The 72,089-nt window shown below is 36.0% G+C and overlaps 1 pseudogene; it reads left to right on the top strand.

Annotated features, from left to right (window-relative positions):
* Window positions 1-16,168: 16,168 nt before the first annotated feature.
* Window positions 16,169-53,500, top strand: LOC139436638 (ferritin light chain pseudogene; annotated as a pseudogene).
* Window positions 53,501-72,089: the final 18,589 nt, after the last annotated feature.

The raw sequence follows: 72,089 nt of genomic DNA, 5'->3' as shown, positions 1-72,089 counted from the left end.
AATCTGATATGTGCCAAGATCTAGGCACTTGAGGCATTTAAGGGATACCAGAGGTATGAAGGAAAGAGGTGATTTTTACAAAAAGGGCTTTTAGTTTTCTATTTCCATTAGTACCTCTGAAGTGACATGGTTTTGATGGGGAAAAGATATACGCTTTTTTCTCTCATATTTTGTTTGCCTTCATAATGAAGAAACCTCCAGGGACACTCAAAGGATTTCTAACCTTTCTTACCAATACTCAGGCTTTTAGAGTTTTAATCCCTCTCTGACAAACTCATGCCAGAGCCCAGCTTGGGGCTGATGTCTCCTCATGACCTCCACCTCCCTCCCTCCTTCTTATCAGACTGGAATGCTGACTTCCCAGTTCAGGATGACTCTGGCCCCTCCCCTTTGATTGAGCATGTTGCTCAGGCCCATGCTAAGTTGCCATTAGCTTTGTCATCTCTTCTATTTGACCTCCATTTTTATAAGTCAAAGACAACCTATAAAAGCTAAAGCTTTCACCTTGAACAACTTGCTTTGGCATCTGTCTTGTGTCTGCTTTTCCTGGTCTCTGAACATAGTCTTTGTACCCAGATCCTACTTCTCTTTTTTCCATTTTTCAGAGTTACCTCATTTGGATGGCTGGCATAATTTGTGATTTGTAATCTCTGCAAGACACTGATCTACTGATTACCCTGCAGATGCCTCAGATGACACCAGATTAAAAAGAGGATGTTGAGGGTAGCAGATGTGGCTCAAGTGGTTGAGTGCCTACTTCCCACATGGGAGGTCCTGGGTTCAATCCCCAGAGCCTCCTAAAAGACGACAGCAACAACAACAACAAAAACAAAAACCAGCAAGCAGACAAAGAAAAAATCCAACTCAGGGGAGCTGATGTGGCTCAGTGGTTGAAAACCAGCTTCCCATATACAAGGTTCCCAGACTCAATCCTTGGTCTGGTACCTCAAAGAAAAAGAAAAAAAAAAAAAAAAAAAGAGGGAAGGAAAGGAGGGAGGGTAAGGGTAAAAGACGGAGGGAGGGAGAGAGAGACAGAGAGAGAGAGAGAGAAAGAGAGAAAGTGTTTCCAGTTACAGGAAGCAGCAGCACATGCAATGGCACCGAAGCCTAGATAAAGGAAGAAGTTTGGTAAAAGTGAACAACTATACTTAATGACTTCTGTAAAATTTGTCATGGCAATTGATTCCAGCTCTATAAAATGAGAAAATAATACCAACATGATGTGGCTCATTGTGAGAATTAAACGAGGAAATGTATGTACAGTGCCATGTATATTTGAGGTATTGCTCCTTTTGCTTCATTTGCATGCATAAAAGACCATCTACTACTACAGTCGCACCATGGTGTTGTAACCTAATATCAGCCCTTTTTTTTATAGTCGCACCATGGTGTTGTAACCTAATATCAGCCCTTTTTTTAATCATACCTCCATTTGTGGTTCAGAATTCCCTTAACTACTTAGAACTTTCTGCTGTCACAATAATTTCACTATATTTCTAATTATAGTTTGAATCTGTACTTATTAGAAAAAAAGCAGTCTAACCCAAAAGAGAAAGCCTCACTCTTCCATTTATATGGGCACATAACTTGGGAATATGGTAAGTACTCATATCATTATTACCTCAACACATACCCTTCATGTCTTGACCTATTTCTTCCCAGGTCCCAGCCCCCGCTCCATCTCCTCTTGGTTTTCCAGAGCCCTCAAGATACAGTTTTCCATTACACAGTTTTTTCCACCTGCAAGTTGTCATCCACCCTGAACTTTCACTCCTTTTCCTATGTATGATTCATTCCTTCAATAATGATATATTTGGTACCTACTATAAGACAGGTACTATATACTATATAAGTGCTGAGATCACAGCAAAATTCCAGTCCTATTGGAGTCAGCACTTCAACGGAGGAGAAAGATAATAAACAATGAACAAAATCATTGAATAATTTGTGCTGCTAAGTACTATAAGCAGCAAAAACAAAATTCTGGCTAGTTAGGTAAAAGAATGGACAGAGAATGACAGTTTATCATAAACTATTCTTAAATAGATGTGTTTTCAATTTCACATGTAACCACAACCAGATTCTGGATTTAGTTAACGAAACTTTCATGAACTGAGCTATTTTCTCATCTAAGTGCAAAAGCTTCTGCTTTAGTCTAAGACAGCACAGGATTTAGTTAAGTCACATTCACACTTTACACCCACTTAAATTTCTAATGATTAACAAAAGATGTATATAACCTAGCTATTAATTTTAAATGGCACAATTAGCTCATGTCTTGGAAGGAAGTTTAGATTCTTAGAAAAAATGATATTTTTAAACTTAAAAAATTTAATTTTATCTAACATCATTTTAATTAATTCAATTACTTGAGGGAACTCAATTTTCAAAGCTTCTTGAAATCCTAGAGAAGTATTTCAAAGTCTAAATATCAAAATGTAAGTTGAAAATGAGTTTAACTTTTGTAAGAATTAGTCCAAGCTTGATATAATTTTTGATGTATTTAATTGTAGTAATAATGGGTCCTATAACATTTGCAGGGACTTCTATAGAAACTTTACCTAAATTCTACCATCCAAGATCAACTCAACTTAAGAATTTGCTGTTTGTGGATGTCTATTTATTTGTTGGTTGATTTATATGCCAGGAACTAAGAGAGAAAATTGCATTAGAATCATATTTAAAAGATGTCTGTTATACTGAATGTACTTGTACCCAAATATCAGTTTCTAAATTTCATTTCCCACTAAAAGGAATGAGAGATCATTGGAGCCATGGCTATCTTTAGGACTGTTTTAAAAAACTGTAGTAATCTTATATAAGAGAATATCTTTGTGTATGAAAAATATATTAGGGTAAAGGCCTAAGATGTATGCAATCTACTCTCAAATAGATGCAACAACAACATAATAATAATATCAGCTATTATGATTAATAATGATCAGCATTGTAGTTCCTCCCATGGCCCACTGGATGGAACGTGGGAGAGTGTGGGCTCTGATGTGGACCATTGACCATGAGGTGCAGCGATGCGCAGAGATGTATTCACCAAATACAATGATGTGTCATGATGATGGAGGAGAATGTTGCTATGGGGGGAGTAGTGGATTAAGGGGGGTGGAGGGTACATGGGGACCTCATATTTTTTTAATGTAATATTTTAAAAAATGAATTAAAAAATAAATTAATTTTTAAAAATGATCAGCAATTGTTATATCTATATAGAGAGAAAATGATAAAGAAAGTGGGGCTAAATATTAAAATTTGTGCATTGGTATTAAATTTATATGAGATTTTTGTAATATTCTTATAACTTTTCTGAAAATTTGGAATTACTCTAAAATTTTAAAAGTTAAAAATAGTTTCAAAATCAGAACAATAAATCCACACTTAATACCTTTTAAAAAATATTTATATACCTATTTATATTGATAATTATAAGCTTATTGGAGATTATTTTTTCCAATTCTGACACTGTAAAACATCCTATATAACATAGTCTCACAATTTCTTCTAAAATTCACCTATATTTATTTCCCTATTCATTTATTTTGAATTATCTTGATTTTTGGAGCTAGTAATATAAGACTAGAGTGCATATTTAATAAAATACATAAATATTTAGGCAACAAAAATATCACTCACTTCTTTCTAAATCTGATGGGTCCAATGTATCATATTTCACTATTCCTTCTTGTATCCAAGGTAGAATTATGCTAATATTTCTGTTTTAGTTCTAGATACATTCAGGTAATTATTTCAAAATTGAAAAAATTAATCAACATTTTAAAAGCATTATATAAAGTTATTTCCTTTGAGAAACAGTGCGTTCTTGGGGATGGGAGGGATATTCCATTTTCCTATTCTCAAATCATTTTATACTAACTATGTGACTGGAATAACTACTAAAACTTTAGCATCTCATCCTCCCACAATAACAAAAAATAGTAAAAATTATTAAGAGTAAAATTCCATCCCATCAATGCAAATGTACTTGAAGCAAATTGGAGTTTCTTTAGCTGCCATTTCACCAGCTAAGTTTTGTCACATGATTTTCCAAAAGAAGAGGAAAAAAAAACCTGATATATTATTTTAGACAATAGTAGCATGGAATAGCATATCAAGGCTAGCACATTCTGTGGTAGAAAATATATTTCTTAGTCAAATTCTCCCAAATTCTCCCAGCATTGGAAGAATTAAATTAGTCATGAAATATAAATATAAAAATTTTACATAGTTCTATTATAATTTCTAACATGCTGATGGGAAAATAATAGCAAATGCATATAAATAAATACATTTCCAATAGAATAGGAGAAATATATAGAGATAATAATATTGAAGGATACGGTGAAATTAAACAGTTTTGCTAATTAAAACCCGCCTTCAATTTCAAAGTTTCATGGGCCTCATTACATTATTCAAGCTTTCTAAATAGTGTTAAATATAAGTCTAATGCAAACAATAAGTTGTTTCATTATATAGAAATTTTCTATAGTAATCCTGCTATTTCTATCTTAACTGGCTCTGTATTCATTAGCATAATGTGAAATTGTATTTGGATGCCTATTTGACCTCAGAAAGCACATTCACAACACTCTCCTACCTTTTTGTTCATGTTCATGAACTCAGCCTCACCTCACTCTTCCTTTCCTCTGAATGTTAGACCTTCCTTCCCTATTCTGATTCACACACCTGACTTCAGTTACCACCTATATGGCTCCTATGTTTTTATCTCCAATCCAGTTCTCTTTTCTGAGGTTCAAACTTGCAGGTGTATTTGCCTGTTTAAGAACTCTTTGGATCTTTTAAAGAGATTCAATTTCTAATTCTTCCTCGTCAAAATGTCCCTTTTTCTCTATCCTTACCTCCACCACCCATCTGTCAACTCAGGTCTCTACTTTCTGATTGGTTACTCTCTCTTACTGAAATACCCTTTGTCTTCATTTAGTAAATTCCTAATGAGTCTTCAGTGCTCAGCTGAAGTATCACATCTTTACCCTCAAGAGATCGATCCTTCCCTGACCTCACAGATTTTCTAAGCAAAGTATTCCTTTCCTTTACAGAATTTATCAGAAAAGCAATTTAACATGTATGATGGATTGACTGCCTTTCTCAATCCTAGATTCTAAGCTCTATGAGAGCTGAGAAATTCTGTTTTTAATCACCATTGTGTAATCACAACAGGGTACTTAGTACACGGAAGACACTCAGTAACCACTGTGGTTGAATGAATGACTGAACGGTCTGCCTCTCCTTCCTGCACCATCCACTTCATCTACATATGTCTTAGAATGAGGCCTGAACTGAAAAATACTATGGAAACAGGTGGGATATCTGGTAGAAGGACTATTGCTAGGAGCATTGAACCACACTGAATTGAAAACCATCAAATTTTATTTCCACAAAAGATAATCTCCCCCAAGATCCTCCTTTCACAAGTGAGTTAACTGCAAGGCACTGAGCTAGCTGCTAGGAGGGTAATCATAATAAGACTTGCTTTCAGGAAAATCATAATAACTTAAAATATCATAGACACTGTGCTAAGTGTTTATGCACATAATATCATCTAACTTTCCTAGCAAGCTTAGGTGATAGGTATTATTAATCCACTTTCACAGATAAGAAAACTGTAGCTTATCAGGTTAAACAGCTAGTAAGAGTTATATTGCTATTAAACAAAGCATCCAACTTCTGCTTACCTGACTCCTAAGCCCGTACTCTTTCAAATACAAGAACACAATTTGTATTTACTCTATCCTTGTCATTTATCTTTATTTTCTTGAGGTGTTTCTTAAAACATACACCTATTTGATTGCTTATTGTCTCACTCAAACATTACATTTCTCATGAACTCCATATCTGTATCCACCTTTTATTTCTATCCTCTCAGCTCTTTAGGCTTTGCTTGCTGGAATCCAATTCCATTACAAAGCAACATATTCTCCTGTACTATTAGTTTCTTCATGTTACCTTGCTGGACTGAAACCTGTGTCTCCCCAGTGAGACACTTGTAAGCTGCAGTCCACCCAGTGGAGCAGCGGAGGCTTCCTATTTCCCACTTAAGGATAAGTGTACATGCTGGGTATGTGTGTGAGAGAGAGGGAGAGGGGGAGAAAAAGGGAGAGGGAAAGAGGGAGAGGGAGAGAGGGAGGGAGAAGGAGAAGGGGAGGGAGAGGGGAGGGAGAGGGAGAAAGAAACCAGTATAGTGTTTCTTTAAAAAAAAAATACGTGGATCCATTTAGTCAAGGTTCATGATACTATCTACCCTTAGATCTAAAGGCCTATCATTACATAAATTTTCCTATGCTTATAGAGACACAGGCTCATTTTCTTGTTGGTAGTGGTGCTGATTTTTACTCTGAATCATCTCAAGATTTAATCAAAGGCATAGAATAAGGAAGCAGATTTGACTTACTTTAATGCTTCCTAACCTATAAACAAGATATCTTACTGTGTGTTGAAACATGAATGCTCTTATTTGAATACTTTAAAAATCCAGAAATGTATCAAGCATGCAATATAGTCCTATATATTTTCATTTCAAGAATAAACAGAGCATAGTGAACTTTATACTTGAAGGTAGCACTCATTAACATACAAATAACATTAAATTATGAATATCAAATAGTTTTTCTTGAGAGGTCATCGAACTACTCATATTATTTGACCATTCTCCCCTATGACTACTTTTCACATAACTACCCCTATGTATGAATAAAATCCGAGGAAGCCTGACCTGGAATTGAATGTGTAAAACTTTTTTCCACTTATATTAATTCCAATGAAATAATTTGACCATGGTTGGGGAAAATTTAAAATTATGAGGCTTATATTGTGAAGAATGATTTTAAATTCAGAATATTGAATACTCAAAGGTTAGTCCACTGAGAGGATTCAATTTGTCTCATTCAGTGGTACCATCACCATTGACGTCATTTATTCAACATGTACTTACTGAGCACTACATAGAGTTTAATCATTGTTACAGTGCCAAGAAGACAAAGAAAATGTGCAATCTCTGCCCTCCAAAGGTTTGCTGTCTGGTAGGAAAGCAAGCCAACGAGCATGTTGCAGGCTGAGAACATGCTCTAAGAATAAATATCTTAAGACACCGAGAGAACCAGCAAAGACTGTTTAACTCAGCAAATAGGAAGGAGAAAGAGGGATGAAGGAAGAGGGTATTGAGAAGGAAAGGAAGGGACTCAATGACTCAGACTCCACTTACGTCAGGTTACTTCATCTGCTAGCAAGCTTCCACATCTGCTGCAAGTTCCTCATTGGATCTGATGGCTGATTAGGAAAGAAGGGGTCTTTTGGGATCTGCAATTTGGTAAGCTATAATGGTGTTTCCTTTTGACACAATCTTATTAGCTGTGGGATGAATGACAGAGAAGAAAGTATGGTGAGAAAGGGCTTCACTACCTAGCTATTAGTTTCTTGATGACAGGGTCTAAGTCTATGTATTTTAGCTCCTGTGCAATCTAATAAGGAACATAAGAAGAGACAGATGTTCAGTAAGTTTGGTTAAATTAAAGCTTCATTGCCAGGAACAACTTTTTCTAACTCTGACCAAACAACAATACATGCACACTTGAGCAAAGGTGACTCTCTTTTGTTAACTGACAGTTTGAGGGCAGTCTGACGAACTAACTCAAAGAAAGGGAAATATTGTCACTGGGGTGACTAATTCCCCTTTCTGTTTCCTGCTACAATTTTTGGCAATGCCTAAAAATATATCAGATTCAAAATGTCTAGATTCATGTGTCTATGACATTAGCTCAGTTGGGCACATTCCATATTTCATTTATTTTCCTAAAAGAGAAATATATATATTTCATCACCAGCTATTATTTAGTATACTGTTGACTCTTTTTTCTTCCTTTGGACTATTTCCCAATCTATTTCCTAGGGTTGAAAATAAATTCATAGTTTCTTGTGTGATTTTAGAGTTATAAAAAGCCATTTTGTTGGGTAATAGACTTAGAGCCTTTGGCCAGGTGTACTCATCTATAAATAAGAAAACAGTCATTCCTTCTTCAAATCTTGCCTTTAACTTATTTATACATTTAGTAAGAATTTAGATTTATTGAAGAAATTTATTTTTAACTGGAAGAGACTTCTAAGGGTCTTTGGTCAAACATCATATTTTAACTAGGAAGAAATTAAGTCCTACAGAATCGTGGTATTAACCCCAAATTCTATAGTTAGAATAGATCTGAGACTAGACAGATCTCTCTACCCCTGGATCTATAAGCCTGCCATTATAGCATATATACAAAACTCAGCTTGAATTTACTTTTCTTTAAAATATATATAATCAAGTCTACTATAATAGTGCTTGTTTTGAAAATATAGATTTGTCCCAATGCAATTGATATGTAAGGGAGTAATTTGGGAAACAGTCCAAATTTCATGTTTGCCTGAGCATGACTTCATCTACAAGAAGCACTTGCTGAACCCAGAAATCAGTCCAGAGCTGAGCTGAACTATGTACAAATATACAAAATACACACACATCTAAAACTTACTTGCTACCACAGTTGACCATGTGTCTTATTATCCAGACCCATTTTGTGAGAGCAGTCAGCTCTGCCTGTTAGTCTACTGCCATCTTCCCACAATCCTCTGACCCAGGCCCATTTTGAAAGGCAGAATATCTCTGCCCCAAAGATATCTATGCCCTATCCCCCAGAACCTGTGAATACATTACGCTACATGGTAGAAAGGGCTCTGCAGATGTGACTAAGGCTATTATTCACTGACTTTAAAATAGGGAAATTATGCTGGATTATCCAGGTGGGCCCAATGCAATCACCTTTAAAATTAGCTTTTCAAAGCAGAGAATGTTCTCTGTCTGGAGTCAGAAAAATGAAACAGAAGTTGAGAGGTTCCAGCCACTGGAAAGCTTTGGCATATCCTTAATGATTCTGAGATTCAGGAGGCCACTTGCAAGGACTGGAGAGGGACTTCTAGAAGTTAAATGAGGCTCTAAGCTGACAGCTATCAAGGGAAGACTTCAACCTACATCACCAAGGACCTGCATTCTGCCAATGACCTTGATGACCTTGGAAGAAGATTTTTCCTCAAAGCCTCTGGAAAGAAATGCAGACATACCAACACTTGGTTTTTTGAAATAGGGAGCAGAGAACCAGCTGAGCCACAGTGTGTCCAGACTTCTGACCCACAGAAACTACGAATAATATATGTACGCTATTCTAAACTGCCAGATCTGGGTTACTTGGTTATGGTAGCAATAGACAACTAATATGTTCATCTACTCTGGTGTTACAATTTTCCATCCAATTTCAGAAATCCCTATTTATACCACTTCATAATAACCCATCCCTGCCGATATCTACTTCCACAAGAAAGTATCATGGCTTTTCTGAGGTAAAGTATCATATTTATTGAGTATCCATGTATTTCTTTAACATTTAACATGTATAAAACGACAATACCAATGTTATTAAGTTACTATCTTTTTTTGTAGCTACTGATGAAGTTTTTGAATTTGTATTCCCTGACTCCATTTTTGCATAATAAACCTTACAGTTTTTATTGCAAAATTTTGCATAGTATGGTGGATTTTAGGAATGTATGTTTATTATAACAAAACTGACTTTCTATAGTTACATACATGCATATTTGCATACATACATACATCCAAGTGCATATACAATGTGTCTATGTGCATTATATATTTAGAACATCTTCCAAGTTCTAGTTATTATATCTGGGAAATGGGTCGCTTGGCTGTAATCTGAAGTTATGCAGCAAAACTTTGAGATCATAATTACTCTACTTCTAAAACTCTCTAGCCTCCATAGTTTCATACATGCTCCTTGGTTGAACTGAAGCAATATTCTTCTCCACTTCTCCTGGATTATGCTTATTTATCCTTAAAGTTTTTGCTAAAAAACTTGAAAACTGTGATGTTATATCCTAGAAGAAGCTGTCCTTCACCACAGAAGTAGGAGCTGGGTGCCTTTTCTGTGCTTCCATAACATCTACACTCTCCATATTACAACTCAACTTATCATATTGTAATTTCAATATATTTGTATTTATTTTCAGAAGATACTTCGAGTATATGAAATGTTACATAAAAATATAAAGGATTCCCATATCATACAGTATCATACTGTATTTTAATTAGCCTTTTGTTTTCCTATTTCCCTGGTGGATTATATACTTTAAGAGAAAATAGTCTACACTTGCTTTTTGTTCATATCAATATATCATTACTCTGGCTTAGTGCCCTAATACTTAACACATATGCAATCAATATGAGTTGAATGAAAATCAAATAAATGACTGAAAAAATAAGCAGATCATCCTAAATTTTTTCCTGTATTCTACATGTCTATAGCTGAACAGATACAGTAAATATCTACCCTAACTTAGAGAATCATTTCTGCCCAAATTGCCTTTTGTGCAGATTTGAAAGTTCCTTCACTAGAAAAAAGTACATCAACTCTAATAATATCTACCTGTGACTTAAAACTATGGTGTGGAGTGAAACAATTATCAAGAGATGAAAGAGTGTTGGAAATACTCCTTATATCTTTAGGTCAGAATCCCTGTGTACTGTTTTCTAAAGCTTTGTAATTGCTAAACATTGTTTAAAGATAAAACTAGTTCCCTAATTTGTCTTAGAAGCTCTTTTAAGGTGACTATGATGATAATGAGGTGTACCTCAATTTATGAGCAACCCAGGCAGGATGGCTTACTCAGCCTGTAAATTACTTGCAAAATATATGAAATGTTTATACTTCAAGTTGAAAATATTACATTAAAAATATTTCTGGGATCACATTAAAAATGACTGAATAATTTTAAAATCTAATGACCTTGCAGTTTGTTGCAGCAGAGAATAATAAGATAAACAGCTTGTTATACTGCAAGTGGGTTTTAATGGCAACTTGACTAGAGGTTAGAAGAAAATCAAGCATATCACAAAAGATGGAATATTCCAGTCTTTATACCCCCAAAATATGTTTCAACTATATTCTCAAAAGAATTTCTATGAAGATAGTGAACAGTTACATATATTTATACTATTCTGTCTTCAGTGAGTCTCACATATTTATGAAAACCTTCTCTATAGCCAATAGTGTAGATAAAAGAAGAACAACAGAATAAAAGGTCCCTATCCTTGATAATTTATAATCCAGTAGGTAACTGAACAAGAATGTGAAGAGAACAGCAACCAAGATAAGGCAGGATATTGCTAAGTGCTAAACCATGGGGCACAGACTTGTAAGTGAAGCTGGATTTCAGAAAGGAGAGCAAGAACCCCAAGGACTGGAAATCTCAGAAAGAATACTCTGCTAAAAGATTTCTTTGCTCACATTAAAAAATAACAAAAGACAAACAAAAAAAATAACATGAAGCCAATGGTTTGTGACTTGGGAAACTGTTCACTGAGAACACAAATAAGTCAGTTAGCTTACTTTGCATTCACCAAGCAACCAGCAGGTCATAAAAAAACTTTCAGTCATTACTGACCTTGATTAGAATTGAGGTTGGAGCCAAGGGAAGTAACAGGGGTTTCTGTATTCCAATTCTATGTACCACTCATTTTCTTCAAATCCTGGTGTGGGCAAAGCTCTGCTCAACCACAGAATGCAGGAATTAAATGCAACCATTTAGGTATGAAGGAGTGACAATCATAAATAAGTGCAAACACATACTTCCAAGTAAATGAAGGTGCACAGATGGTGTGAAGAAACCTTTCTATAGGTCTTGAGCCAGACCCCATTACTCTCTGTTTCATATAATGGCTCTGTGCAGTAGCTGTGGACCATCACACTACACAGATGGAAGAGAGAGTTAGAGGGTTATTGAACATGTGAATTTTCCCAGTGTGTCACAATTACAGAAACATCTGTGCTAAATATTTTCAAGCTGATCCACTATAAAAATTGGCAATGTTCAATAGCACTCAATGTCTTCCCTTTCCCTAGTGAGAAAGCAGTCTAATGATTGCATTTGGGACTACAGCATAAGGCATGTACCTATGCAGATTGCTTGCAGTTTAAAGGGGCCTCATTTGCATGATGCTGTTTGTAATGTTCTTTCTTTATCCCCCCCTCTTTCTCTTTTGCTTGCAAATGTAAACTGAGAATGAAATCAAACCATTTACTGCACTTGTCTATGAAATGTTTCCCAGGGATCAGCTAATGGAATGGCCTGGGCAGGGGCAAAGAAAAGGAGAGCAATAGGTCTCTTGACAGTAATTGTAGACTTTACTGCCATTAATTCTGATTATTTTGAAAGGGATGATTGGCCATCAGCGTTTGCTCACAAAGATGTTACTCCACCCTAGGAATATACTGAGGAAAGTGAAGTTCACGGTATTTTTTTATTATAGGGCTTTTACCTTTAGGAAGTTTGGAATCTTAAGCAGCCCTTCTGCATTTGAATCACCTGGAATTATTGCAAAATGCAGATTCTATTTCAGCAGATCCAGGGTGGGACCAGAGATTCTGCATTTCTAAGAAGTTCCCAGGTGGTGCCTATGTGTTGGTCTAAGGACCACACTTTCCATAGGGAGGTTCTAGATTCTGGGAATGCAAAATGAAAATAGTAGATGCATTGTTTGCTCTTTTCAATGCCCAGAAAGTTCAAATGTTATTTGGAAAAAAACTGAAACGAAGAGCAGAAACAAACACTACCTAAGACATCCCTATCTCACAATAATATCCATATTTAGTGTGTTACAAATTCACATGTACTTATCAAGCACCATTTCACAAGAATGTATAGAGCAACTACTAAATGTCAGCCTTCTCTTCTGGAACTCAAAGTCGGTTGAGGAAGACTGGCATGTAATCAGCCTTTTGCCAAAAAGGCACAGACCTCATAAATTAGCTCAATTCCTAATTTTGAAATATGAAAACAAAAAATGACTATTAGTAAAACAGAAGTGAAGCTGTTATAAAAATGGATAAGATGACTTCATCTCTATGGAGCTTACAATTTAATAGAAGAGATAAAAAGATGATCACAGGGATCTATTAATGTGTTATGCAAGGTAGAATGTGATAAATTCTATAAGAAAATTTTAAGAAAGTGCTGTGGAAATAAAGTGATTTGACTTTTGCATCATTTGAGTTGAGACATAATGGGTAGGTAGGCTTACAAGAGGCTATGAGGGGAGAAAGAGCATCTCATTCAGAGAGGATGATCAAAAATACAGGATGCCAATTGTGGAAAATGTTCACAGTAGGATAGTTTTCACTGAAGGGCAGTAGTAGGAGATCAGGATTCAGACAGAGGTGGGAATTGTACATTTATTTCATGGGCTATGGTGAATTAGTTAGCTCACTTAGAATGGGAATGGTTTCCATACATGTATGAGAAAGAGTGGGAAGGAGATAATGTAGAGAGAGGGAGATAAAAGACAAAGGCGCTTCTCTAGATTGGCAATGGTGAAAGGCTTATTGCAGTGGAATTGAAAAGGAAGACAAAATGTGTAAAAGAGAGAGAGGGAGGACAACTGGCCAGGGTTGGGGAATTGATTGGAAAGTAAAAGATTGAAAAACATGTCAGTTTTCCAGATGTGGGGGCTAGATGGACAATAGTAAGACTCTGCAAATATAATGAAGTTAGGAGAGAGTGTGGAGCAGAGACAACTGCAAAGGAAATGCCTACTTTAACTGCGGGGTTAAAGTTTGAAAGATACTCATTTAGACGAATGAATTGATGTTCAAACCAAATACAAATAAGACCTAAGGTATTTTCTTAGGGAAAAGATGAATGTGTATTTGGGGAAGTTAGGTGAAATAAAAGGCACTGTAATGAGACAGGAGATAAGAAGAGCTCTCAAAGGTAACAGAAGTCTAGAAACACAGGATAAGTAAAAGCAGTAACAGGGAATTTAAGAATTAGTGATAGGTAGAAGCAGTGGCAGATCCAGAATGAGTCCAACCATTAGGTTGAAAGGAGATGCCAATGGGTGTGTCTTAAGCCTATATTTCCATAACACAGTGTTTTTATTTAAAAAGTATATTTATTCAAGTTGCCTTCTAGTAGCTGTTGAAGGTTACACAGGGTCTATGCCTAGCTCACAAACCAGTCTTTGCATTGCACTGGCACTTAATAGAGAGGCTATTCATGAATTTGGATATTATTTAGTAGTCTTTGTTTTTCTGTGTGATTTAAAGTTTACCAAACACTCTTACATATTGACAGAGAACATTTGATATGGATATGTTTGGTTATCTCAGTACATCCTTGTTATCTCTCTTTCTTCTCTCTCATTTTCTCAATCTCTCTTTGCTGTCAATAAAAATAAGATTCTATTTTTTAAAAAAGAAAACTGTACAATATCAAACTCTATAAAATTCCATCCTGATATAGTAAGTGAATCCAAATTTCACCATAAAAACAAATGCTAAAGTTAGTTGTATTGCAGTACATTGATACCAGTTACCCACAAAAGAATGATCATATAATATGAAGAGTAGCTGTTAGTTAAAAAGCAACTTCTATGAAAACCATACACAATGCTAGCTGTTTACAAACATCATCTCATTTAATTATCACAACATCTTAGAGAGGTAGATATTTTATCCCCATTTTAAAGATTAGAAAGATACGTATCAGGAAACTTGAGCAACATAGTTATTAAGCTGAAGAACCAGGACGCAAGTGAAATCTGTCTGATGCCACAAACTAAATCTTTTCATGATACTGCAACATAGAATTTTCATTTTATAGAGAGCAATATGGAAGAATTTTGTACCTTCATGGTGGCTCTGAAACATAAAGTAATGCTTGGTTAACAACGGCAGAATGGATAAAGACAAGTTGGGCTAGTGTCACTGGCAGAAGGCACAGGTCTATGTCATACCTAAACTAGAATGCAAATGGGGTTGCAGCATCAAAACAAACACTAATTTTAGAACACTTGTGTTTGAAAATTAAACAAAAACAAAAACAATAATGAAAAGCACATTGCAAAACTAACTACAAATTTTCAGCTATATCCCTGGAGACATAAGTATTATAACTTGGACAAAAAGTACCCTTGTTCTAGAACAAATACAACCAATAAAATGAAATATTACACCCACAATTAGAAAAAACTTCACAAAATGTAAACTTTTTGTTAAAGCTTCTCAAAGAGGAAACAATGTTTTACTTTAATTTTTGGCTTATTTATTTATTTATTTTAATACAAGGGACCATATTTGATCAATGCTAGTTTTATGCATTTTATTTCTGGTTTAAAATACCCATATTTACCATGTGCTGTTGTATATATTAAAAAGTGGGTTATATTTAAATAAACATTTCTAAGTTGAGGTTTAATCTTGAGATAATGTATTTAAAATAATTTTTAAATTATAAACCTCTGGACAGATAAAAGAAATAGAATTTTTATTATTACTGTTCTCTTTGTCATCTACTTATTATTATTACCACCACATATTTCAGGAGTTTGAAAATGAGTGTGAAGAACTAGTTCCACAAACATTAGAAGTTGGTAAAAGTGAAAAAAATGGGTAGTTGTAATATAGCCTGTGCATGAATTCAAAATTATCTAATTCTGTATCCAAGTGTGCCTAGTCTCTAGAAATCCAGTTAGTGATATAGGCCCTATAGGCTTTGAATGTTCAGAAAAAATGTAAGACTGAATGTGTATTCAAAGTTGCGTCCAGACAGAATGTGGGTGAGGTGTTAATTCAAGCTCACCTGGAATGTGGGGGATATGTTAATTCAAAACCTATCTGGTACTCAGACAAACACTTGACTAACAAAGAAAAGTCATTTTCTTTCATAAAAGCACCATTTGACTCCCCACCCTTATGTCATCTGTATAAAAAGGACCCAGAACTCTATTTGGTACTCGGGTTTTGAACAAAAAGCTTCCAAATCTGGTCAGCTGTAAATAAATTCCTTTCTCCTTCCCAAAATTATTATGAGTCCTGGCCTTTTCATACACAAATAATTGAACCTCTCTAGATGTCTACAACATATGGGGGCTCATCTGGATTTGCAAATGAAGGCCAGAGAAGGTAGCATTTAGCTGTCACTTCCGAATCCCCGAGAAAACTGGGAGGACTCAAGTGAACCTCAATCCGGGTGCCCCTGGATTACATTTAATCCAGAAAAGATATGGGTTCCACCTGAATCTTCCCAATGAAAATCAAGGGCAATGGAATGTCTGGAAAAGAATTCTGGGAATGAAAAATACTCCAAACTTGGAAAAGGTAAGTCTTCCCAGGGAGCACAGTGTCAGGAGAAAACCCTAGCTTTAATTGCTGGGACAGGAGCCCAATCACCTCCCAGGAGACCCCATTACCTCCAGAAATTCAGGGGGAAGCCGTCTCCTCCAGGTCAGGAAGAAAGCAAAAAAAAAAAAAAGGGGGGAAAAGGCTGGTGTTTGGGTTTGTTTAACTGCATGTTAGTATTTGGTTCTGGTCTTGTCTCCACTGAGGTAGTGAAGGCTTGATTATAATAGGAAAGGATGTTTATAGGTTTGAGTCCTAACATCCTGGAATTGGTCTGGATTTAGAAAATCTTGGTTAGAACAATTTGGATTGGCTTTGCAGTGAGGCTTGTTTTGATCTGAATGTAAAGTTGAACAGTGAGCTGGGGTCCTTTTGTTCTGGTACTGAATTGCAGATGAATTTGCTTTATAGACAGCAAACATAAGCAGGAGATCCTGTTTAGATGTTAATGTTAAGTGTTCTATCTTTCTAAAGTTTGTAATAGCTGCAGCACAGCCATGCCAAGGAAAATATAAAACTTGTAAGTCAGATTGATAAGTTTTGTGCTTCTCTCTGTATCTACTGAATACTGGTGTTAAATTGTGTAATTACATAAAGAGGTGATTTTGATTAGACTGGAACCTTCCCTTGCCATTGGCAAAGGAGTGAATTGATTGTAGTTTATAAGCAAAGCCAAGGCATCTGAATGTGTGTGCACATACTCTGTTGTCTTGCCTCTCTGGGTCTGCCCCACTTGCTTGAACTCGGGGATTATCTGTATCAGTGTCCGTGCCACACACCCAAGTTTATTGGAACTGGCCCAGTCAGTGTAGCTGATGGAGCCAGTAACTTAAATCATAGCCCTGCCAGGGCGGGGGGTCCCCGGAAAAGGTGTCAAATTTGAAAAGTTCTTTCAAGCCATTTTAGTAGCCTGGAACTTGCTACCATCACCTTATCTCCCCTCCTCCCTTTAGGAGGATGCATAAGAAAATCAGAGAGCTGGGAATGGGGAGTGGCTTGCCCCTTTCCAGTGAATCCACATCTTCTATTCATAAGCCACATTCCTATCAAATCACTGATTTACCTGGAAGGGGGTGTAAAGGATATCTCTCTCTTTGTAAGTCTATGCAGAAATGCTTTGAAATGTTTAAAGCTGTAAACTGGTAAAATATTGGTCTAAAAGAAAGAGGTTATTGCTTGAAAACAATAAACCTCTAATCACTTAATTGCCCTTTTAATGGTTTGGCTGGGAGCAGTCAGCAGTAACAGTCATGAGATACTGCAGAAAAATAAACAGATAAATCTGAAAACCCAGAGACCTCATGTCATGTCTCCTTAAAAATTGAAAAAAAAAAATTTAATAAACGTCAACTTCTCAATTTTAAATGTAATTGTGCCTATAAATGGTGTAAATAGTAATCGAAATGAGATCTCATTTGCTATCAATTAGGGTCAGGGAGTTCCTTAAAATGCTAAGGATTTGGAATTCTAGTTTAATCTGTGCTTAACTTTGTATTCAACTTTAAAATCTGTGTTTGGCTTTTGTCAATTTGCTTGTGCCTAAAAAATCACAATAAAAAGGTAGCTTAAAGTGAATCTTTAAATGCCAATACTGTCTTGTTGATGAATTAAATGCATAACCCACAGATGAAATTTATTCAGTTACTGAAAAAACAGGAAAACTTCACAGGGTTGTTGCTAATAAGTTTCTTGCACTTAAGTAATAAAGGTATCCGATTAATCTTAAAGTGAAACATACTAAGAACTGTAACTAAGAATTAAAATCATTGTATAAGTAACTTTATGTGTGTGTGTATATATATATATTTAAATTTATGACTAAAGCTATTACAGCAGAGTAAATGTGGCCTAGATTTCAGTTATTATAATGGTGATATTGAATTGATTTGCCTCTGTTTGTGACTACTTTGGCTTTATCTAGTGCTTATTGTGATAGTGGTGGTTATTACTTAAACTTATCCTATAGTAATTTTATAACTATTTTCACCCCCGGTCTTATAGTACTGTGATGGTAGCTTATGATTCCATCCCTTAGCAATTCAACTTAATAATTAACTTTAAAAACTTACAGTTAAATTAGAAGGAAAGGGGTTTATGTATATCACTTTTATGCCATTCTAAATATTTTTGGTCTTCTCATTTCCTCTTTACCCTTTTAAAGGAAAAACTGTCTTTTTCCTTGACCTTTAAAATAATATAAAATAATTCTGATTAGCATTTCCACCAGAAAGCAGAAAATAACTGTTGCCAGGTTTTCCAGGAATAAGAAATGCTATTTCTATGGTACCAGGCCTTACTAATCACCCCCCACCCCATTGTTCAGGTTGTCTCAAAGAAAAAAATAAGTAAAAGCTACCCAGTTTCTTTCCAGTCTAAACAAAAGCCCAAATGCTTACCAGGTTCCCTCCAAACAGCAATGTGACTGGGAAAGTCAGTGAGGAACTATATTTTGAATTAACCTGCAAAGGAAAAGGGGCTTTAAATAACTAAATGGTGTTTTTGTATCAAACTATTCATGTCTGCCTATTTACTCAATTTATTAAGGTTAATTATACAGTTATATAAGTAATGTATATATTTCTAAAACCCAAACTAAACTAAATGGTACAAAAAGTCCTGTAAAATCTAAATTCAGAACTGTTAAAAAGCTATGAAATCTTATTAAATTATAATTAAAACAGGTTAAATAATTGCTTTATATTCCAAAGTCTGAAAGTTAGTATGCTTTTGAACTTACTCAGTTTTAGAATTATCAAAACAAAAGGTTTTAAACCCCTATTTAAAAAAAAGAAAACAACATTCTTTGTTTAATCGATAACAATTTCAACTTGTTTAGCTTAAGTATTATCTCTTAGGTTTATAAAATACCAGGTTAATAAGTTAACATTGTATGTGTCGAATCTTTAGAATAATGGGAACTATAATCTCCTGTTTGCTGAAATTAAATTAAGTGTAAAACTGCTCTCTCTTAAATGCATGAGGTAGATTCCATTGGTTGCCATTTGTAATATGGAGTAAAATTGCCAGTCTATAATTGTGGTCAATTGTAAAGTTTGTAAAAAAAAAAAAACAACTTCCAACCTGAAGCATTTAAACAGTTCTACTTCTAGAAGCCACTGTTAACTAAAAACCTGCATTGGTATTGATGACAAAGAATAACTTCATGATAATAAAACCTGTCTGACGTTCACTGCAAGCTGCATCTTTAAGTAAATGGTAATGAAAAGTTACCTTGATTCTATTGGAAATCTTCCATTTTCATTTTAACAATGAAAAATAGTTATTTTCTTCTACTACTAAGGTAGTAGTAGAAGAAAATGAAATTAGAAATGCCTGCTAATATCTTCATGGTAAAAGTGTAAAAAATAAACAAAGTCATTTGATATATAATGTGTTGCATTAAAAATGTTTAAAATATATATAAAATCAAGGGATAAATTTTAACATTGTCAAACTCTTGTGCTTTCAAACCAGGCCTTGAATATATCACAGGTAGCCTCTCCATGTGAGTTATTTGGCTAGGCTAGTCACTGACCCCTCAAATAGAAATATTTGCTGCATCATGCCTCTGGTTGTGCTCTTGAAGTTGATGGAAACTACATTGCAGATTCAAGCTCCTGCAACAGCCACTGATGACTCGGTACAGCCAAGCATACACTGGATATCCACTCCAGTCTGGCACCAGGCCAGTGAAATACTGGAACATACCTTCTTGGCTTCTCTCTAGGATCTATGATGCTGTGACTTGCTCCCTGTGTGAAGAACAACTTAAACACAACTTAAACACAATTGGCATTATGGCCTGCTCTCATGGATAGATAACATGTACAGTATTATAAACCTGAATCTTAAAACTATTAATTGCAACTCAGAATCCTTATGCATTAAGTAATACATTAATTATTATTAAGTGTTGTACTTTCATCCTGTTCTAAATATATGCCTAATAATTATAATGTTATCTTTTCTATTCGGGATCAAGTACAAAAGTACATTAGACATGCTAATTTCCTGGCGACTTCATTTTCTAAATAGTTTAATAAACATGTCTATAAAATAAGGTGGCAGTCTTAGCTGAAAACAATGGGCCACCAGTGGCTGGCAGGTAGCCAGTTAATTGGTGCCGGGCTCAGTCACCCTACTACTTTACTGTACTCTACTGTGTTGCCAAATGAGGCTTGCTTGTTAGTGATAGGTCATCTATTTAACAGTCAAAATTACCAGGAATTACTCAGTCAAAACCAAAATGTAAAAAACTATTCTGTAGCTCTGATCACTCCCACAGCTAAAACTAAGGTAATTTCCAACTTGGTGCACTAATCCTGAATGAAGCCTACTGCCAGAAAGGTGCCAGTTCACCAGAAGCACCTGATAAAGCACATGAGTGCCAATTATTAAACATCCTGGAGTGCGTCTTCAGAACAAAGCTAAGTGCCTAATACTGTTACAATTTCTTTGAAAATAAATAACTTAAAAAATATATAAATAAACATCTAAATATATATATATAAATAAATATATATATAACTTAAAAAACATATATATACATATATATATATTGTTCCCCACCAACTTTTAAAAAGGGTGCCATCATTACCGGCACCTAACCTTGTCTACCTCTGTAATCCAATGTCCTTTTTTAAAAAACAGGTATTCCAAAATTTTAATTACATGTGTTTCTTTCAGAATGAACATCTTATTAACTATATGAAAACTTCATTCAGCTTCATACAGAATGTCAGATCCATCTTCCTCCAGTCAAAATAAAATAACAAAGTTTTTACACCTTGTTAGTTAAGGATTACGACCCATGGCCCTCAGGAAGTAGTTACAGAAAAAAGATCATCTCCCCACAGCACCCCTTTAAGACTAAAGGTGTAAACTCTCTAAGGGTAAAATGAAATTAATAGATGGATCTGGAGCTTAGCAAGAAATCCACATAAACACCAATAACCCCCAGGAAGACTGGGGGGCCCCACCCCCAGGATTCTACTGTCCAGGATGAGAACTTCTGAAAATAGGTCTGAAAATAGGATAAACCCTGAATGTTACCCAGGAACTTTGTCTTTGGGCCTTCACTGGGAAATTGATAAGTGGGATAATCAACCAACACAACAAACAGTCACCCACTTCATAACTCCTCTATATCTGTTGGAAACCTAACATGTGCAGGGGGAGTTTGTCTCTCAAACTGTTGTCTTGAGCTAGACAGCACCAGAAAGGTTATTGATGAAATGACAAGCAAAATGGTAAAAATTGCTCATGTACTAGTGCTGACCTAGAATGGTTGGAATTTAAGTAATCCCTTTGGAAGCTGGCAGTCAATAGCAAAGCTTCTACTGGGAATAATTGTCTTCCTCATAGGAGGATGTACCATACTTCCTTGCCTCCTCCCTTTCATTGTAAATAGAATGGGCACCCTAATAACTGGTATAGTAAAAACACAGACAGCTCATGACTCTATATACATGCCTGCCAGTCTAGAGAGACTCTGACAGTAGTGATACTGAAGCTTAACAACTTAAGCTTGGCCTCAAAGGGGGGATATAATATAGCCTGTGCATGAATTCAAAATTATCTAATTCTGTATCCATGTGTGCCTAGTCTCTAGAAATCCAGTTAAGTGATATAGGCCCCAAAGGCTTTGAATGTTCAGAAAGGATGTAAGACTGAATGTGCATTCAAAGTTGCATCCAGACAGAATGTGGGTGAGGTGTTAATTCAAGCTCACCTGGAATGTGGGGGATATGTTAATTCAAAACCTATCTGGTACTCAGACAAACACTTGACTAACAAAGAAAAGTCATTTTCTTTCATAAAAGCACCATTTGACTCCCCACCCTTATTTCATCTGTATAAAAAGGACCCAAAACTCTATTTGGGGCTTGGGTTTTGAACAGAAAGCTTCCAAATCTGGCCAGCTGTAAATAAATTCCTTTCTCCTTCCCAAAATTATTATGAGTCCTGGACTTTTCATACACAAATAATTGAACCTCTCCCAATGTCTACAACATTTGAAGTCACAGAGAGAGAATTTAGAATTTAAGATTTTGGAGACAAATCATGGTTTTGTGGATTTTTGTAGTGAAGGTGAAGAACATTGGAGGTGAGAAGCTCAAGGAAACTTGACCTTTCTTGGTTGGAAAAGTCAGTAGTGTGGATAAGGTAGCCTGAGCAGAGGGCAAGGAACAGGTTAGAATGAATAGTGAACACCAACTCATTTGGATGGATGGATAGAAAAGTGCGTCTTAAAATCTCTTATTGGAAAGCAATAAAGAACTACAGTAAAATTTAGATTTTAGAATCAGACAAATCTCATTTCTATACCACTTACTGGGTGAATTTGAATGTCACAAACACTGTGAGCCTCAATTTACTCATTTTCAAATTGCCAGGAGAAAATTACCTATAACCTAATATGTGTGTAGTAAAGGGCAATTCCTTTCTGCTCTCTCCAACACATTATTGATTTTTTTTTACTGTAAGTTTATTCACATACATATTTTCATTTTCCCAGCTTATTTATATATTTATACATATTATCTACCACTTTGTTTTGTGGGCAATTATTTGTTAATATATTCCATAATTTAAAAATAGTAAATACTTGGCCTGTCTTTAAATTTTCTAGAGCTAATCTAATAGGAAATCACAATTTGAAAAATCATTGCAAATGCATTTCCCATTTCAATTTCTGTCTGTCAAGTGGGTTACTAAGTTACAAGGAAACTTTCAGACATCTACCCCTGGTTCCATATTTTACCACCATACACCTCCAAAGAGCTCTGTGCCTTCCTCAGTATATTCATTTACAAGAATATCATTCAATCAATATATATTTACTAAGACTACACTAGATACAAGGTAATTGACACAATTTTAGGATAAAAACTAAATAAGAACTGGCTCCTTCCACAGAGAACATATACCAGGTAGAAGAGATATAATGGATGTTGTTTTTTCTACACATATTGAGAGAGCTGTTTTTGAAAAGAGTTCTTATGAAAAGAGAAGAGCTGGGACCTCTCAACCTCCTTATAGACATTAGCAGTGTGAGGACTGCATTGGAGGCATGGACTTATTTCTCTAAGCTTTGCACAGTGTTTTTCACACAATACTTCTCAGTTAATTTTTGTTAAATTAAATCGAGCACACCACACTGCTCACTTAAAATTTGTATACATTTTGGTTGCTATTGTTTTGTTTCCTTGTTTTTTTGTTTCTTTGTTTTTGTTTATGTTTTTGTTTCTTTTACCACTGTAGCTTTATTTGGCAACACACTTTACAAGTCCAAGTATTCTTACTCCCACTTAGAATTAAAGATAGTCCTAGTTGGAGAAACTATAGTTACTTTTTAATACTCTCTGGGGGTCCAGGCAATCACTCACTCTAATAATTCCAAATGTTAAAATATCTTAAGCAGGGTGTGAATCCTACTAGATTTACACCAAATTCTGGTCTATAGTGGGTTTTGCATTAGAGAGACTACAGGAGAGCAGATGTCTTATTCTACTCACAGTCAGAAACTGGATAGAGGGTACCTTCTTGAATATAAAGGAAAATTAATAATTGACTTACTATCCCAAATGTGATGTGTTTTGTTTTGTTTTGCATGTACAAATCAGTTTATTAATCTGCTTAAACTTTTTTGTTCTTCTCTGAGCTTTTGCTAAGTTGTCAACCTCTTTGAGGGTACTGGTGGAATGGACTGGAAAACAGTATCTGTAGGGTGGCCCTTAGCAGGAGAACAATGATGGCCTTTAACAGCCTCATCTAACAGGTCAGTGTTTGACTGTCTTGCAGTCTGTAGCTCAAACTACACTGCGATTGGTGTATACTCAGGAGACCTGAATCTCTGGACTGTCCATCTGACAGCCCTGAGCCTCAGTAGACTTGCAACTCCTACCCTCTGGTTATTGGACTTACCCCAACCAGCTAACAAGGAGGTGAAGAAGGCCAACCACCACACCAGGGAGCCAAGAGTGCCTACAACTGCAAGCAGGAGAATTGCACCCATCATCCATGTGGAATCTAAGCCCCCTCCCGATACAGAGGTGGAGTGGACATAACCATCCCAGGGTTCACAGGATGGAGGAATAGAGTATGAATTAGAGTGGACTTACTGATATTCTACTATGGAACTACTGTAATTAGTAATGGAAGAAATTGTAGCATTGATGTGGCAAAAGTGGCCATGGTAGCTGCTGATGGTAGGGAGAGGAAAAAAGAGTTATGATGTGGGGGCATTTTCAGGACTTGGAGTTGTCCTGGGTGGTACTGCAGGAACAGATGCTGGACACTGTATGTCCTGCCATGGCCCACCGTGTGGACTGGGGGAGAGTGTAAACTACAATGTAAACCACTATCCATGTGGTGCAGCAGTGCTCCAAAATGTATTCACCAAATGCAATGAAGGTACCACGATGATGAAAGAGGTTGTTGATGTGGGAGGAACGGGGTGAGGGGTGTGGGGGTTTATGGGGACTTCTTAAATTTTTTGAATGTAATATTTAAAAAAATAAAGAGAAAAAAATTTCCACCTAATACATATTCCAGAGTATTGAATCCACTAAATGCTTGGAAGCACATGAACATATATAGTTAAAAGGCATGGCTGTGCTGAAGTTTCAAGTTAGATATGCCTAAAAAACCATGATCCTTATGCACATACAAATGCCTATGAAGGCAAAAGAAGAATAATTACTTTAATTCAAAGCCAGCTCACCAATCCCTGGTGAACAGTTATCTTCCAATACCTGTCTCTGATTTTTTTCCTACCAACTGTAACAACTGCCAGCTTGTCAAACGATGCAGCTTTTTGCTTCCCCATGGCAACAGATCCCTGTCCTGAGTGACAGGATTTCCATATTGACAACTGGAAAATGTCCCAAATAACTCTGAATAGCACCTGGAGTTTAATTTCACATCTTAACATCCAGAAGGAGTCTTTTATATTATTTCTCACATGTTAAAGTGAGGTTATTTATATATCTCACAACTGATGGTGTGATGACAGCCAAGCTAAGCAGAGATTATCTGAAAGTTTCAATAAACTTAGCTTTCCTGGAAATGCTATATTAATGTCTTTCAAAAGATTTGAATGATCTGCCTAAAATAGCTAGGAATCTTAAGCCATCCTTTCATTTAAAATAATGATAACATAACATCACCTAGTCAACAACAACAACAACAACAACAACAAAAACTTAAGGATGGAATGATTTTTCACTAAAGACCTCAATCTTTCCTAGTCAAAGTATAAGTAAATGCTAGAGAATAAGTGAAAAATACATAAGTATTTCTGCTGCAGAAAAGATATCTTTTAACAAAAGAGAGATAACCATATTTCTTTCTCCCTAATGGTAACTCTTTATCACTAAAAATAGCATGCTGAAAACAGACAAAGTGGAGTGTTTTTTAATAAGCATGAGTTATAGATAGTGACCTGAATTGGAGCAATGAACACGATTCCAAGTAATGCACATAGGCTGTCCCTATCAGGAAGGTAGTAATCCCTCAGTTGCCTAACTGGCATTTGTGTGTGTGTGTGTGTGTGCATAACTGCCCAATTTTATTTGAGATATATTATTTCTTTTCTTTAAGCATGTGATTTAGAGCCATGTTTTCTACTTAGTACCTGCATATCTCTTTGGATTTTACATTAGTTTTTTCTAAAACTGGAAATTCAAAATGCTCCAATAGATTTTCATAAAACTGCAAGTTAACCTTTCTTCCCATCATGTTTAAAGAAAAGTAAGCAACAAGTTTTTGCCTTATAATAGTAACCAATACTTATTTTTCTTACAATAGCAAAGGCTTTATAATCATGATTGTGTGTTGTTCTCAGTTTGACAGACCAAAGGTTAAACTAAAATTATTATTTTGATTAATTGACTCCGACTGAAGAACTTACTGAAAGTTCAATTAAATATATTGACCCTTGCCTCTACCTAAAATTAATGCGTGTGCACTCCCTCCTATTCTCTTGTCTGAACTGGGAATGCCCATTTCTGAGGTCTGCTGGCCTCAAGTGATGGATGTACTGTTGGGTTACTTCACTCTCAGTTCTCAGTGCTCAGGGGAAGGACAGATGCTTGAGGTCCCAAAGGAAAGAAAATAGAGAAGTGCATCACAGCTGCAGATCATATCTAGTGCTTCTTGTTTTACCAAAAAGAAATCATCTTATCATTTATTTTATTACTAACAGGGAAATGGCTTTCTCATGGTCTCCATATGTTTCCTCTTTCTATGTTATATACCAAAATTGAACTTATTTACTCATATATTATAGCCATAGTAAAATAAAAATTTCATTCAATCTTCATTTCTTACATAATGTTAGCATCTTTTGTTCAGAAATTCAAGACAATAACATACAAGATGAAATTTACCATCTGCTGATAAGATAAAGCTTCATTACAATTTTAAGATCGATTAAAAAAAACTCATAACTCACCAATGTTTCACAATAATTGGGGGAAAAAAACTCATTGAAAACTGGATAACATGAAGAAGGACATGAGGAAATATGCAAGAGATTTTTCCAGAGTTAGACTATAGTGGGGTTCTCAACCTCAGCATATTGACAGTTTGACATTTGGGGCCATAAAATTCCTTGCTGTGGGGGGCTGTCCTATTTATTATAAGCAGCATCACTGGTTTCTCTCCAACAGATGCCTGTCGCACCTCCTTCTCCTCACCCAGTAGTACCAGTCAAAAATATCTGGAGACATTGCCAGGTATCCTTTGAGAGACTCCCCAGCTTGAAAAAATCCATAGAACTATATACATATAGCCTAATCTTTCTCATTATTATATATTAAATTAGTTAAACAATTATATTCTAATTTTTGGTCCTTTAACTCAAGCATTTATTTTTGGTATACATTAAGTTCAAGGAGACAAATATGCATTTTAAATGCCAGATTTATAGATTAAAATTGAAAAATATATTTATCCCTTCCATATATGAGATAGTTCAGTGTCTTGCAGAAAATACATTCAGAAAATTGACTGAAGATACCTTATTTGTAGCATATTGAATATTATAATTAAAAAACTCTTTGAGTTTTAAATTTTACTACTGGCAGGTCCTCTAGAATTCATTTGTTACATGATTCTTATTTTTACTTTTTTTCCTAAGTAACTTTAATGATATATTCAAATATCACACAATTCACCCATAAAGTATACAATTCAGTGGTTTATAGTAAATTCACAGATGTGTACAACCATCACTACAGACAATTTTAGAACACTTCCATCACCTCATAAAGAAGCCCCATATCCTTTAGCTAGCACACACATTTCCTCACATCTTCCCCATGTCCCAGACCAACTGTGAGCAAATACTAATGTACTTTGTGTCACTATAGATTGTCCTATTCTTAACTTTTGTATACATGCAATCATATAATAAATGAACTTTTGTGACTGGCTTCTTTTACTTAGCATAATGTTTTTCAAGGTTCATCCAAGTAGTATCATGTACCAGTACTTCATTCTTTATTATGGTTAATTAATAGTCCATGGTATAGATATCCTACATGTTGTTTGTCCATGCTTCTATTGATAAACATTTGACTTATTTTCACTTTTGGCTATCATGAATAATACTACTATAAATATTAATGTCCAAATATTTTAGTGGGAAATGTTTTATATTTCTCTTTATTATTTATCTGGGAAGAGAAATGCTGGGTTGTATCGTATTCCTAATTTTAGTATACTCATTTGAGGAACTGTCAGACTATTTTTCAAAGTGGCTGCATCATTTTATCTTCCCATCAGTCATATATGAGGATTCTATTTTCTTACAACCTTGTCAATGCTTATTACCTGACTGTTTGATTCTAGCTATCCTAGTGGTTTGAAGTGGTATCTCATTGTGGTTTTCATTTCCATTTCCCTGATGACTGACAAAGTCAAACATCTTTTCATGTGCCTATTGGCCATTTGTATATTTTTCTTGGAGAAATGTTTATTCTGATCATTTCCATATTTGTAATTATGTTATTTGCCTTTCCATTATTAAATTGTTAGAGTTCTTTATATATCTTAGATATAAGTCCCTTATCAGATACATAGTTTGCAAATATTTTCTCCCATTGCATGGCCTATTTTTTACTTTCTTGATAGTGTACCTTTAATCACACGTCTAACTTAACTATTCTTATTTTGCCTACTCATATTTTGGCCTCATATCTAAGAATCCTTTGCCAAAGCCAAGGTCATGAAGATATACCAATACATGAATAATAGGAGTCACAGAATGAGAAGAAAGAATGAGGCAGATAAAATATTCAGAGAAATGATGGCTGGAAACTTCCAAAATTTAAAGAAAAAACATGAATATACACATTCAAGCCACCTAATCAACTTCAAACATCATAAATCTAAATAGATCCAGATCCACACTGTAGCATATTATAACCAAACTATTCAATGACAAAGATAAAGACAAAGAGAGAAGCAAAATGTCTTGTACAAGACAATAAGATTAAATGTCAATTTCTCTTCAGAGACCATCAAGGCAGAGGTATGACATATTTAAAATGCTGAAACCCATAAAACTTCCAACTGAAAAAGTATTCTAGTGAGACTTCTGGGAAAGATGGCAGAATAGGTAGCTCCAGGATTCAGTTCTTTCAGCAAAATAACTGTTAAGCGGGCAAGAATTGTCTGGAACAATTATTTTGAATCTTTGGAAGCCAGTAGAACACTGTACAATGTCCAGGGAAAAATAGGAGGAATAAGTTAATAAATTATGATAAAAAACTATAAATTGCTCACTTCTCATGGTGGCTACCAGCACCCATTCCCCATCACATGGTTAAGTCCCTGGGTAGAGACTGGTGATGAAAAGGGACTTAAAAATCCTCTTTTGCAAGAATAGGGTGTGCATGATTTATCACTGACCATGGCCTTTAATTAGTGAATTTGGATCACTGAGTCCTGGCTCTGAGGGCAGCTATTGTTTCATCCCACCCCAACAAAGGTGGTGGCAGCCTTTGCTTCAACCCTCCCTAGATAGAAATGGAGGTGGTAGAGATTTAAAGATGCAGGGCTTCATCACATCTGTGGGGAAAAGTTAGCTGAAGGGCTGCATTTCTTAGTAGGCCAGGAAAGTTCAACATTGGAGAACCATTGGAGAATACTTTGGTGTCCTTCCTGACCCCCTCCCCAGGGCACCCTGGAGCTGGTTTTCACCCCCTTCAGGGGCCATTGGCTTTGTATTGGTTGGGAAAGATCAAATTGGGAAAATCCTTCCTGGTGTGACACTCCTCCCTGAATTTACCCTTCAGACAATAAGCAGAATCAGGCAATGAAAGGAGTGTAAAAATCTATAGAAGCAGACAGTCTAGGACAAACACTTGCCAGGTTTTGATACCAGGAGAAGGAAGTTTGTTCCCTGGGAAACAGAGGACACAAACAAATTCCTGTAAACAGGGGAACTCCAAAACAACTAAGAAGCAAAAGTCCAGGACAAGACAGAGGCTCAGTAAAGCAGAAAACCTTGCACAGGACATTCACCTTGAGCAGACCTTCCTGATAGGAGAGCTGAAACTCAAGTAAATCTCTGTCTTATCATCAGTTGGTTACAAAACCAGGAAACAGACATCCCAAGGAGAAAATCCCAGAGTTAACATTTTAAATATTAAAATATACAGTGTGTCACACAAGAGTGCAAAACAAAGAAACAGGAAATGATGGCCCCTAAAAAGAAAGAGGGTGAAAATACAGAATACATCAAGAAACAAGGAGAAAAAGTCATACAAATTATGGGAGTCCCAGTAGGAGAAGAAAGAGAGAAAAGGGAATAAGTAATAGTCAAAGAAATAATGACTAAAAACTTTCAAAACTTAGCAAAAGTCATGAATATATGCATCCAAGAAGCTCAGAGTACACCAAAGAGGATAAATATGATGAAAAATACATCTTGTCATGTATTTATTATAGTATCAAATGCAAATGACAAGGAGAGAGTTCTCAAACCTGCAAGAGAAAAGCAATATGTTTCATATAAAGGACTCATAATAAGATTGAGTGCCGATTTCTCATCAGAAACCATTGAAGCAAGAAGCAGTGGAATGAAACAAAGTGCTGAAGGAAAACAACTGCCAGCCAAGAATTTTATATCCAGTGAGACTTTCTTTCAAAAATGAGGAAGAGATTAAGATATTCTCAGATAAACAAAAGCTGAGGGAGTACATGACCACCAGACCTGCCCAAAAGTCATGCTAAATTGAATTCTTTAGATGAAATGAAAGAACAGTGGCTCAAGGCCACATAAAGAAATCATTTTATGCTTACCTTACCTGTAAAGGTAATAATTTGAGTAATTATAAATTCCAGTATTATTGAATTGTATTTTTTGGTAAGTAACTCCATCCACTTCTTCCTATATATGCTAAAATGTAAATGCATGAAAAGTAATGATAAATCTAGGTTTTTGGACATACAGTGTGCAAAGATATAAGTGATATCAAGTACCAAAAAATGGTAGGGGACAAAGGAGTATAGGAAAAGTATATGTGCATTGATATTGAAGTTAAATTGGTATGAAACCAAATATAATTATTATCTATCTGGAATGTTAAACTTTAACCTTCTGGTAGCCACAAGGAAAACAGAAGAAAAATATATTCAGATAGATATGGGAAGACACACAGTATACTACAACACAAGAAAGCAAATAAATATAAAAGTAGACTTTCACAGAAATTACAGACAAAAAAGTCATGAGGATTTACAAAGGCTAAATAGCAAAATGACAAAAGGAAAACCTGCATTATCAAAAATGACTTTAAATATAAATGGATTAAATTCTTTAGCCAAAAGTCAGAGATTGGCAGAATGGATAAAAAGCATGATCCAACTATATGCTGTTTAAAGAAGCTAACATTATACTCAAAGATGCAAGTAGGATGATGGTGAAAGGAGGGAAAAAATATATACCATGAAAATAGTAACCAAAAGAGCGCTAAGGTGGTTATACTAATAGCAGGTTAAAAAAAATGCTTTAAGTCCAAAAGAGTTAAGAGAGACAAAGATGGACATTATATACTGATAAAGGGGATAATTCAACAGGAAGATGTAACAATTATAAATATATAAGCACCTAACACCATAGCCCCAAAATATATGAGGTAAATACATCTCTGAAAGGAGAAAATGATGGCTCTACATTAATAATAGGAGACTTTAACACATTACTCTCAATACTGGATAGAACATCTACTCAGAAGATCAGTAAGGAAGTGCATGACTTGCAAGATATACTAAACCAACTAGACCTAACATACATATAAAGAATAGTTCTTTTCAAGTGCACATAGATCATCCTCTAGGATAAACCATATGTTGGGTTACAAAACAAGTCTCAATAAATTAAAAAATATTGAAAGCATACAATGTATATCCTCTGACCACAACAGAATGAAACTAAAATTCAATAACAAGGAGAAAAGGAAAATTCGCACATATGTTGAAATTAAACAACATACTCTTAAACAACCAATGGCTTAAAGAGGAAACCAGAAGCAAAATTAATAAATATCTTGAGCTGAATGAAACTTAAAGTACAGCAGTGAATGCAGCACTGAAAGGGAAATTTATAGCTCTAAATGCTTACATTAAAAAAGAAGAAAGATTTCAAATAAGAGACCTAACCTGAAAACTGGAATAACTAGAAAAAGAAGAGCAAACTAAACCCAAAGCAAGCAGAAGGAAGGAAAGAACATTAGAGTAGAGGTAAATAAAATAGAAAACAATAAACAATAGAATCAACAAAACCAAAAGTTGGTTCTTTGTAAAGAGCAACAAAATCAACAAAGCTTTAGCTAGACTGAGGAAGAGAAAAAGAGAGGATACAAATAATGAAACTCAGAAATGAAAAGGGGGGCATTAATACTAATTCTGCTGAAATAAAAAGGGCTCTTAGTGGATATTATGAACAACTGTATGCCAATAAGTGAGATAAACTATGTGAAATGGACAAATTCTTAGAAACATGCTGACTACCTACATTGACTCAAGAAGGAATAGAAGATCTCAACAAACCAATTACCAATAAAGAGATTCAATCAGTAATCAAAAACCTTCCACAAAGAAAAGCCCAGGACCAGAAGGCTTCAAGAGGAATTCTACCAAACCTTCCAAGGAGAATTAACTCCAATTCTACTCACTCTTCCAAAAAAATTGAAGAGGAGAGAACACTCCATAACTCATTATATGAGGCCAACATCACCCTATACCATAGCAAGATAAAGATACCACAAAAAAAGAACACTACAGACCAATATCTCTTATGAATATAGATGTGAAAATCTGTAAAAAAAAAAAAATTCTAGCAAACTGAATCCAACAGCATATTTTTTTTAAAATTACATACCATTATCTAATGGGATTTACCCCTGGTGTGCAAGTTTGTTTCAACATAAGAAAAGCAATTAATGTAATTACCACATTAACAGAATGAAGGGGAAAAAAAGATGATTTCAATAAATATAGAAAAAAAAGTCAAAATCTAGCATCTTTTTTTGATATAAAGCACTTAGAACATTAGAAATAGAAGGAATCTTCCTCACCCTTATAAAGGGCATATATGAAAAGCCCACAGTAAACATTCTACATAATGATGAAAGACTGAAAGCTTTTCGTCTAAGATCAAAAAGAAGACAAGGATGCCCATTGTCACCACGGTTATTCAGCATTATACTGGTACCACTTGCCAAAGCACCTAGGCAAGAAAAAGATAAACGGCCCTCACAGTAGCTAATAAAATATTAAACTTCTCTCCTGGGGAAGTCCTGCTATTTTCTCAAATAGGGAGGCAAAAAGTTCTGAAATACACATGCCTTACCTAAATAAAGAAAACAAGCTACTAAACCAAGCCCTCAATCTTAGTGCTTGCATATAGGAACCTTATTCCTGTAATAATGAAACTAAGTATATTTATAATTAAAGCCTAAGAGTTACATCCTAAAAGCCTCCTTGTTAATCAAGCATGACCTCTCTCTAGGTCGAATTCTGCAAATAAATCCACTACCTTTTCTCTGATGTGGGACATGACTCACAGGAATGAGCCTCCCTGGCACCAAGGAATTATTACCAAGCATGAATCAACAATGCATTTGGAGAAAGACCTTGATCGAAAGGGGGAATATTAAATAAAATTGAGTGTCTCTGGCTAAGAGATTTCAAAGTGAGTCAGGAGGTCATTCTAGAGGTTACACTTATGCAGGTCTCAGCCAGATTTCACAAACTGCCACAGTAAACAAAGCCTCAAACAAAAGTCATCTTGATGGCCCTAGGGATGTCCAGAACATAACAGACAAGCCACACAGCTCTCATGGTATGATGCAACCATTGACCTAGCAACTCTAAATGGTGTCTAGTTTTTCTGAAATGGGTTGTCAACGAAAATCCAATCAGTGTCCCAGTCAAAGACAATGGTTGCTATAACTTTAAAAATGATGTGACAACAGCTCTCAGAAATACTTGGGGGATATTTGCCTTAATTTCAAATGGTGAGAATTGTCCTGGATTTCTGCAGTGCAGATCTCATGCCCAGCCACAATTTCTACAACCTCAGTCAACTGGAAAGATAATTATCTTTCTTTGTGTATATGCATCTTTCAATACTAGTGCAATTTATAAAAAATAATAGAGATTTTTAAGAGAATTACATTACAATATTTTTACCTTGGGATAAAATCTAGACAACTTTTTATTTTTGTCTATGTGGTGTTTAATAGAATTTGGCAGATTAAATGACAGTCTTATAAATACAATTTAAAATATTAATGAACAATTTGTTCAAAATTGTGTTTTTAAGTTAGAATATTATAATTTTATATATCATATTGGAACATATATAAAAACTTAAGTTGTATCATATTTATAAGTTAATTTATTGGATTTAAAATCCTTAATACTGGAGAAATTTTTTGCCAGAAAATTAAAATGCTCAAAATGAAACTCAAACATAAATTCTGTTTAAAATGTTTGAAATAACTAACTTTGTAAATGAGGTCAGGCAGCATTTAAAGTCCCTTTAAAGATGCCTTTGCTTTCAGATTTATAAACTGTACATAATTTGCCAATTGAACTTCAGTGCCTGAGAAAGAACTAGGTTTTTGATTTTGTAACTCCACTAAATTAAATTTAACATGAAATAATAAAATAATGCAAAGTCTTTCTTCCACATAAAATCTACCCTTAACTCAAACCACAAAGAAAAAAGAAGGTGGTTTAATGAACTGAGGAAGTGAGATACAAGGAGGTGGGGGAATAGGACTTGCAGGGCTAGTGCAATGAGACCTTTATGGGTTCCTTCTTACAGCCCTTCCCTAATCCCAGGCTTGGAAGACACAGTAGGTATTGTCATTCCTTCATGCACCCTCATGAGTCCTCTACACATATGTAAGTCCTCTATACATATGTAAAATTCCAAGTGCCTTTGAGGCTCATGGTATAAAACTGTACTTTGCTTTTCTCTTTGTTTTCAACCATTGAAAATTTAATCACTCTTTCAATATTCATTTTAAAAAGCAAAATAGCATCTGACTGGTAATTTTCATCTTCTTACTAGGCCCTTCCATCCTGGATAACTTCTGTGTTGTCAAAATCCTGCTTCACAATCCCTGATATTCTCATTTAAAATGATTATTTTTCCCATTCCAATCCACCCATACTGAGTTTTGATTTCTGGAATTTCTCTGCTTCTGATATAATGCAGGCAAGATTCCAAAGATTGCCACAACTTTCCAGTCTTACATACTTCCAAATAGTTATCAAATTTTTTTTTTTTTAAAGATTTATTTATTTATTTAATTTCCCCCCCTCCCCTGGTTGTCTGTTCTTGGTGTCTATTTGCTGCGTCTTGTTTCTTTGTCCGCTTCTGTCGTCGTCAGCGGCACGGGAAGTGTGGGCGGCTCCATTCCTGGGCAGGCTGCACTTTCTTTTCACGCTGGGCGGCTTTCCTCACGGGCGCACTCCTTGCGCGTGGGGCTCCCCCACGCGGGGGACACCCTTGCGTGGCACGGCACTCCTTGCGCGCATCAGCACTGCGCACGGCCAGCTCCACACGGGACAAGGAGGCCCGGGGTTTGAACCGCGGACCTCCCATATGGTAGACGGACGCCCTAACCACTGGGCCAAAGTCCGTTTCCCCAAATATTTTTCTATCCATCTTTATCATCATCTACCCATTTCCCGTTCATCCAACCATCATCTCCTGTATGGGTTATCGCTCCCATTTCTTATTTGATCTCATTGACTCCTTTTTGCAATGCATTCCTATCTATTCTCTCATCTGTAGCATTCTTTCTTTATAAAATGCAAATAAGATCATTGTCCTCAGGTAGTTGTCCAGACTCTTGGACATATGCGTTTTGTTTAAGCCCATTCATTTTCAAGCTTTGACTCTCATACTACTGCATATCGATCTCTCCTCTCCAGCAAGAACAAAATTCATTGGGTTTTCCAAGTAGTGCATGTACTCTTACCCCTAAACCTTTACAAATACTTTATTCTATCTGATATATCAACCTCACTCCTACTCGTCAGCTCCACCCTAACCATACCTTCCTTATTTAGTATTTTCCCTACACAATCTGTAGCTTTCAACTTAAATTTTATTTTCTTTATAAAACCTTCCTTAAAACTCCCCTGGCTCTGTCATAACACACTAAATGCAGGGTCTTTATGTTTACTCAATTAAAGCTTTCTCTGCTTCCCAATCACATGATGCATTGTACTTTATTATAATTGGGTCTCTTTCACTACAGAGTCCCTTATCCAATATATATTTGGAGCTGTTAAGAATAAGTAGACTTTCCTACAAATATCTACCCTTTATCACCTGTGTGCTATGGTTCAAGGAAAAAAGGCAGTATATATATTAGAACTATTTCCAAATTCAGGCTGGCATTGTATCTTTTTTTGAGTGAAAAAAAATCATAAAAATGTATATTTGAAAGAAATGGGAAACACGAATCACTGAATTATCTGATTTTAATATTTATAGTTTTATAAGTCTGCCTTTTTGGTATTTATACTAATATATAGTATTTACCTGGACATATATTAATAAAACTATCATTTATTAATAACTCCATGCTAGTGATCAGAGTACTTGATGTACATTTGTTCACACCTTATTAAAAGGTAGGCATTATTCCTATTGCAATTTAAGAGATCAGGAAGCTAAGGTTGATAAAGCTTTGGTAACTTTCCAAAGGCTTATGACTTTTCTAAGTTGTGATGCCAAGATTCACACTCAGATAGTTGAGTAACAGGGTCTATCATCTGTTTTAGCAAGAAAGTACCCTCAGTATAATGGAGAGGGATAGCATTTTACATGTAAAATAGTGGAAACAAGGTCCTTTTTTATTGGTTCTCAGACAAGTTTCCACTAAGGTTTCAATTTATTTATTAACACCCAACTTGTTCATATTCTTGTTATACTGTATATCATTAGATATTTTTATTTTTATTGATATTTATTATAGAGACTTAGATTCATTGATCTAGGGGATGAGGGTTGCAAGTATTGAAAACACTCTTTATCTACTAAAAAGTAACTGAATATCTTGTGAAAAATACATTTACTTAATGAGGAAATATCATATGGTGTACCATAGTAACAAAACCAAGCATTTAGCCAAGAAGTCGTTCAGGAACTATGGATTGGATAACCCCAAATTTTAATTTTCCTATAAATTTCCTGAAGAATAGTCCATTTTACTAATAGCTATGGATATCCTTGGCACAGAAATGACTTCTTTTACACCAAAATAACATCAGGGGAATGAACACAAAAATAGCCTAGTGATACCTATTCTCTAAACTCTGGGTTATCAAGCTAAACTCACACAGCTGGGGACAAAATTCTTGTGAAATAGGCTTATATGGTGTTTTGGGGGATGTGGAAAATGGCTGGATGGTTGGAGGATGAGGTAAGAAAAGAGGGAAAGATAATGCATTCCACATTTTAGGGCAAAGATAATTCTCTTCATTTCTATACCTTTCTTTCATTTGTTCATTTATTCATCATTCATTCATTCATTCATGTTTTCACTTATGCTTTATATTTTTAGGATTCAGATTCATGGATCTAAAGGAGAAGCTGTGATTTTTATTCAAAGAAAGAGCAAGCATCCTTTTCAGAAGTATTGGAACACACTACTCAATTTAGACAGCAAACTCAGAAATTGCTCATCTAAAATGTGTTTGTTTAAAAACAGACAAACAAAAAAAATAAATTTTTACTCATTCTTCTGTTAATATTTTTGTATATATTTAGAAATAACCCTGCCTTAAAATGACACAGATACCATCCTAATGTAAAATTTATTTTTTTACAAATCATGGACCAACATTAAGTTTAGGAGACAATAAAAAAAATCTTATTTTTATTAGCTTCTACTTGTATGACTGGGTGATAGCTATAATCTAAATTTAAATTTCTTCATCTACAAAACAATAACACTGATACCTTTTCTATTTCACAAAGATTGAGGATCAAATTTAAGAAGCCAATTTGTCAACTCTAAAAGATTACGAACATGTTTAAAAGTGTTGTTTATTGTTTTCCCAGTTAAGTTTTAGTAGTTCCTGCAATTACTAAATCAGTATTCATGTAAATTATATTATTTAGAGGCACCAGAGGTCTCTTAATGAGATTATATAAAAGCAAATATTTTATCCAGTATTGAAATGCATTGACTTTGAAAGTTAAAGGATCAATCGTCTAATATGAATAATAACTGTAATGATTTACAACAGAAATAGAAACATCTCTTTCAACTCAAATTCTAAAGGGAGTTAGGGGGAGGGAAACAATTATTCAGAGTGGATAGCTGTGCTCAGAATTGCACAAAGTGCCTTTAAATCTTAAATAAATACAGTAGACAGATTTTTGAAATTGCATTCATCAAACTAAGATAAACACTTTTCCTATTGGTATTTTAACATCGTTTTTTTTTTCATCTTAGTTCTTCACTTTAAAAAATTTTTATTTCTTTGAGTGTTATTTTCCTAGAACTGGCACTTAGTACCTTCGAGTTTAAGTCATTTAAATTTACTTTCTTTTTTTACGCTGTTAATAACATGAAGCTACTTTATGGAAGCCAAATCTATATGACTTAAGCTGATGTTATTAGTTTTTTCTTTCCCCAGAGACTTTATCTAGGAGCAGAATTCCTATGAGATGATTCTTGAAAAAAAAATTTTTTTCAGTTAGTTAAAGTTTCTGGGAAACACTGAACACCATGCCATTTTCTTGAAGATTCGTCAATGCACATATGTGTATTAAAAGCATTTCTTGAGGTGGGGCAAAATGGTGTCTGAGTAAGTACACCGTTATCATCTCTCTTACAAAAGACTGGCTGTGTGGTGACAGAGTTCTACCTGAGCAGGCTACTTCAGGAACCTGCAGGGTGAGAGGTGTCTGGACATCGATCTGAAGAGGCTACAGCAGAATTGGTGTTTGCCCAAGGTAGAACTGTGGGTTTCTAACACTGAATGCAGAAGCTCTGAGAAGGTAAATCCTTTCCCCCTAGGGCTAAGAGCCTTGGCATTCACTGAGAACTGCGGATCGGGTCGTGGGGCAGAGTTTCCAAGCCCTGCGTCCCCCAAACGCATGAACCCCAAGGCTGTGTCCCTGAACCCCCATAGCCCACACTAAATACCCCGAGTCCACATTCTTCTGGGCCTCTGTTTCCCGAGCCCAGCAATCCCGGAAATCCAACATTGCCCTACTCCTCTGGATGCGGACTAACTCCGGGAGTAGGAGAGTTTAGGCGGGAGGTGCAGAGGGGCCAAAGAGTACAGGTTCAATTTTCTGGTCCCCCTCTTTTTATTGAGTTTGGCGAAGATATTAGCTGACTTGGGGAGAGCCTAGGAATAGAGAAGAGGCAAATCTGGTAAGAGAGCCCAATTTACTTAAAAGTCCTGGGATAGGAAACTTGATCTGAAAGAAGGTGGAGTCAGAAAATTAACCAGTCCCCTTGTAGCATACCTGAGGGAGAGGGACAGTAGGATGTGCTTTATAGGCTTCCAATAGCATATTTAGGGTTCCTGGCAAGGGGTGGGTGCTCTCTCGAGAAATCAAGAGTCATTATTGGTTCACCAGGGACCCATTTGAATTTCCTACAGGAGCCCTCACGCAACCTTCCTGCTGCCTTGGGAAAGAAGGAAGTGAGGAAGGGAGAAAGAGGGAATGCCAGACTCCTAAGCAGTTTATTCAATTGCAAAGAGGATTCTTTGCCTGAGGCCTTGTCTGGTCTTTTTTGTTGGTTTGTTTTCTTGTTTTATCTTCTTCTTTATCCCCTGCCCCCACTCTTTTTTTCCTTTTTTTTCCCCTATTTTCTCCTCTCTCTCTGCTTTTTCTTTTTCTTCTCTCCTTTCTCCTTTTTTCCCCCTTTTTTCTTTTTTTATATTAGTGTTACAGGTAACATTTCCTATTTGCTGTGCTTCCTCACCTGAATTTTCTCTTTTCTGTGTGTACTGATTTTGGCTACCAATGCTATTGCCTTAACTTTACATCATTCTCTCCTCCAACATTTATTGTTTCTCTTACATTTCACCTCTCTCTGTTTAGCCCCCAATATTTCTGACTTTTTATCTCTAATACCTCTAATCTGTTTTCTATCATTTACTCACTCATTATGTTATTGTCCTCTCTCTTTTTTTCCCTCTCTCCTGACTGCACTGAACTTTAATTTATTTATTTTTTAAGATTTATTTTATTTATTTCTCTCCCATTCCCCCCCACCCCAGTTGTCTGTTCTCTGTGTCCATTTGTTGTGTGTTCTTCTTTTTGTCCACTTCTGTTGTTGTCACAGCACAGGAATCTGTGTTTCTTTTTGTTGCATCATCTTGCTACGTCAACGCTCCGTGTGTGCAGTGCCATTCCTGGGCAGGCTGCACTTTCTATCATGCTGGATGGCTCTCCTTACAGGGCACACTCCTTGTGTGTGGGGCTTCCCTACGTGGGGGACACCCCTGCGTGTCATGGCACTCCTTGTGCACATCAGCACTGCATGTGGGCCAATTCCACATGGGTCAAGGAGGCCCAGGGTTTGAAACGTGGAACTTGCATGTGGTAGACAGATGCCCTATCCACTGGGCCAAGTCCGCTTTCCTACTGATCTTTTAATTCATAGTATATTCTAGCCCATATTCAGTTTAATATCTCATTATAGGTACTCCACTTTTTTATGGTTATAACAATACACAGTTTCCATGAGTTCTATATCCATTCTCCTAGATCTCACATGGTTCTTCTGCTAACACTCCCTATCAATACTACTATCATATTTTTCTTTTCTTACCCCCTTTGCTTTCTCTGGACCAAATATTTTCCTTTGAGAGAACTTAGCCAACAACAAGGAAATTGAATAAGAAGAAAAAAGTGACAAAGAGAAGACTTAACACACACACACAAACAACAACTAATTAAACCCCAAGGCTAGAATAAGAAGATAATCAACAGAATAAATCCAACAAGATAAAATGACTAGACAGCAACAAGAAACTACAGGCCATACCAATAATCAGGAAAACATGGCCCAATACAATGAACAAACTAAAAACCAGGAAGAGAAGCAGAACACCAAACAAGTAATTAAAGCTCTCAAAACATGTGTAATGGACCAATTCAATGAAGTGAAGGAAGAGATTAAGCATATTAAGAAAACACTTGGAGAACATACGGAAGAAATTGTGATCATGCACCAAAAGATCACGGAGATGATAGGGATCAGTAGCACAATCCAAGAAATAAAAAATACACTCAGCAAACAACAGCAGATTTGAAGAGGCAGAGGGAAGAATTAGTGATGTGGAAGACAGTACATCTGAAATCAAACAGGTAGTAGAATTAATCAATAAAAAGATAGAAAATATCCAGCAGGGACTTAGGGACCTGAATGACAATGCAAAATGCACAAACATATGCATAATAGGCATCCTAGAAGGAGAAGAGAAGGGAAAGGGGACAGAAGGGGTGTTGAAGGAAATAATGGCTGAAAACTTCCCAAACCTATTGAGGGAGATGCATGTACATGTCCAGGAAGAACAATGCACCCTGAACAGCATAAATCCCAATAGGTCTACCCCAAGACATATACTTGTCAAATTACCCAATACACAAGACAAAGAGAAAATACTAAAAGCAGCAAGAGAAGAGAGAACCATCACATACAAGGGAGGTTCCATAAGACTAAGTGCTGATCTCTCATCTGAAACCATGGAGGCAAGAAAGCAGTGGTATGACATAGTCAAGGTACTAAAAGAAAAGAAAGTTAGCATTCAAAAATGATGGAGAGTTCAAAATATTCACAGATAAACAGAAACTAAGAGAGTATGCCAACAAGAAACCTGCCCTTCAAGAAATACTAAAGGGAGTTCTGCAGGAAGAAAGAAAAACACAGGAGAGAAAGAGTTGGAGAAGAGTGTAAGAATAACTAAAAGTATAAAAAAAGAAAAAAATCAAACAACATATGACAAACACAAATCCAAAGAAAATATAGCTAATATAAGTAATTCCTTGAAAGTAATAGCACTAAATGTCAATGAATTAAACTCACTTGTTAAGAACACAGATTGGAAGATTGGATAAGGAAATATGACCCATCTATGTGTTGTCTAAAAGAAACTCATCTTAGACCCAGGGATTCAAGGAGGTGGAAAATGAATGACTGGAAAACAATCTTACAAGCAAATAATAACCAAAAAAGGGCAGGAGTAGCAATATTAATATCAGACAAAATGGACTTTAAATGGAAAACAATTGTGAAAAACAAAGGTGGACACTACATATTAGTGAAAGGAATAATCTTTCAAAAAGAATGAACAATCAGAAATATTTATGCTCCTAACAAGGGCGCCTACAAATAAGTGAGGCAAACACTGGAAAAACTAAGTGAAAAAATAGATGCCTCTACAATTATAGTGGAAGACTTTAATAAACCACTATCAACTTTGCACAGAACATCTCAAAAGAGAATCGATAAAGAAACAAAAACAAAACTTTGAACAGTATATTAGAGGAGCTGGACCTAATAAACATATACAGAACATTAAAACCTAATATAGCGGGATATACATTTTTCTCAAGTGCACATGGATCATTCTCCAAGACAGACCATATGCTGGGCCACAAAGTCTCAATGAATTCAGAAAGATTGAAATCAAAGAAAATAATTTCTCTGACCACAGTGGAGTGAACTTGGAAATCTGCAAGGGCAAGAGGCCCAGATTTTGCAGCAAGATATGGAAATTAAACAGCACACTCTTAGAAAAACAGTGGGTCAAGGAGGAAAACAAAAGAAATTAATAACTACCTTAAACTAATGAAAATGATAACACAACATACCCAAACTCATAGGATGCAGCAAAAGCAGTACTGAGAGGGAAATTTATAGCCATAAATTCATACATCAAAAAAGAAGAAAGAGCTAAAATTGAAGAACTAACTTTAAATTTGGGGGAATTAGTAAAAAAACAACAAAGTAACTCCAAAGAAAGAAAAAAACAACAAAGATAAGAGCAGAACTAAATGAAAAAGAAAATAAGAAAGCACTTGAAAAGATAAACAAAACCAAAAGCTGGTTCTTTGAGAATATCAATAAAATTGAGAAACTCTTAGCTAGACTAACAAAGAAAAAAAGAGAGAAAAGGCAAATACACAAAATAAAAAATGAGAAAGGAGATATCACCACTGACCCCACAGAAGACTATTATAAGAGGATACTTTGAAAATCTATATCCCAACAAGAAGGACAATTTAGAGGAAATGGACAAATTCCTAGAAACACATAAGCAGCCTCTACTGATGAAAGAAGAAATGGAAAATCTCAAAAAACCAATCACAAGTAAGGAGACATTATCAGTCATTAGAAACCTCCCAACTAAGAAGAGCCCAGGGCCAGACAGCTTCACAGGTGAATTCTACAAAACATTCCAGAAAGAACTAATGCCAATCTTGCTGAAACTCTTCCAAAATATTGAAACAGAAGGAACATTGCCTAACTCATTCTATGATGCTAACATTACCCTAGTACCAAAGCCAAACAAAGACACCACAAGAAAGGAAAATTCCAGACCAATTTCTCTAATGAACCTAGATGCAAAAATCCTCAACAAAATACTTCCTAATCATATTCAACAACACATTAAATGAATTATACACCATGACCAAGTGGGGTTCATTCCAGGTATGCAAAGAGGGTTCAACATAAGAAAATCGATTGATGTAATACACAATATAAAGAGATTGAAGGAAAAAAAATCACATGATCATATCTACAGATGCAGAAAAAGCATTTGACAAAATACAGCACACTTTCTTGATAAAAACTCTGCAAAAGATCAGAATACAAGGAAATTTTCTGAACATGATAAAGGGTATATATGAAAAACCCACAGCCAACATAATTTACAATGGTGAAATCCTAAATCTTTCCCTCTAAGATCATGAACAAGACAAGATGCCCACTATCACCTCCTTCTATTTAACATTGTCTTAGAAGTACGTGCTCTAGCACTGAGGCAAGAACCAGATATAAATGGCATCCAACTTGGAAAGGATGAAGTCAAAATTTCATTATTTGCAGATGACATGATCCTATACAGAGAAAATCCTGAGAAGTCTATAAGAAAGCTTCTAGAACTCATAAATGAGTTCAGTACAGACACAGGCTTTAAGATCAATGTGAAAAAATCAGTAGCATTTCTGTACACCAATAATGAGCAATCTCAGGAAGAAATCAAGAAACAAATACCATCTACAATAGTAAATTAAAAATCAAATACCTAGGAATAAATTTAACTAAAGATGTAAAAAACTTATACACAGAAAACTACACAACACTGTTCAAGGAAATCAAAGAAGACTTAAATAAATGGAAGAATATTCCCTGTTCATAGATAGGAAGACTAAATGTTATTAAGATATCTCTTCTACCAAAACTGATCTACACATTCAATGCAATCTGAATAAAAATCAACACAGCATTCTTTAATGAACTAGAAAAACTAGCTATGATATTTATTTGGAAAGGAAAGATGCCCCGAATAGCCAAAGACATAATGAAAAAGAAAAATGAAATAGGAATAATCACACTACCAGACTTCAAAACATACTACAAAGGTTCAGTAGTGAAAACAGCATGGTATTAGCACAAGGATAGACACAGTGACCAATGGAACCAGATTGAGAGTTCTGATATAGATTCTCATATATACAGTCATATAATATTCAATAAGGCCACCAAACTCTCTCAACTGGGAGAGAATGGCCTCTTCAACAAATGGTGCCTGGAGAACTGGATATCCATATGTAAAACAATGAAAGAGGATTACCAACTCACACCTTATACAAAAATCAACTCAAGATGGATCAAAGACCTAAATTTAAGAGCTAAGACCATAAAGACTTTGGAAAGCAATGTAGGGAAGCATCTATGGGACCTTGTAATAAGAAATTGCTCCATGAACTTCACACCCAAAGCACGAGCAGCAAAAGAACAAATAGATAAAAGGGACTTCCTCAAAATTAAAGCCTTCTGTACCTCAAAGGAGTTTGTCATGAAAGTGAAAAGAGAACCTATGCAATGGGAGGAAATATTTGGTAACCATATATCTGATAGGAGACTTATAACCAACATATAAAAAGAACACCTATGTCCTGAAAATAAAAAGACAAACAACCCATTTTAAAAATGGGAAAAAGATTTAAACAGACACTTCTCCAGAGAAGAAATACAAATGGCTAAAAACCTCATGAAAAAATTCTCCAAATCTCTAGCTATTACAGAAGTGCACATCAAAACTACAATGAGATACCATCTTACTCCCATAAGATTGGCAGCTATGAAAAAAACAGAAGACTATAAATGCTGGAGAGGATGTGGAGGAATGGGAACACTCATCCACTGCTGGTGGGAATGCAGAAGGATCCAGCCATTCTGGAGGACAGTTTGGCAGCTTCTCTAAAAACTAGCTATAGATTTGCCATATGACCCAGCAGTTCCACCCCTGGGTATATACCCAGTAGAACTGAAAACAAGGACACAAACTGATATATGCACACCATTGTTCATAGCAGCATTGTTCACTATTGTCAAAAGTTGGAATCAACCCAAATGCCCATCAACAGATGAATGGATAAATAAAATGTGGTGTATACATACAATGGAATACTACTCAGCTTTAAGAATGAATACACTACAAACACACGTGATAACATGGATGAATCTTGAGAACCTTATGTTAAGTGAAGCAACCCCGGCATTGAAGGATGAATACTACATGACCTCAATGATATGATATAAGTAAACTAAGCTGCTCAGACAGCTAGAGACCAGATGATAGGCTTAAAGGAATTTAGGGTGTAGAGGAAGGTTGCGAGCTGACACCTACCTGGGTAAAATCTCTGACAAGCTGGAGGTAAGTATTTGTACAGGAAAGGGATAAAATGAAGGATAGGGATATCATTGGGTGCGCTTTGCAGGCTTGAGGGGGGATAGGGATGGGAGGATGGGTAATATGGCCCAAGAAATTTGGGGGAGGGTGGAGGAACATAAGAACATAGGATATTGTTGAGAAAACTTTTTCAAAAATATAATAAGGAAGGCTATCTGTTTAAGATGCTTGAGAGAGAATCTGACACAGGACAGTCTTCTAGGGAGTGTGTGAGTGCTCATTTTGTCACAGTGGGTTATGTCATTGGATGGAGACCCAAACAATGAGAGTGAAGGTATACCCACATCCTGGGGAGGACTGATGTTCTCAAATAGAGGGAATTGTAGCTATTGAGAGAAATGGTGGCTCCCAATGCATTAGGGCAGTCAAGCATGTCAAGCCCTCAACATTATTGCAAGTATCTCTGAATATGGTCCTTCAAGCAATGAAGAGTGATTGTCACTGTGGGTCTTGAGGGGAGGGGGAAAGAGGTATTGAATAGGTGGAATTAGTGTAATTGTGGGGCAATGGAAGTGTTCCACAAGATTATGCAAGGATGGATATAGGACATGTTAAATTACACCAAAAATATTGAGGGGCCTATAGGCTAAAATGTAAATCATAATGTAAAATATTAGATAACTAAAAATTTAGAAAATTGTATAGTAAAATTTAAACCACAATGTAAACCCAAGTGTAACCTTATTTGAAAGCTATTTTCTCAATATTTGAACATCAGTTACAGTACATGTAGTATGAATTTGTAAAAAGATTATTGCTGGGGAAGGGGCAAAGTGTCTGGTGTTGAATATGTGGGAATACCGTTTATTGTATATATGAATTACTGTGGTCTAAAACTTTTGTGAACACAAGCTTAATAATTAGAAAAAAGAAAAAGAAAGGATGGAGACACTGAGGAAGAGATGGAAGAAGTTGCCAATGTGCATACAGGGCAACACTTACTGCAGTGATGGAAGGCAAAACATCAAAAACAAAGCTTTTCATTTTTTAATTTTTTGATACCCCAATTTAATTTTACTTTAATTTTTCTAAATTAGTATGTATTCTATACCTAACCTTTAAGCCAATCACTATATTCCATTTTACTATTATTGGAACCTGGCAATATATTGGGATTCATTTTGGGGGAGGTTTTGGACCACAAGAGGTTCAGTGGTGGTGGGGGAGGTATACTGGTGTGGGGTGTTATTGGTGGTGGGTGCATGGTTGGGAGGGATTTCTCCAGGGTAAATGTGCAGGGTGCATAAAAATGTTTGGATATTTTCATAGTGGTTACAGTTGGAAACGACAGCTGGGGGAGTGCTGAGTTCCTGGCTGGGGGAACTCTGTCACATTCCCTAGTGAAATAGTAACAATCCCCAAGTGCAAAGGCTAAAACCAATAAGGAAGGATGGTCCAACAATGAGTCCTTGATGCTAATGACTATGCTTGTAGCCTGCGTACCTGAAATAAGAACTAGTCCTAGAGCTGAATGGTGCCTAAGAGTTACTTCCTGGGAGCCTCCATGTTGCTCAAATGTGGCCAGTCTTGAAGCCAAACTCAGCATGTAAATGCATTGCCTTCCCCCCAGCATGGGACATGACTCCCAGGGATGAGCCTCCCTGGCACCAAGGGATTACTACCAAGTACCAGCTAATGATGTGGCTGGAGAACAACCTTGAATAAAAGGGTCAAATCAGACCAGCAGAATATCTTAGCCTACATGTATTATCAGGAGTTAAAAATGCTTTTTGACCTTGAATAAAAGGGGGAAATGGAAAGGACAAATGAGTTTATATGGCTGTGAGTCTCCACAAAAGAGCCGGGAGGTCTTTAGAGGGTCCATCATAGCAGATGGACTTCAGTGCCTCATCAGTTGGCCCTACTTTGGAGTTTGTTTTCCTGAGTTTGATGGAGTTGGACTCAGATGTGATGTTTATTCACAAGCCTCTCCTGTCACTTTTACGGGACCTGTGGTTGGCCTTGGGGTTTAGTATATACTCAGGGGACCTGAATCTCTGGACTGTCCATGTGATAGCCAGGTCCTGAGCTTCAACAAAATTGCAACTCCTAACCTCTGGTTTATTGGACTTACCCCAACCAGCTAACAGAGAGGTGAAGAAGGTCAACCACCACACCAGGGAGCCAAGAGTGCCTACAACTGCAAGCAGGATAATTGCACCCATCGTCCATGTGGAATCTAAGCCCCCTCCTGATCTAGAGTTGTAGTGGACATAACCATCCCAGGGTCCACAGGATGGAAGAATAGAGTATGGATTAGAGTGGACTTACGGATATTCTATTCTGGAACTATTGTGATAAGTAATGGAAGTAAATGTAGCATTGAAATGGAGAAAGTGGCCATGGTAGATGCTGAGGGTGGGAGTGGGAAGAAGAGATGTGATGTGGTGGCATTTTTAGGACTTGGAGTTGCCCTGGGTGGTACTGCAGGGACAGTTACTGGACGTTGTATGTCCTCCTATGACCCACTGTGGGGAGTGTAAACTATAATGTGGACCATTGACCATGTGGTGCAGCAGTGCTCAGAGATGTATTCAACCAAGTGCAATGAAGATCCCATGATGATAGAGGAGGTTGTTGTTATGGGAGAAGTGGGGTGAAGGGGGCGGGGTATATGGGGACCTCATGTTTTTTGAATGTAACATTTTAAAAAATAAAGACAAAGAAATTTTTTTTAAATACTAAAAAAAAGAGTTAAAACCTCAAAAAAAAAAAAAAGCATTTCAACTTCTTGTTTTAGTGAAAATTATTTAATTGTTTAAACCTAAACTGGATTTTTTCAAACTTTTTTGGCTATGGAATAGCAACAGGTTCTACTGGTTAGGTCCACAGACTGGAACCTGATGGCCTGAATTTGAAGCAGATCTAGCATTGACCTATCTGTGCCCAAGTTTCAGTCTTTCACCATTAAGTAGAATGTTTGCTGTAGGCTTTTCATATATGCTTTTTATCATGGTTAAGAAGTTTACTTCTATTCCTATTTTCCTACAAGTTTTTATTAAAAAAGGATAGCCCAGATTCCTTTTTCAAAGTGTATATATCACCTGACCTTTTTCTCTACTCACAGTAGTCTGCAGTTACCACCATGTGTGATGACTAAGATATTGTATTTATTCACCTCTTAAAATATATGCAAATCTTTTAAACAAGGACTAAAGATATTTGTACTTAATAATATAAAAAATTAAAATATCTTTCTGACTACTGTTAACAATATTTTGTAACTTTCCAGAACCCAGTATTTCTTCCAACCTTTTTGTTTTCAGAACTATATAACTTTTGTGGCTATTAGGGTAATATACATTTGAATTTGGGATATATCACATTGCCTAACTGACATCCCACCTCATATTATGAAGTCATTCTTCTTCTCCTTATGTCTTCATTGTACTTATCCTTTCCTGTAGATAGATTTATGGTCAATAAGTTAGTAACTCACAGATCCTTTTCTCCATTCAGAAATCTTTTCTGAGATCCTGGTTCTATATTGAACTTGGTAGTCAATATTTTCACTTGGATGCCTTTCAGTAGCTCAAATAAAATGTATCCAAATCTGCCTTATTATCTGTGTTTTTATCTTGCCACATCTAAGGTTCACAATTTAACAAATGTCACTAAATACTAAATAAATAAATAGACCATGTAGCTCAAGAAAGAAACCTAATAGTACAGCATAACAAATCTCTCTTCCCCTCCTCATGCATAATCAGTCCTTTGTCAATGTTAACTACTAAATGTGTTTGAAATGTTAACCACCAAATGTGTTTTGCAACTCCAATTAAATCTCCTCTATTTAAACTAGCCTCAGTGTCAACTCTTTCTTCTTACAATTCATACCTCTCACTATAGCATATCATCATTTGAAAAGGTGAATCTGATCATAATAGCTCCTGTGTACATTGCAAAATTCTACTGCTATCAAGAGGTGGATTCTATTTATCAATCGCTTGAATTTAGGCTGGCCATGTGACTTACTTTAGAAATTGGATGCTAGCAAACATGACAATCATACAACCTTGGAAAGCTCATATATTTGTGTTTGCCTCTCACAATTCTTGAAACATTTCTACCACCATCTATCAAAGCCTCAGCTTCTCTGATGGAAGGTGGTGAGAGGATGTGTGGACTAGAAACAAGCCATCCCAGTGGAGGCCCCTAAACCAAACAGTTTCCCTGCAAAAATGAAGCTAGCTGAAGATATATGAGTAATACCAGTGGAGACCAGGAAAAAAACTGCCCTACTGAGAGAGCCCACATTTCCAACCCACATAGTAGTGAGATAATTAAATGATTATTGCTTTAAGTCACAAAGTCATGACAAAGTTTGTTTCTCATTAGAAGCTTAATGATACAAATTTTTTGATTAAGACTTCTCAATCACTTTCATTCCTCTTAAAAAACACAGTCTAGACTCATAGAAGGAGAAAAGAAAAAGGGCAGGACTGAAAATGTAGAAATCCACACAAAGGCATATCATACTCAAACTTAAGAAAGAAATCTAAAGAAAAAGGAAAAATCTTGAAAGAAGTGAAAAAGATATGACATATTACCTACAGCAAAAACAATTTTTTTTGAGTAACTGAAGGTTTCTTATCAGGAGCCATAGAGGTGAGAGGAAGATTCATAATATTTTTTGAATGCTGAAATAGAAATGTCAACCCATAGTACTAAATCTTGTGAAATTGTCCTTCCAGAACAAAGGTAAAAGTCAGTGTGTTTTCAGAGGAATGTAAACTAAAAGAAGAGCTACCCTAAAAGAGTGGCTAAAGAAAGATTTTTAAACAGAAAAGAAAAAGAGATGAAAGATTCTTGGAACATCAGGAAAACAGAAATAACATGGTAAGCAAAAATATGGATAAATAAAATAGACTTCTCTTGAGTCTTCTAAATTATATTTGAAGGGTAAAACAAAAATTACAGCCCTTCTTGATATGGTTCTAAATATATAGCGAGAAATATTTAAGGCAATTATATTATAAACAGAGGAAGATAGAGAGACAAAGGAAGGTATGATTTCTCACTTTGCTTAAACTGATTAAATGGTAAACCATTAGACATTATGGGTGTATGTGTATGTGTGTGTATACAACAACCACTAAGAAAGCTATGAAAATAGACTCAAAACCACTACAGGCACATTAAAATGGAATTCTAAAATATGTTTAAGTAAACCACAGAAACGCAGAAAAATTTAAACAAAGAAACAAAAATCAGAGTGGACAAATATAAATCAATAAGTAAAGTTTCAAATACAACTTGTTTTAGTTTCCTAGGCTGCTCAAGCAAATACCATGAAATAGATTGGATTAAATAATGAAAATTCTTTTCCTTATGTTTTGAGGCTAAAAGAAAGTCCAAATCAAGATATCATCAAGACAATGCTTTCCCCCCAAAGACTGCCACATTCTTGGGCTGGTTGCCAGTAATTCTTGGCTCCTTTGTCACATGGTAAAGTACATGGCTGTGTCTTCTGGTCTTTCCTTTCTCTTCCAGGTTCTGATGGTGTAGCATCTTGGTTCCTGTGTCTGTGTCCTGATTGTTCTGGGTCACACACACTGTAAATGAAGTAACCTCATCAAAATGTCCTTCTTACAATGGATTCTTAATTACAGGAATGGATTAGATTTAAGAGCATGTTTTTCTTGGATACCTACAGCTTAAAACCACCACATTACCCTAATGCATACACTATTACATTAAATGTTAGTAATCAAAATACAACAAAGACAGAGATGGGCAGAGTAAAAATCATGACCCAACTAAATGCTGCTGTCTACAAGAAAGTCACTTTAAATACAGACTGACTGTGAGAAAAGCTATAGAAAAATATACACTATGCAAACATTAATGAATAAACAGCTAGAGTGTTTATATTCAAATCTGATAAAATAGACTTTGGAGCAAAGAAAATTGCCAGACACAGAAAGGAATATTATATAATGACAAATTGTCAATCCACACAAGAAGTTTTACAATCCTATAAGGGTATCTGCCAAAAATGAGAGCTATAAAATATATGAATCAAATTTGGTAGGACTGAAAAGAGAAATAAACAAATCCGCAAGTATAGGTGGGGACTTTCTCAACAAATAATATGAGAATTAAAAAGAAAATCAGCAAAGATATGTAAGAACTCAGGAATACCAATAACCAATAGGATCCAATTGACATTTATAGAGCACTCCTCTCAAAAATTACAAAATACACATTCTTCTTGAGCCAAAGTAGACCATATGCTTTACCATAAAATGTCAACAAATTTTTAAAGAATCGAAATATTGCTGAGTGCCTTCTCTGAACAAAATGGAATGGGACCAGAAATCAATAACAGAAAGAGAGAAAAATCTCCAAACACTTGGAAATTATATAACTCTCCCTAAATAATCCATGGGTCAAGGAGGAGGATTAAAATTGTAAAATTACTTTGAACTGAATGAAAGTGAAAATACAAGATATCAAAATGTACAGGATTACACATCAAGCAGTGTTGAGGGAAATTTGAGCACCAAATGCATACTTTAGAAAAGAGAAAAATTATCTAATCAATAGTCTAATAACAACTAAAAACTGGTCAAGAAGCAGAAAAAGAAGAGCAAAATAAACTCTTCAGTCTTAGAAGGCAGGAAGGAAATTATGTCAGCATTAGTTAGAAAAAAAGGAAATAATGATAAGGGGAAATGCCGATGAAAGTAAAAATTGAGAAACAATAGTGAAAGTAGACGAAAAGAAGCTATTTCATTGAAAGAATCAGCAAAATTGACAAGCCTCCAGGGAGACTGAGCAAAAAAAAAAAAAAAAAAAAAAAACGGAACAAAAACGCAAACTACCAATAGAAATAGATGATGTAACTACTGGCCGTGAAGACATTGAAAAAAAGATAATGTGGTGATCAAAACTCTATATCCATAATGGAAAACTTAGATGAAATTGTACCAGGTCCTCAAAGAACACAAAATACCAAAACTCAACCTAATATGAAATAGATTATTTTAATGGCTCTATAGCATAAAGGAAACTGAATTAAAAATTTTATTAGTTCTCGACACAGCGTGCCCGGCCGGCCCGGGATCTGTCTCTCGCTCCAACAGTGTTGGAATGAAACAGACCCAGGGACTGTTCCCCACACCTCTTCAGCATCGACCACCTTCCAATTCCTTCTCCAGTTGCAACCTGCCGACCAACTTCCCAGCCACCCTTGCTTCTGGGACCAGCGAACACTGCTTTTTGTGATTAGCTTCTCCTTGCCGACCAACCTTGACCTCCCAGATCTGTCAGAATTATTCCCCTGAAATGGAGACCTCTATTAACCGCCTGGTCAACCTGCAGCTGCAGGCATCCTACACCTACCTCTCTCTGGGTGACTATTTCGACAGTGACTATGTGGCCCTGAAGGGCGTGGACCACCTCGGCGAGAAGTACGAGGGCATGAAGCATCTCCTGAAGATGCAAAACCAGCTCGCGGCTGCGCCCTCTTCTAGGCCGGGCAGAAGCCATCCAGAGGTGAGTAGGGTAAACCCCTGGATGCCATGGAAGCTGCTCTTGTCCTGGAGAAGAGCCTGAACCGGGCTCTTTCAGATCTGCATGCCCTGGGATCTGCCAACACAGACCCTCATCTCTGTGGCTTCCTGGAAACATTTCCTAGATGAGGAGGTGAAACTGATCTAAAAGGTGACCAGCTAACCAACCTTGGCAGACTGGCTGGCCAGCAGGCCAGGCTGGATGAGTATCTCTTCGAAAGGCTCACCCTCAAGCATAACTAGGTGCGGTCGGAGCCGGGAGGCAGTGGGGGGGCGGGAATATGTCTATTCCCCTGGCATCCAGGCTTCTGCCTGAGCCCCTCCAGCCAAGAGGCATCTTTCTAACTGCCACCTTGTAGCCCTTTAACATGTTAGCCCTGAACCAAGTGTAAACAATAAAGCTTTATGTAGCAGCTGGGAAAAAAATTTTTTTTTAAATCCCCGAAACAGAAAACTCCAGGTCCAGGTGCTTTCACTGGATAATTCTACCAAATGTTTAAAGAAGAATTAACACCAATTTTAAACAGTATCTCTTAGAAGAGGAGGAAATGCTTTCCAATTCATTGCATTATTTTCTTATTACCATGATAACACACCAGAAAAAGACAGTACAAAGAAAAACTACAAACGAATATCCTTCATGAATGTAGATTCAAACACCAGTAACAAAATACTAGCAAGTAGAATCAAATGATACATAAAAAGAATTATACAATATCAACAATTGGAGTTAATAACAGGGATACAAGCCTGGTTTAATATTTAAAAATCAGTGTAATAATCCATATTAACAGGCTAAAGAAAAAACATTATAATGTCATACCAATTAAGGCAGAAAAGGCATTTGACGAAATTCAATGTCCATTTATGATAAAAACAATAAAAATTTCAGAAAAATAGGAAACTTGACAAAGGACATCTACAAAAGAATTTCCAATAACATTGTACTTATAGTTTTGCAAGACAGAATGCTTTCTAATATTGAGAACAAGGGAAAAATGTCCATTTTACTTCTCTTATACATTATTGTACTGAAATTTTCAGTCAGTGCAAAAAGACAAGAAAAGTCTATGAAAGTATACAGAATGGAAAGGGAGAAATAAACCTGTCCCTATTTGAAGATGAAATGATTGTCTAGGTAGAAAATCCCATGAAATTCATAAAAATAGTTTCTAGAACTAGTGAGTTCAGTAAGGTCACAGGACCCAAAGTAAACATGCAAAAATCAATTTTATTTCTGTTAGCAATGAACACATGAACACCAAAAATGAGGGGGCAAAAGCTATACTATTTAAAATCATAAAAGGAAGAAAGGAACAAAAGGAGGCAAGACAAAAAGAGAGAAAAAGGAGGGCGGAGGGAGAAAGAAAGAGAAAGAGATAGATAGTGAAGGGACACAAATGATTCTTAGGAGTAACTCTAACAAACCTCTATGGGATTGTATGCTTAAAACTACAAAGTACTCATGAAATAAATTAAGAAAATCCAAATAAATGGGGAATCATAACATGTCCATTGATTGGAATATTAAAGAAGTCAATTCTTCCCAAGGTTTAATATAAAAATCTTTTAAAAGATATTTCATTGATACAGAAAAGATTATTTTTAAATCTATAGGAAAAGGTAAAGGAATTAGAAAAACTAAAAGAAAGAGAAAATAAATAATCAGTGTACTTGATTTCAAGATTGACTACCTAGTTATATTAAACAGTAATCAAGACTGGTATTGGCAGAGGGACAGACACATAGTCAATGGTACACAATTTAGAACACTGAAGTCAATCCAACAAATATTTCTAACTAATTTTTGACAAAATTTCAAAATCAAGTCAATGAAGGAAAGAGTCTATTTAAAAAATGGTTCTGGAACAATTGGGCATGCATAAGTAGAAAAAAATGAACTTTCTTCTAAGTTTCTCATCTCATGCAAGAAGTAACTCAAAATGGATCATGAACTTCAAAATAAAATACAAAACTCTAGCATTTTTAGAAAAAGGAATGAAGAAAATTTTCAGCAATGAAAATGACACCAAAATCATGATCCCATAAATGGCAAAAATCAATAAGTTAAAGCTAATCAAAATTTAAGGCTTTGCTTTGTGAAATAATACATTAAGGGCATGAAGAAAACAAGCTACTAACTAGGAGAAGTAAATTGCAAACCACATATCAGACAACAAACCAGTATCTAGAAGTCAACCCTAAAAAAAGAACTAATTAGAAAATGGCCAAAAGATGTGAATAGATATTTCATATACGGAGGATATGCAGATGGTAAATAAGCATATGAAAAGATGTTCAACACCATTAACCATTAGGAAAATACAAATTGAAATGAGATTTCTCTGCATACCTATCAGAATGGTTTAAATAAAGCAATAAATAGTGGCGAAACCAAATTGTGGAGAGGGTGAAGAGAATCTGGATGGCTCCTTGCTGAAGGAATGTAAAAGGTACAGTCACTCTGGCAAGTAATTCAGCAGTTTGGTGAAAACAAAACAAAACCTACATCTACCATACAACACAGTAATTGCCTTTCTGGGCATTTTTTCCTGAAGAAATGAAAACTTATGTTCACACAAAAACCTGTGTATGAATGCTTTAGCAGCTTCATTTATAATAACTCCTAATACTCTTCAGTGGATGGGTAAAGTTGTGGCATCAATACCAAGAAACACTATTCAGTCATTAAAAAGGGAATTAACTATCAATATATGTAAAAATCTGAATGCATCTTCAGAGAATTACAATAAGTGCAAAAAAAAAAAAAAGAGTTACATGCTCTTTGAGTCCTTTTAATATAGCATTCTTGAAATGAAAATGTTTTATAAATGGAGAACAGATTAGTTGTCACCAAGGTTATTAAGGGGGTCATTGTGGCCAGAAAGGGCAAATGGAATGATCCTTGAGATGGAAAAGTTCTGCATCTTCACAGTAACAATGACAATATAATGGTAATGATATTGTTCTGTAGTTTTAAATGCTTCCATTGTAAAAAAAAGAGAAAAACTGCACAGGGCACAAGTGGGCTCTCTGTGTTATTTATTACAACTGCATATAAATCTATAATTACCTCAATTAAAAGTTTAATTTAAATAATTCCTTAGGAAGCCCTGACTCCATGAAGTTCTTTCATTATAGTCTTACATATCACATTGAATTTCAACTTCCTAGCATTTATACACTAAAATTATGTAATTTATTAATTTTATAATTATGGTCTTCCACAATGGGTTATAAATTCCATGAGGATAACAACTAGGTCTATTCTGATCACTATTGTACTTCCAGTCCTAACTCTGATTCACAGAGTAGCCTTAATAAATATTTTTCCTTTGATTAGTTATACATTGTCACTAATCAAGTACATAAATCATTAATCTCACTGACTCCATCCTCTGATCTAAACTGAATCTTTTCCTACAGATAATGTTCAGACTCTGAGCAATCCAGACTATAGAAACCTGCCCTGTTCACTTCCCTGTAGATACCTTTTGTACTGGGTACTTCTTCCCACCATGCCTGTATTTACATTCTCAAACTTGGTGTCCTTTGCACAAGATTTTTTTATTTTCATTTTTTAAATGACTATAAACCACCAGTTTATTTAAACAAATCCTCCCATCCTTTAAGGGTCAACACAAATCCTATCTAGATCAATCCACAAGACCAACTTCCATTGATCTCCTTCTTTGAGAATTCTGCTACACTGTGATGTAAATTATCATCAAATGTGTTTCCTTGCCTGCTTTTCTGACTCACCAGCTATCTATTTTCTCATGAAAATTGAGTGGGAGGTTCATGGATTACTGCAGAGAGAGAGATCACGTATGAGGACAGTGACACATCATTTTAGACAGCTAAAGATAACGGAAGCCTTAGTCCTAGTACAGGGCTTTCCCAAACTTCAACAAGGTTCAAGTAAGCACGAGCAATTTTTGCAACCTTTACCACTAGTTATGAAAGAGGGAATATGGGTGTTTATTGAGAGAGATTTGGAGAAGACCCTCTATAGCATCTTAGACTCAAATAATTTGCCTTTTATTTTCCCTTTCTGTAGATGGATGCATAGAACGATGCATAATATGATACACTATAAAGACATGGCATGCCAAGAGAATCTCCCGTATACTTTAGGGATTGTTTTTAAACAAACAAAATGTTCCGAATTTATAATCTGAAGTATGGTATATGCATGACTTGCAGGGACCTCCAATGATTCCAGGGCATAGGAGAAGTAATAATAACATAACAGTGGCAGAGTGAATGGCTTTAGTTATCTATTGCTGTGGAACAAATTACTCCAAAACTTGGCAGCTCTGAAACAGATATTTATTACCATACATTTTGTAGGTCAAGTATCTGTGTGTGGCACACCGAAGCACCTCTGGCTCAAGGTTCCTCATGAGGTGGCACTTAAGTTACCAGAGTAGCAGTGTTCTCTCCTGAAGGCTCTGGTAGGATTTGGTGCACTTACAAGCCTCCTCATTTTGTCTCTGTTTGCTGTTGATTGCTGACTCAGGCATGTTTCTGCAGGTTCTGTGCTCCTCCCTGGCTGTCGGCTCAAGGCCTTAGTTTCTCACCCCGTGGGTCTCTCTATGGGCCTGCCTCACCAATGGCAGCTGTCTTCCCTTAGGGTCAGGAGTCCAAGAAAAAGAGAAAGCAAGAGATAGAGGGTATCCCACAGGGGCTCATTCTAGAAACTGCTTACCACACAGGGGAATCCTAGATGGGTTGGCACTGACTCCAGCATCTCCTAGGAGTTCAAAGAAGTCAATGGACAATAGCTGGAGCTTGGAGCAGCTTGCTGCTCACACAGAAATGATCAAGGATGAAAAGAGAATCCTGTGGCTATGGATAGACGTACAGCAGACAAAAGTGGAAATAAGCAGTATTACCTTCATATGACTCCCCTGTGCCAGGGGACTGCAGAAGCTAACCAGCTGAGTGCCCAAGAGCTATCAAATGTTGTACAAGATAAAGTCTGCAACTATTTGCTATCAGCACCAGAGGCAATACAGGGTGATGGGAGAACACCAGCTGCCAGAAGCAGCAGAGAAATGACAGTGAATGAAACATACATATCACATTTCCCAGACCATAAATGCAAACTGCCCCTCCCTCCCTACTTTCCTTTGTTTCAGACAAAAAGCAAGTGTGGAAAATTATGGAGGAAGTTCAGAAAGAAAACTTAGAATTGTGAATAGTGATTGAAAAAATAATACTTGAAATTGATTATTCCCTGAGAGAATCATATTTTATGACCCAGAGTAGAATTAAAGTTTTGGTGTGGACTGAATTTACCAGGCTAGTCTAAAAATAATTTTTCCCTGCTGACCAGGAAAGGGGACACGACAACAACAACAACAAAAAAACCCATAAAATAAGTTTTTCATCTTTTCAGTTAGCTGGAGGGACCATTCAGTCACAGTCTACCACTCTTTGGCACTTAATATCACTATGGTTTACCTTATCAATTTGCCTGTGCATATAAATCTTTTTTTTATTCCCAAATTAATCATATGAAATCAGATGCCCAAAATAAATTTGCACACATCTCTCTCCTCTTTCTGTGGTACAGTATATAAACATATTACAGGTATGGTCAGAGTGTAGTAAAAGTGTTCGTTGGAGCCACACACACGGAGAGCTGCACACACGGAGAGCTGACACAACAAAATGACGCAACAAAAAGAAACACAGATTCCCAGTGCCGCTGATAAGGATAGACGTGGTCACAGAAGAACACACAGCGAATGGACACAGAGAGCAGACAACTGGACTGGGGGGGCGGGGGGAGTGAAGAGAAATAAATTAAAAAAGTGTATTTGTTTAAAAAACTAATATAAATCAGTTGACAGCTTCCCCTATTCTCCCTACTTTGGGTGGGTTCATCTCTCCTTTAGTAGTAAGGACCAGAGAAGCAGTTCAGGCAAAAATCTGTCACATTTCTAGCAACTCAAGCCAAACAGTCAAAATTATGTTCTACTGTTTTCAGTCTAGAATTATTTATCTATTGCTATGTAATAAACTGTGGCAGTTGGACTTTTTTTTAATGAATCCAAAAAGAGGAAGATTATGTTTGTAAACTAATCTATTCTGGGTGTGACACCCTTTTGATTTTATTGGATTCAGTTGAGGGGCCCTTGATTAAATTGCCTGTTAAGATTAGGGCTTTGATTCAACCACATCAGTAAGGTGTGACTCAGGTTGAGTCTCTGACCCCTTGGTGGGCCTATATAAATGGACATTCACTCAAGAAGACACATGGGAAGAAAGAGAGCTCTGTCATGTTTGATCCCGGGGCTCCAGGGAGAGATGAGCCGTTCCCCTGACAGCCTACATCTAAGTAAGTTGAAACTGATATAGGAAGTCGTGAGAGACAAGCCCAATGCCAGCCTACAGCTGAGGTCTGGAAGCTGGGTCCACAGTGACGTAAGAGGAAGAGGAAGCCAAGGAAGGAGAGAAGAAGCAGAGATCAGGGACCATCCTGCTTCAACACGTGGCAACTGACTTTGGTGAGAAAGCAACCTTGAGTGGGACCCTTTAAGGCCTTGTAACTGTAAGCTTTACCCCCAATAAATACCCTGTCTATAAAAGCCAACAGATTCTGGTACTTTGCATTGACACTTCTTTGACAGACTAATTCATAAACCAACCCAAAACTTGATAGATTAAAACAGCAAATATTATTATGGCACAGACAACCTGGGGCATTAACTGAAAACATTCACTGAGGTTCCCAGCTTGTGGCCTGCCCTACAATTATTTGGACTTGCCTGTCACAACAGTCTAATGGGCCAATTCCCATTAAAAAATCATAATGTATACCGTGTATGTCTCCTGTATAAGCTTTGTTTCTCTAGGGAACCCCGACTAATACTGTAGGGTTGGGTGCTTTCCACTCTCAGGGGAGGGTGTCCACACCATTCAGTATGTCCAGCCCAATACTCCTCACTGCTGGACGCAGGGATTCATTCAAGCTTGAAGATGTGACACAGGCCATGTGACACTATTTTGAAAATTTATGTTAACTGTGGGAAAAAGATACTTTTCCACTTAGGAAGTGAGACGTAGAGAGGAGCCTAGAGGTTCAGCATCACCTGGATAGAGAGAATGTCTGAGAATGAAGCTATACATAGAAAAACATAAATGAGTAATATAGGGTGAAATACGGAGTCCTGTAGTATTTGAGTACCACATTCAGGACCTGATAGGGAGCCTTACATCTAGAGTTATTGCACACCCTTTTATGCTTAATATTTTTTTATTGAATTTCTGTACCTGAGAATCACAAAGTCCTAGCTAATAAATTTACTGAAAAAGATACACTTTCCTAAAGCTAGGAATTAATGAGATTCCATGTCTTATTAACAGAACATAGAGAATAAATTTCTAAGCAGTCATAATCACATAATTATAACCTATGGCCTATTTAATTAAATATATACCAATTATTTAACCTGATAAACATTCTTCCTCCAAGAAATAAACTTATTATTTTGACCAATACTCCCACTAATCCTCCATGTGTTATATGTGTTTTTATAACTGTCCCATATCCCTTTACAAAGAAGTCCATTTCTGCATTTTCCCAAATCTTCTTTGATCACTCCCCTCCTAAAAATATAAAGTAAGAAAATCAGTGCAGGCTGATTTCTTTATTCTCAATCTGCAGCATGTATTTCATACAGAGTGGCAGTAACTTCATGTAACTTTTTGAAGAAATATATTAACTTCTCTTACTGAGACTGGTTACTTCTATTTCTGATATGATAGAAGAGCAACTGGAGAAAATATTCTCACACAGAGGACACTCCCAAGTTAAAACTCATGCCAAGTAAACGACTGCTCTGAGACCTTGATTAGGTTGCTTTTGCTGCCACACCTGAGGTTATGGCCCTGCTTTAAAACCACAAAGTTCTTCCCTGTAAGTAAGAATTAACTTCCAGGAATTAGGTTTCTGGGTTTATAGTGGGTCATGTGGATGTCATGGAGTTTAAGCAGAGCATTCTGGAGAGAAGAGACGTGTCAAAGTCCAGAATTCATTATCCTGTTTGACTATTTATGGCTACAAAGGATGCTATCTTCCTTGAGCATCATTACATAATATGATCCCAGCTATGTCCTCATGGCAGCAGAATGTTTCCCTTTATAAATTTTCACTTTGATGCTTCTTGTATTCATTTTTTATGGCCTGAGACAGTTCTTGCACTTGTTTGTATCCAATCCCAAACTACACTTTAGATTAGAAAGTATTTGTTTTCATTTCTCTTTAATTAAATAAAACTTTTTAGCTCAACTTATGCTTAGTTGATCATATGTGAGATTTTTTTCTCAAATAAATCTTAAGAGTATTTCTACTGAGGAAACTATCATGGCTGAAAATGTAGAATCCAATTTATACATGTATCATTGGTTCTTATATTGGAAAAACCCATAAGAAAATAAAGTATATCCATTCAACTTTCACATTAGACATATTCAGATATGTAGTGACCAGGCAACTGGAATGCTCATTGGAGCCTTACTATCACTGTCCAGCCTATCTTAGTTTTCATAAATTCATACCCACCTTCTGTTTAATACTTTGCTTGACATCCTTCTTTGACTTCCACAGATATGCTAAAAATCCATTGACCACCACTTAAAAAATAGAGATAGAAAATAGCTGAAGAAATTTGGAATATATTTCTAGGGAATGCATAGTCACATATGAAATTAAAATAACTGATTCACATTTTTCAAGTTTTAGTCAATGATTAAATACATTTTCTTCCTTTTATTTTTATCTGAATCCTTTTTCAGCTTTGTCCTCATGATACCTTAATGTCACCTCAAAATAATAGAAATAATTTGAATTCTGTAGACAAATAATACAAGAGCTAGGTTAGAATCTAGCTTACCATAAATTAGCTATAAGGCCTTGGGTCAAGTTTCTGAGCTTGTCTGAGCCTCAGGTCACTAAACTCTAAATGACAGTAATTATATTTATAGCTGCTTAAATTTTTCCCAATGGTAGTTACTACTGTTCCTAACCTTTTAAAGTGAATTGGTTAATTTGGTTACCAAATAAAAATATCCACTACTTCTGCAGTTTTTCCATAATTTAAAAATCATATGTATATAATAGGATTTCAAACTTCATTCATGGTTACTGCTTTGATATGCACTAAACATGGGAGTACTTTATTTTGAATATAACTTAAGTGACCCTGCTAAATAATTCATGACATGTTTGAATTGAATTAGATATCAGGCAAAATATTCCTGAATGGACTTCAGCCTTAAACATTTACTCTTCGTGTAAATTCACATATTTTCTGAAGTATTTTTTTTCCTGTCTCAATCTCCTTTGCTGGTTCCTCAGCATCTCCTCAGTCATTACGTGCTCCTTCTTCAAGACATGGTTCTTAATTGATTTTCTTCTCATGCTACACTTTCTTCCACATTCATGTCCTTCCTTAATTTCATATCATTTATTTACTGACCACTTCTAAATTGGTTCGTCCATTCCATTTCCCTTGCCTGAGCACTAATCCCATGGGCACCTATTCAAAACTCTTCCTGGAAATTCCCTAGATAAGTCAAATGCAATATATACCCAATAATATAATACATGATCCTTTCACCAAAACTTTCCCTCTTCCTCTATGTTTTGCAATTTGGAAAACTGCTCATTCCAGAAAAGTGGGAATAATTCTTGACCTGCTCCTATCTCACAACCCTTGTATACAATCAATCACCAAGTCCACATCTCTCTAATGCCAATGTTGTTCTCATTGTCAAATCTACCGTACTCTCTCACATGTATTGTTATAAAAGCTTACTGTTCTCCCCAATTATTTTTAAGGAAGTTTAGTCATCAAATTTTGGAGTATGAAAGTGCAGGTAGTTTTTGTAGGACAGTTGGAAATTTAAAAAAAACTTATTTCTTTTTTCCTCAAAAGAAATATGGGAACAATAGGAAAATGGCTTCCCAATTTTGTCTTATGTAAAGTCAAGTTTTCCGAATCATACTGCAGCTGTGGGAAAAGAATGAGGTTTCTCTCTGCTACCTTTATGGCCAATAGACTGGGGCTCCCCAAAGTAGCAAATCCTGTGCTACTACAAATCACGACTGTGCTTAGCCTCCCCGTTTCATTGGTTTTGTAATTGTGGAAAATTTTGGCAGGCTTTGACAATAGGATATCTATCAAACTTAATTTTAGTGGCATTATACTTTTTATTTGTTAGAACTCTTATGAGAGTATTGGGAAAGAATGAATCATGAACTACTAGCCAGATTCAAATCTAAACCGAAAGCCCATGTCCCCAGTTCTACCAACACACTATTTCCAGGGTACCTGTTGCAATTCTGAGAAAGATTCTGCCTATGACAGGAAATGATTGGTTCACTACATTGTCTTTGTATGGACTGGCTCTTAAATTAAATTAGCTAATTTGTTGTTTTTAAATCTTTGCTTATTTAATAATAATAGCTAATAACTAAATAACATTTCCTCTGAGTTTGAAATTCTTCTGAGCACTTTATATACACTCACCTATTTAATCTTTACACAAACACAGTGAAATAAGCTCTATTATTATGCTCATTTTACAAGTATGAAACTGAGGCATAGAACGTTTTAGTGACTTGAACAAGTTATATAATTAGTATGATGCAGAGCTGCAGTTCAGAGCCTGGCTGTCCGTCCTAAGAGCCCAAGCCCTTAAATATAAGGCTGCACTGTTAATGTAATTAATTTTTCTGTATCTTTCCCAGGTATTTATGTATCACTCAATTTAACCTGTAGACATTCCTGGTACCGCGCTTCTGCCTTCACCTAGGTGCTACAACTATTCCTTTACAATATTATCACAGTTACTCAGCACTATTTTCTAACAGCCAGTATGACTGAGAGAGCGCTGGGGTACTGTTTTTTTTTTTAATATAAAAAAGACAAACATTAAATCTATACCTTTTCCTTTTTAAAATTTATTTCTCTCACCACCTCCCCCTCCCCCCTGCCCCACTGTCTGCTCTCTGTGTCCATTCGCTGTGTGTTATTCTGTGCTCGCTCCTCGTCTTGTCAGTGGCACCGGGAATCTGTGTCTCTTTTTGTTGCGTCATCTTGCTGCGTGAGCTCGCTGTGTGTGCGGGCACCACTCCTGGGCAGGGCTGCACTTTTTCGCTGGGCGGCTCTCCTTACGGGGGGCCACTCCTTGCGCGTGGGGCTCCCCTTCACGGGAGACACCCCTGTGTGGCAGGGCACTCCTTGCACGCATCAGCACTGCGCACGGGCCAGCTCCACACGGGTCAAGGAGGCCCAGGGTTTGAGCACCGTAACTTGAAGAATTTTCATCTCTCCCAGTCTTTAAAATTCTAGCCTTAAAAAGGAAGTATTATTGAATCAATGGTCAAAGTTGATGAATATAAAAGCTATCTTTTTGTCAAGCTGAGGGATATAATGAAGACAGAGCTATTAATAGAGCCATTTGTACCATCCAGAGTATAAGTAAATCATCCACAGGCATCTCCAGAGTGTTTTGAATGCTGATTTTTAAAAACTCAGATAATAAATTGAATGAAATAAAGAAATACAGTTAGCAAATTTTACCCAATGTTATCCATGAATTTGAAAAACTGTGAATATATTAGCTAATCATTGTTTGTACAGCAAATTAAAAATTAAGTAACAATAGATTTGTCATCTGCTAGCTGGCTTAAATTGATGATTAAGTGGGTAATATAGTCATAGATTATTCATTTGTGGGCAAGGTTATGTGAGAATTCTCAGTCAGTCTGAAGGGAAAGGAAGAGATATTCAGCTTTTTTTCTCTGTCCTTGTAGGTTAGGCTCTCTCTCCTGAAATAAATGCAGAGAGATTTGTTTAGCAGAATATAAAAAGTGATGTACTAATGACTTGCCTGTAAGACTGGGAGTAAGACAGCAGCAAATTCATTTATTTGTACAGTCATCCAAAAGCAGTCCTTATGTAAGTTATGAACTGACAGCAAAAAGAAGAACATCATGTGTTTCAATATTTTTACTAAGGCTTTGGGAAATCAGATGGCTAATAATAGAGGAAATAGAAAAAGGAAGTTTGTGTTCCAGACATTTAAATATCCTAATGCAATGATCTTGGAAAATTAAATGTTTCATAAATGCTATAACAAAGCAAATTTATTTTAAATCATTTTATAAAGATTAACATTTTCCTAGAAGATTTGACCCATATCGAATGATTTCCAGGTCCCGACCTCATTATACATGAGGAAAATCTGTCATCTCCACATAAGTGACTATTTAATTTATGGTATTCATAAAAGATTTAGAGATTTGAGGGTAATATGAAATGCAGTAAAAATCAAACTAACAAACTCCCTGAAGCTTGAGAATGAAGCATCTAGAGTAGGGAATATTTGAGAATTCAAGAAACAAAAATCAAAACAAAACTAAAACTAAACAGCATTTAGGGGCTGTGAAGTTCTCCCAACATTTTGCGTTAGTTATTGCATATTGCCTATTAGTATAAAGAGAGTGGGGAAGAAACAACTATGGAAAGAGAAGAGATTTGTTCTAACACATTGCCAATCTTTACATCATTCCACTAGATTATACGTATCAGGCATATATACATATACCTTGTAATATATGTCTCCTGGCTTAAAACATGAATTCTAGCCCAGTCAGCCCTTCCAAGGAAAAATCACAAATCTGAAAATGGGCAATGAACTAAGTCTTCTACAGGTACCATGGAATAAAGTTGAAGAAAACTAGGCCACACAACAAAAGTTGTAATTAGCGGTTATCTATAAATCAAATAGATATAACAGACATATATAGAACACTTCATCCAATAACAGCAGAATACATATTCTTCTCTAGTACATATGAGTCATTCTTCAGGATAGACCACAGGCTAGGTCACAAAGTAAATCTCAATAAATTTAATATATTGAAATCATATAATGTATTTCCTCTGACCACTACAGAATGAAGTTAGAAATAAATAATAAAAAGACAGCTGAAAAACCCATAAATAAGCAGAAATTAAATGACACATTCATAAACACTCAATGGGTCATAGGAGAAATCACAAGGGGAATTAGGAAATATCTTGAGGCAAGTGCAAATAAAAATACAACATACCAAAACTTATGGTATTCAGCAAAGGCAATGCTGAGAGGGAAATTTATAGCTCTGGTTATTTACATTAAAAAAAAGAAAGATCTCCAATCAGAAACTTAACCTCACACCTGAAGGAACTAGAAAAAAAGAGCAAACTAAGCCCAAGTGTGCAGAAGGAGGAAAATAACAAAATCAGAGAAGTGATAAATGAAAGAGGATTAAAAAAACCTTTGGAGGTAACAACAAAACCAAAAGTTAATTCTTTGAAAAGATCAATAAAATTGATGTATCTTTAGCTAGATTGACAGAGAGAGAAAGAGAGGATGCAAATAAATAAAATCAAAATAGAAGAGGAAACATTATCACCAACTCTAGAGAAGTAAAAAAGTAAAAAGGATTATAAAGGTGAACAACTGTACACCATAAATTAGATAACCTAAATGAAATGGTCAAATTTCCAGAAAAATGCAAACTCAAATGGCTCAAATAGATAAATAAAAAACCGAAAACTATAAAACTTCTAGAAGAAAACATAGGGAAACATCTTCAAGACTTTGTGCTAGGCAGGAGTTTCTTAGGCTTTATACCAAAAACATGAACAACAAATGAAAACCAAAGAAGGAGACTTTATCAAAATTAAAAATGTTTGTGCATCAAAAAACTTTATCATAAAAGTGAAAAGACAACCTACTAAATGGAAGAAAATATTTGGAAGCCACATATATTCAGAATATATAAAAACAAACAACCCAGTGTTAAAAAATGGGAAAAAGACTTGAATAGACAGTTTTCCAAAGAAGATATACAAATGCCTAAAAGGCACATGAAAAGATAATTAACATCCTTAGCAACTAGGGATATGCAAGTCAAAACCACAATGAGATACCATTTAACACCCACCATTTTAAATGACTACCATTTTAAAAAGAAGAAAATAACAAGTGTTGGAGAGGATGTGGATAAATAGGAATACTCATTCATTGTTGAAAGAAATGTAAAATGGTGCAGCCACTATGGAAAAATAGTTTGGCAGTTCCTCAGAAAGTTTACTACAGAATTACTATATGACACAATAATCCTACTTCTAAGTATATACCCCAAAATTTAAAAGCAGGAATTAGGAAAGATATTTGTTCCCCAATATTCATAGCAGCATTATTCACAATTGCCGAAAGATGGAAACAATCCAAGTATCCAGCAATCAATTTATGGGTGAACAAAATGTGGTATATACAAATAGTAGAATATTATTCAGTCATAAAAAGGTTTAAAGTGCTGGTACATGGTCCAACATGGCTAAACCTTGAAGATATCATGTTGGGTGACATAAGACAAACACAATAGGACAAAAACTATGTATCACTTATGTGAAATAATTATAATACGCAAATTCATAAAGTCAGAAACTAGAATACAGGTTACCTTGGGCCAAGTGGGGATGGGGAATGGGGAATTAAGGCTTAATTGATGTAGAGTTTCTGTTTTGGGGTGATGGAAAAGTTTTGATAGTGGAGGGCGATGATGTTGATGTTGGCACCACATAGTGAATTTAACCATTGACTTGTTTAACTGGCAGTATATAAAATAAGACACTTTAGATTGCATTTATGTTACCATAATAAAATTTTTACAAACTGTGGAGCTGTACAACACAGAGCAAACTCTAATGTAAAGTCTGGACTATAGTTAATAGTTTAATTATAATATTGTTTCATCAAATGTTACAAAGTTACCACAGTAATGCAAAATGTTAATGGGAAAAACTGTGTGTGTGTTTGTGTGTGTGTGTATGTGAACACTGTACTATCTGCATGATTTTTCTATTAACCTACAACAGCTCTAATAAAAATAAATTACTTTTAAAATGTTATGAATTAGCTAAGTCTCCAAAGTTCTACACCCAGTTCTGCCAGTCAATAGCCATCTGATCTTGAGCTGTCTCTCAATTTACTTATTTTCAAAACAGAGAATTGAATGAGATGATTAAAAAATAATAATAATTAGTAGTTACCTGGTATCTCTTCCAAGATTGAAACTGTAAGTGGTGCATGATAATAATTTAGACTTATCCTAGCCCTGCCTTTTGAAACTACATGAAAAGGAAAGGATAAAACAGTAGGAAAGAAGTGTACTGTAGTGATGAGAAGCAAAGATTTCTGGTCCCATAGTCCTTAGCTTGAGAACTTGAGAAAGTAAATTAATTTCTCTTTGCTTCACTTTTCTTATCTGTAGTGTGGGAATAAAGCGTAGCATTACCTTATAGTTGGAGACAATTAGGAGAGGCTCTTCTATATCATAAGTATCAGCTCTTACTTTTTATTGCTTCTGTCATCTGTACACCATCTGCCTCCCAACCCCCCACTCCTATATACACACACCAGTGACCCTCATTTCTTATTTGGAATTAAGGTCACAACTATACAACCAGTCACGTTGCCTCTATTGATGGATGCTCCCCTGGCTCTGCGAGACCCCATGGCACTATAAAAACAGGATGCAAATATTTGCTCAGGGAATTCACAAAAGTAACTAACTGATTAATTCATTGTTATATCAATGAGTTTAAGAGTTTGAGAGGCACTTGATCTTATTTTTCCCACACATAATGTTATTACATTTGCCCTGATAGATATAGCTGAGACTCTGTTATGTTATTTGCTTCCATTATGAAAAATCTGCAAAAATATTAGACTATAATCTCATGAATGTGGATAATCTTTCTCAATCGCTTCAACACAAACCATTAGCCCTAGGCAATTTCCATTTCAGAATATTTCTCTTTTGTTATGCTCATCCTGATACCATGTACTGGCTCATGTTACTGCCTCTTCCATTCCCACCTGATTCTTACTCATCTTCCACAGTTCAGCTTTTTCCATGAACCACTAGTGATTATGCTGATCTATCCCTTCTCAGATAATTTACTTAGCAAAGATTTTATGGGTATTATTCTCAAATAGTTTCATGTGGGTAGTATTGTTGAGTTTTACAAGTTTGGTGGGTAGTCAAAGAGACCATAAACATCATAATTTGCATTAGCTACATTTATTCTAAAATTCACTTCTATGTCAAGATGTGTCAGAGGAAAACATGTTCTCAATAAGCTCACAGCATTTTTTGTAACAGATATACCATAGTTTATTTAGAAACTAATAGCTCTGATCCTTACATTGTTCAAGGCTTCTATTCCTCAGAATCCTGGTTCTTGATCATTGACTTCTTGTGATCAGATAATATGGAGTTGAAAGTTTGGAATCCATCAAAAAATCTTTATTTGGTAAATCAAGAACATTCACAAACAAGCTAAATGGAACTGAATATTATCTAACATCAATGAGTGAGAAAACTACTCACTGATCTAGATAATATGTCTTTATGGAATTACTGGATTAAAGATTGTTTTATTAGTCAAAATACAGTAGATTTCTGTAAAGGACACTTGTATCTCAGGAGTTTATAACAGGAAAGTTTCTAGCTCCTATAACATGTCTATAAGGTTGTCTGTGGCTCTGACCCATATTGTCTTCACTCCAGGACTGAGGTATGGACCAAATGGATCATTGCCAATTGTTATACTAAGGCAGAAAGCATCATAAAATACAGGCTTTCCTTGAAGATTCTGCTGAAAATTAGATTATTACTTCAATAGTCATTGCTAGAGCCAGAGTGATCACATGGTCATGCCTAACCTCAACAGGATGAGAAAATGTCCTGGACTGGGTTCCCCAAAAGCAGACCTGGAGATGAGGATTTCTGTGCACATGATTCATTAAGGACATGCTCCCAGGTGAATGAGGTGGAGGAAGGAGGATATGGAGGCAACATAGCCAGGCAAGAGTGAGGTGAAAGGTAGATGTGCAGCAGAAGTTAGGCTTAATTCCCAGGAGTGCCTGGATTATTCTTCCTATGAGAGGCAAGGAGGTTGGACTGTCACACTCCCTCATGCCACAGTCTCTGTCTAATAGCTAATATATAAGAAGGGGGTTGGGGAGAAGGGAGGAGAAGAAGAGTAGAAAGTGGGGAAGGTCCTCTTGACATAGAGGTGCAATGGACACAACCAATCCAATGTCCACATAGAAGAGGTGGCATTGGATTGGGAAAAGTGGACATAATGGACAAAGGGTATGGGGAAAGGCAGGAAGAGATGAGAGGTGGAGGCGTCTTCGGGACATGGAGCTGCCCTGGATGGTGCTTCAGAGGTAATCACCGGACATTGTAAATCCTCACAGGGCCCACTTGATGGAATAGAGGAGAGTATGGGCCATGATGTGAACCAATGTATATGAGGTGCAGAGGTGCCCAAAGATGTACTTACCAAATCCAATGGATGTGTCATGATGATGGGAACGAGTGTTGTTGGGGGGGGGGAGATGGGGGGTGGGGGGGTGGGGTTGAATGGGACCTCACATATATATTTTTAATGTAATATTATTACAAAGTCAATAAAAAATTAAAAAATTTAAAAAAAAAAAAAAAAAAAGAAAGTGGGGAAGGCACTTTGGGCTCTAAGTTCATGTGGTAAGTGTCTCCTATAACTGAGGGCTGTCTTCCCAATGAAGGTCTCAGATGCTGACCTTTGACAGCATAAAGTGAACTCACTTCTTTAATGTATTATCATTTTTATCAAATGTGTCCAATAGGAATTAAGTCATGCTATAAACATTCTCTTTTCCTTCTTTTTCACCTAAAGTAATAAACTCATTTGGGACATTATCTTCTTTTCACATTATTGCAGGCAATAGTGTATTTTTTCCAAATGTTTTCCCACTGTGTAACACTGATCGCCATTTTTCTATCTTCATATAATGGCTTATTTCACTACCCATGGCCCAGTCTCCAAAGCCAGTACCATATGTAAATTTTGTTGTTGTTTCAGTATTCTGCTCCTATTACTGATTTCTCACTTCTTCCAGTTAAGCAAATCAAGCTTCAGTTACAAACAAGTCCTAAATCTCATTGATTTACAAAATATTGTATTTATTTCTCATGTACCTTGAGTTGGCTGAGACTCTGATTCATGTTTCTTCACTAAAACAATGATCACGGTCCACTTCAATTCCATTCATGTTTATTTGGCCCAAACAAGTAGTATGATTCTGCCTGACCTGACCAGAGTAGGATTACTGAGTCTTTCACAAGGTGGGGGATATGATGAGGTAAATACCAAAATGATGGATAGTATGACAATCTACCACAAATTTCACATCTAACAGCTCAAAATCCCCCTTGTAGCTCAGAACTTATTCATGGCACCTCATAGATCATATCAGGGCATACTATCTTAAGAAATGAGGAAAATTAGCATGGTCTTAGTAGAAATGCCAGAAGTACTTCTGCTGCCAAAGCTTCAAACACCAAGTGATATCCAAGGAACGTATGACTCTAATAACAGAATAGCCTAGTAGATTCATGTGGGTCAACTCCCTATATCAGTGTCATGTGTGGCCATTTCGATCATGATGAGTTCCACTCTATTTCATTTGTCAAAAAGAGGCTTACCATTTCTAGGATGATAGCAACCACTTTGAGTTACAGAACAGAGTTCTGTAGCCACGGAAACAAGAAGGTATACCAGAGTTTTGCCTTTGCATAAAAGGAAATTTTGAAATATAACCATTATATTGGTCAGTTCCTCCCAAAGCAATGTCTCCTCTTCACATGACATGCCTCTGTACATACCTTTCCTATCACAGTGTGTGTCTATCACAAATTAGAAGC

The sequence above is a fragment of the Dasypus novemcinctus genome, chromosome 16 (assembly GCF_030445035.2).
Source record: "Dasypus novemcinctus isolate mDasNov1 chromosome 16, mDasNov1.1.hap2, whole genome shotgun sequence".
Taxonomy (NCBI): domain Eukaryota; kingdom Metazoa; phylum Chordata; class Mammalia; order Cingulata; family Dasypodidae; genus Dasypus; species Dasypus novemcinctus.
The sequence above is the reverse complement of the archived record's forward strand: the minus strand, read 5'-3'. Positions and strand labels throughout refer to the sequence as shown.